The sequence below is a fragment of the Chironomus tepperi genome, unplaced genomic scaffold (assembly GCF_022539635.2).
Source record: "Chironomus tepperi strain 1889 unplaced genomic scaffold, CSIRO-AGI_Ctep_v1 contig_82, whole genome shotgun sequence".
Classification (NCBI taxonomy): domain Eukaryota; kingdom Metazoa; phylum Arthropoda; class Insecta; order Diptera; family Chironomidae; genus Chironomus; species Chironomus tepperi.
In genome coordinates this window covers 31,073-101,993 of record NW_027226204.1, presented here as the reverse complement: position 1 = coordinate 101,993, position 70,921 = coordinate 31,073, and the positions used below count along the sequence as shown (strand labels likewise).

At 32.5% G+C, this 70,921-nt stretch overlaps 8 protein-coding genes across 8 annotated transcripts; 4 read left to right on the top strand and 4 right to left on the bottom strand.

Moving 5' to 3' along the window:
• Positions 1–11,835: 11,835 nt before the first annotated feature.
• LOC139085798 (nucleolar protein dao-5-like) lies at positions 11,836–16,125 on the bottom strand. The gene is made up of 3 exons (XM_070633953.1): positions 16,063–16,125; positions 14,197–15,574; positions 11,836–14,119 (listed from the first exon to the last, which is right to left on the bottom strand). Exons 1-3 carry the CDS (start codon positions 16,103–16,105, stop codon positions 11,836–11,838), a joined length of 3,705 nt encoding a protein of 1,234 aa, XP_070490054.1. The 5' UTR covers positions 16,106–16,125.
• A 4,611-nt stretch (positions 16,126–20,736) lies between these two features.
• LOC139085771 (neugrin) lies at positions 20,737–22,013 on the top strand. The gene is made up of 3 exons (XM_070633918.1): positions 20,737–20,939; positions 20,997–21,210; positions 21,274–22,013. Exons 1-3 carry the CDS (start codon positions 20,754–20,756, stop codon positions 21,972–21,974), a joined length of 1,101 nt encoding a protein of 366 aa, XP_070490019.1. The 5' UTR covers positions 20,737–20,753; the 3' UTR covers positions 21,975–22,013.
• Positions 22,014–22,138: 125 nt separating this feature from the next.
• Positions 22,139–23,498, bottom strand: Fen1 (flap endonuclease 1). Its single transcript, XM_070633906.1, has 2 exons — positions 23,334–23,498; positions 22,139–23,280 (listed from the first exon to the last, which is right to left on the bottom strand). Exons 1-2 carry the CDS (start codon positions 23,437–23,439, stop codon positions 22,238–22,240), a joined length of 1,149 nt encoding a protein of 382 aa, XP_070490007.1. The 5' UTR covers positions 23,440–23,498; the 3' UTR covers positions 22,139–22,237.
• Positions 23,499–23,780: 282 nt separating this feature from the next.
• Positions 23,781–27,029, bottom strand: Gp93 (heat shock protein 90 Gp93). Its single transcript, XM_070633865.1, has 4 exons — positions 26,860–27,029; positions 26,580–26,743; positions 26,140–26,374; positions 23,781–25,903 (listed from the first exon to the last, which is right to left on the bottom strand). The coding sequence occupies exons 1-4, from the start codon at positions 26,909–26,911 to the stop codon at positions 23,973–23,975; spliced, it is 2,382 nt and encodes a 793-aa protein (XP_070489966.1). The 5' UTR covers positions 26,912–27,029; the 3' UTR covers positions 23,781–23,972.
• A 1,179-nt stretch (positions 27,030–28,208) lies between these two features.
• On the bottom strand, positions 28,209–31,075 carry heix (UbiA prenyltransferase domain-containing heix). Its single transcript, XM_070633866.1, has 3 exons — positions 30,489–31,075; positions 29,798–29,994; positions 28,209–29,535 (listed from the first exon to the last, which is right to left on the bottom strand). The coding sequence occupies exons 1-3, from the start codon at positions 30,703–30,705 to the stop codon at positions 28,903–28,905; spliced, it is 1,047 nt and encodes a 348-aa protein (XP_070489967.1). The 5' UTR covers positions 30,706–31,075; the 3' UTR covers positions 28,209–28,902.
• Positions 31,076–31,420: 345 nt separating this feature from the next.
• Positions 31,421–35,950, top strand: LOC139085753 (adenylosuccinate synthetase-like). The gene is made up of 9 exons (XM_070633897.1): positions 31,421–31,666; positions 31,813–31,902; positions 33,291–33,393; positions 34,007–34,286; positions 34,374–34,513; positions 34,581–34,634; positions 34,701–34,867; positions 34,950–35,134; positions 35,194–35,950. The coding sequence occupies exons 1-9, from the start codon at positions 31,559–31,561 to the stop codon at positions 35,432–35,434; spliced, it is 1,368 nt and encodes a 455-aa protein (XP_070489998.1). The 5' UTR covers positions 31,421–31,558; the 3' UTR covers positions 35,435–35,950.
• A 397-nt stretch (positions 35,951–36,347) lies between these two features.
• On the top strand, positions 36,348–38,923 carry LOC139085754 (small COPII coat GTPase SAR1-like). The gene is made up of 4 exons (XM_070633898.1): positions 36,348–36,482; positions 36,964–37,029; positions 37,255–37,676; positions 38,655–38,923. The coding sequence occupies exons 2-4, from the start codon at positions 36,987–36,989 to the stop codon at positions 38,769–38,771; spliced, it is 582 nt and encodes a 193-aa protein (XP_070489999.1). The 5' UTR covers positions 36,348–36,482; positions 36,964–36,986; the 3' UTR covers positions 38,772–38,923.
• Positions 38,924–45,455: 6,532 nt separating this feature from the next.
• Positions 45,456–66,478, top strand: LOC139085769 (cytochrome P450 4c3-like). Its single transcript, XM_070633914.1, has 11 exons — positions 45,456–45,667; positions 46,895–46,927; positions 55,935–56,050; positions 57,620–57,736; positions 57,810–57,969; positions 63,989–64,058; positions 64,170–64,542; positions 64,612–64,818; positions 65,168–65,210; positions 65,354–65,374; positions 65,869–66,478. Exons 1-11 carry the CDS (start codon positions 45,472–45,474, stop codon positions 66,186–66,188), a joined length of 1,656 nt encoding a protein of 551 aa, XP_070490015.1. The 5' UTR covers positions 45,456–45,471; the 3' UTR covers positions 66,189–66,478.
• Positions 66,479–70,921: the final 4,443 nt, after the last annotated feature.

The window sequence follows — 70,921 nt, the reverse complement described above, 5'->3', positions numbered from 1 at the left end:
ATAGCCTTACTGAAATTCAATTCCCGCACATTATCAAAAGACTTTTCATAAAAAAAACGTCTTTATGTATTGAATTTCTCTTTCTTCCTGTCTTTGACACCTGTTGAGAACCATAATTGACATATGAGTATATAAACTTAAAAGTTTTTTTTCCATCTGTTGCTGCCTCATGTTGCAATTTAATTTAATATTTGTCATTTAAAGGTTTCAATTGTTGATATTTACTACTTCTATATCCATTTAAGAAGATAACAAAAAATATTTATAAAGGAATAGAGAAACTTTCGTGTGACTTTTTCTTTATTATTCTCTGTCCGTCTATTTCTCACAATTGAAATTAAAATAAGAAAAAAGTTTTTTGCTTTTGTGAGGAAAAATGAAAACTAATTAAATTTGAGAATTAGCAAAATTGGTTTAATTATACAGATCTTTCGTAGATATGTCTGTGTTTGGAGTCGTTTTTTTCGAGGACATAGATAGAGAATGTTCAATTTAGGTGGCTGGTATAGTCAGAAATGAGAATACTTAACAATTGTCGAAAGCTTTTGTATTTTGGAACCCGTCAAATGAGATAAATTGTGGTAGAGACTAAGTGCTCCTTGGCAATCGTCCATCCATAAAGAAAAGCTAAGCAGGGCAAGCAACTGCGTCCATAACTAGCCATGGTGGTAGATATTTGATATTTTCTTTACCTAGACCAGTGTTGTTCAACCTTTTTTTGGACTTCGCTACACTTTTAATGTAGAAAGTAGTTAGCTACACACCTGAGCTTGTTCTATGGCACAGAGAGACAGAGCGACCGAGCGATTTAGCATCGAACTACAATCCGTGCAATCAAGTAACTGAGTGATCGAGTGACCGAGGGATCGTTTGACCAAGAGCCATAGCGACCGAGCGACAAAGCGATCAATGAACCAAGTGATCGAGTAACCGAACGACCGAACGACATCGCAATTGAGTGACTGAGCAATCGATTGACCGAGCGGAAGAACAACCGAGATGGAGTTACCGAGCGGTTTTCTCACAAAACGATACAAATTATCAAGAAATTGTATGGTTTTGGTGCGTGAGAGGTGACTGTTTTGCAACTCTACTATGGCACATCAGTGTGCCGCTGCATACAGTGTGGACAACACTGCCCTATATAATCTTCTATAGTATTTTACCCATTCAGGCACAATATAACGACCTTGACTACTCAAACTATAGAATTAGTATTTGTATCATGACCCAAAAAACATCTAAGACAATCTAGAATTCATAAATGCTTCACAATCACGACATCTCTAAATATCTGTTTACCATCTTCATTCACAAACTATCTCCCACTGTCTGTGCATGCTAATTATTTTCCTAAGCACTTTTGTGACAATAAGTTTCGTCTCTCAGCATCTCATTTCCATTTTTCTTTCTATCTGTATAAGAGGAGCAAGTATATAAAAAAAAGGAATTTATAATACCACTGCGAGATGTAGAAGAATGGAAAATTCTAATTTTTATCGGACACAAGAGAGTACACAACGAAGCACAAAAGGAAAAAATTGAGAAAGCCCTTCCATGAAACTTTATGAGAAAAAGAGTTTCTCGCAACGCACAATTAACATTTTTCACAATAAGCTTTCCACACAATGTGAATGAAAATGGTTCTTACAGAAAGGCAATGGCAACAACAATATTTATAAACATCGACCGATAAGAGGGTGCTTCCTTTCGACAAAAAAGGAGCTTTTTTTATATTTTCTACGTCTTTAGTTTCGAACAGAGTTGCAAAACAGGTGCCTGTGACAGGCAAAAACTGTACAAATTCTTGATAATTTATATGGTTTTTTAAACAAAACCATACAAATTATCAAGATAGTGTCTGTGACAGGCAAAAACTGTACAAATTCTTGGTAATTTATATGGTTTTTTAAACAAAACCATACAAATTATCAGAATTTGTATGGTTTTTGTCAGTCACAGAAACCTGTTTTGCAACTCTGGTTTCGAACGCACGTTGAAAAATTTCTTAAATGCTTTCTACCCAGACCTTTGCTATTGCAAATCTTTCCATTCATTCCCTTACTCAATATTCTTATTGCTTTATTTTTTAGCTCGATATTTTTGTACAAATAATGGACTATTTGCCTTGTTTTGACTAGATAACAAAGTTCTTTGTTTTGTTGGCCTCTCATAAAAATTGAATCTTTAGTTCATTTTATTAGCAAATCAGGTCAGCATTTAATAAAGATTCTGCACACAGGCCATGTTTTGGGTTCCTTTTTCGTATCTAATCAAAATCATTTATGACCTGTAGGCTTTCAGAATACGAAAAAAAGGTTAATGAGTTAATTTAATGGCTTAATTAATGAGTTGCTCTATTTATAATTCTCGGAAGGTGTGCATCAAAGGTTAATTTTAAATGAAATGCGCTCTAGTCACTTAATGACTTTTTAACTTTGTCATTCAAACAAATTGTTAGGAAATTACGAAATAAATAACAAATCTACGGCTAATTTGTGATAGTAATAAAAATCTTTTAGGATCTTTTTATATCCTGTTCATCTCTTCTTATTTTCCTTTTGTTTTTTGAATTCAGTGGATTATGCAAAGCAATATGTATGCCTTGGAGACATTTTTGTTCATGGAATAATTCAAGCTTTTCGCACAATTTACCATCCGCATGTACTCGACAACGATTATACTTATGTGTACAAGAGCAGGAACGTGACTAGCTGTGTGACATTTTAACACTTCCCAATGTGAAAATTTTTTCAATGGAAAAACCCGTAAACTTTACTCAATGCCTAACAAGGGATAATAAAATTTATAGTTTGAAGGTTGTTGGTTTGATGTAAGATGGTTATTTAAAATCGTACAATCAAGTGACATCGAATGACTGAACATGATATAACATTAAAGTTTGTCAATAAAATGAAAGATTGAGATCGAAAAGTTTTAATTTTTCTTCTTTTTTTCTCGTGTCATAGTTCTTTTCTTCTAACTTTTTGTGGACATTGGAAGGAAGTTTGAATGATTGTTGGGTAGAATTTGGTTTAAAAGCAATTTAACTGTCCAAAAGTGGAAATTTTCGAATTAAATAATGAAATTTGGGGGAATTTGTGAATTTTTAACAATTTTACTCACTGGATCTGCTGTTTTTCACTGCGATATGTAGACAAATGTTTAATTAATCACATTATTGGCTCCAATTTGATTTAGTTTCACAAATTTTAATCAATTTTAATATTTTTCTAAAATTATTTCACTTCACAAGCACACTTTTATTTCAGAACTGTACAATTGTCACATAAAACCATACAATTTGAAAACATACTGTTCGCATCTTTACACTGCATCTTTATTTTAAATTTGACAAATTCGTTACAATTTCAATGATTTTCTTTTCATTTTCAATGATATTATGATCAAACCAGTCAAAAGAACCCAACAGACAAAATATTCACTAGAATTTTTCAATATTTTATGTAGTTTCGATACCAAAAAAACAATAATGAATTATCATGAAACTTTTATAGAGTTATTTCCCTCTTCCATTTCATCAGACGACATTTCACTGATATGAGCAATTCGTTTAAAGTGTAAAAGTTTCTTTTTCACTTCAAGTTCAACATAAAAAATAATATTACCGTCTCAATTCTTCTTTTTCCAGCACAGCTTAACTTTAAAAAAAGAGAGCGAACGAAAGACTTTCACAGCATAAATTTTAACATAGATTTTCTCGCTTTCTATTCTTGTGAATTTACGTAACAATTGTTATGGATGAATTTATTATCATTTATTCTGAAATGTTATGTACGTTCATGCTGAATTGTCAGTAATTTGAGAACGTAATTGCTTTTTCAAACTCCATCAGTCTCAGAAGATTATCAAACAAATGTTTATATCCAAAGTTGTTCAATAAGTGTCAAGGACAATAAAGTGCACAGTTTCACGATGTTGCTATGCAATACGAAAATCAATCATGTGTAATGTCATATGAACCAAATTGGATACGACTAATTAAATATTGTGTTTTGTATAATTGTTTATTTCCTTGTCAATAATCTTAGATTGAAATATTATTTGTTGATTAAAATTGAAGATTTTAATTGAATTCTTATTAATTTCATGTCTTATTTTAAGGAAGTACAAACTGATGCTGTGTGATTCATTATCTTTTGAACATGAACGTCTTGTAAAAGATGTTCTAGAGTGCCCTTAGAGTTTTTCATGCATGTAATTTGTGAACAGCCTCAAAGCTTCTTAATTTGATTATACATACATGTTATGAGTTGGTTATGAGCTTCATCATCAACCTTACTCGATCTTATCTTGCCTCAAAAAATTAATTGGAACCAAAAAAGCAGGAAATCTTATTTCACACAAAATCTTTTTAATCTAGAAAGATATTCATTAAAATACATATTTTAGCATCAAAATGTCCATATAAATATTTATATTTTTACTTATTTTGTGGGCTTGTATGAAGCCTCAAAGTGAATAAAATTTTATGTCATTAAAACTCTTGAATTCTGTCATTTGAACCAGAGTTGCAAAACATGCACCTGTGAAAGGCAAAAACCGTATAAATTCTTGACCATTTGTATGGTTTTTCTTACAAATCCGTACAAATTATCAAGAAATTGTACGGTTTTTGCCTGTCACATGTGCCTGTTTTGCAACTCTGATTTGAACATAGAAATGCACTCTCTAATGCATGCATTTAAATTTTAAATATTGAGATACAAACATTTTTCAAAAGAACTTAAAAATTTAAAAATGCATGAAAGCTTCTTGTTACATTTTAATTTATTTTTTCTTAGAGATAAGAAATTTTGTCATTTATTTTTCATGCATAGCTTAATGTTTAAACTGGTATTTGAATGTACTAGTGTGAGAATAGACAATCAGTATGCTCACAAAATTGACTAATGGTACCCAATATTTAAGGAAGAGATGTACTGTCTGGTGAGTAGGTGTAAGCGATGGAACGAGTTAGAAACTTGGAACTTTTTTGTAGAATCTATTGCACGGTGAGAAAAGGAATGCGTGTCAAATATGTGCAAAAGAAAACCCGAACGACACATGATCACCGAACTTGTAAGAAGGCGTACATATGGTTGCACAAAAGGCGGCTTCCATTTGGTGTTAATAAAAGTGGTTTACCGTAGCCTTAAAAATTCAGTGGTGGAGCCAGTTTCATTTGTGTCGCTCGGGTCACGTTGATATTTTAAATCAGTGATGGACACACCTGTGTGTCGCGGCAATAGTAATCTATACTCGTAATAGGAAAAATACACCGCTGTTGTAAATGCTTTAATCTTGGTAAATCGAATGACGGAGAATAGTCATTGTCATCAGAGTTTAGGTTTTGAAATGATCACCACTAAGAGTTGTAACTTTTATTGACGAAAATATAAAAATGATGTAACATTGGCAAAATAAACTTTCTGACTCGAGTCGACTTTAGTTCAATGCTGCCATCTTTAAAAAGAACCTATTCGACCCTAATCGACTCAATTTTAATTGAGTCGAGCCGACTCACGTCGACTTAAATTCAATCGACTTCGAGCTCTGTTCATAACTAATGACAACTCATGATGACGTCAAATGACTGCAAATAGTCAATATTTGTGGTCATTATGAATGCATCAACATTGTAATGTTTCGCTCAGGAACAACATTCACAAATTTTCTTTGATTTTCTTCAAACATTTACATCAATGACCATTGAAAACGTTTACATTCAACTTAAATCGCAAATCTTCTCAGCTTTTATCCACTTTTAATTTATATATTTTTTTGTACATCTACATAAATAATATTCCATTACACAAAAAAAAAACTATGCTAGACAAACTTCCCTTTCTTAATTAAATTTCAATTTGAGAAATCCACAACAAATTTAGCTATGCAGAGTGAAAAACTAGCAAAAAAAAAATTAAAAACTTTTCTTTTTCATTCGCAAAAGTAAAATTAAAAAAAAAAGAAGAAAAGCTTGACGTTGAATTACGCGAAACTTTTTCTCATCTTTTCTCTCTCGAAATTGAATTTTAAAGTTTTTATTTCCTCTCATTCCATTACGTATAAATTTTAGTTCCACTAAAAAAAAAAGTTAAATGCATAGAATTTCCATTTTCAGGTTCTCATTCTTTGCATTAAGTGATTTTTCTTAACACAAAATCCCCATCGTCATGCAGTGATAAAAAGAGAAAAGAAATGGATTTAATTTACTTATGGCAAACAGAAGGATGGTTGAATTCTGAATGGAATGAATACAGGAATTTGGTGACTATGGCGAATATTGAATGTTTTCTTTTTCGAAAAAAAAAAAGCTTTTAATGTGGTTTGACTTATTTGGTGAGGATGAATTGGCAAATGTTTGATTTATTGGAGAGTTAGCATTAATCTCTACAAAAGCGAGAGTATCGAAGTGAGGCTTAGATTGTACTTACTTACTTACTTCGCTACTGATCCATGGCCGACTTCGTCGAAACTATCTCTATCGACAGCTTTTTTCCATGAGTTCTTTGGCCTAAAGCGTGCTTGGATCGTATATGTTAATAAAACAGATGGAAAACAGACACTACAACCTTATTGGAATGACAAATGACTACTAGACTTATCTACTTAAAACAGGTGTAGTGTCTCACCCGAGATGGCGTTGATAATGGTGAACAGTGCGAGAAACTGATCGACTACAAAATAAGATAGCTCAGTGATGGGCAACCTATCTGGCAAAAATTTTTACTATCCTTACTATCTTACTATTAAGAAAAATCGTAATTAACCCCATGCGACATGAATGTAACTCGTTTCCAAATATAGACTCTGAGAGGTTGCTACAAGCTTTTCAAAATTAGGCTCCCAACTGGTTCCCAAATGGAGGCTCATTAAAGGAATTGTCACGAATCCTAGAAGTCAAAAAGTATGATTTCAAGAGAAGAGCACGCTAAGAACTACGCTGACGAGCATGCTCATCTAGTGTATTTAAGGTGAGCATCCTCTTTGGCTGTTTAGAGAACCTTTTTGCTTTATTAGCACCAAATGAGCTCCGTGTCAAGTGGTTTCTATATGGTTGTGAACAAGGTCGCTTTTAGGTGCCGTAGTGGTATTTCTCTAATATAAAAGCATACTCGTTACCTGTTACGGAAGGATTGATTACCATGAGGGTTACCATCAAATCTAACTCCTTATCATGTTGGACAACAATATCTTGTTATCAACAAGGCCCGATCGCCACAAATTATTCGTGTCATCCAAGTGGGTGCCATAAGGCGTCCATGAAGCCATGTCATCGTCATCTAGCTGCCATGATAAACTTATGCCGATAGGAATCAAATGCACCAGGATGCAATAAAAAATTCGATATTCTACACCGTCTACCCATCTTCTTTCCACTAAAAATGTAAAAGTATAATTTTCAATTCTTAATTCAAAAGTCATCACGTAGCGAAGAAGGAAGTCGAAAACAACTTTTTTTTTTCAAGCTTTAGAAAATAAATTTTCTCACACTTTTCCTTTTTCTCATTTCAATGAAAATTCTTATGACACATATTTTACATAAAATTTTGTGTGATTTTCTCACACAATTCCACAAAACTTATAGCATTCAAGTGGAATGAGGACTAGAGACAATTTTCAATTCCTTATCAGTTTTTGAAACTATTTCATTAAAACCACAAAAATTGAATGTCGAAAAATTTTCATATCTCTAAGAAAATCAATATTCGTCAATTTTTTTGGCCTGCGGTATACTTTTAGAAGTAAATTTTTCATGTACATATCTTGGCAAATCAAAAAGGACTGGCTTAAAAAAAACGGACCCGTTATTAAGTTATGCAGCACAGTAATAGAAAGTATCTGACAATTTATGAGAACTCTCCGGGGATGAATTCAATAGAATTATCTAGTCTATGCATAAAAGTTAGTGAGTAAATTCGGAAAAAGGGAAAAACTGAAAAATCAATGTGGTTTATTAAATTTGTGTCAATTTATTTATGAAAAGGGACATAAAGGCATTTGCATAAGCAAATTTCCAAAAATTGGTTATAATCTCGATGTGAATGCGGAAAGACGATTTTAAATGGAACATCCCACAAAATTTCATTAAATCGATAATAGTTTAATTAATGTAGAATCCAACGACGTTGTTCTATAAATTTGTAATGTCATGGATTACGACAACCTTTTAGTCCAGCCCGAAACATGCATAATTTTATTTATTATTGCTTTTGTTATTGTTTTTCATACTTTATGATCTTTCATATTATTTAATAATGAGATACATGCAGATGAAGCAGCATATCTGTAAAATATAATTTATTCGTAAAATTATTTTTTTTTCAGGCTTCAATTAACATTTTATACTTCATGAAGATTTAAAATCATGTTGAAGTTCATTTAATGAATATTAATTAATTGACCTTTATGAACCTCATGGATTATTATGATTTACTGGATGTAAGTTTGTTGTTAGAGTTGAACTCTATGAATGGCTGCTCCAATAATTCATTAGTTAGTTTTTAAGCAGGCTAATAATAAGCTGGGGAATTGAAATTGGCGAAGTCTGAATCCGAAACTGTCCAGATATCAAGTGTTTACATCCTCGTGATATTCCCTGATATAGCTAAATACACCGCTGTTGGAAGCATAGAGCTGCATATTATGCGCGTTCATCACCTTTAGAAGATTTATGTGCTCTAAGAGTAAAATTCTATCCAAATCACATTGTCTGAAGGGTGGACAAAAACGGAGGACGATTATTAAGGACTGTCCAAAGATTGTTCTTTGATATGCCAGTAATACCAGAGGAAGACCGAAAAAATCCTGGATTAGATATGTTGAAGAACGCTAGAGTTCTTAATATCACTGACCGGCAGAAGATATAGCAATTGTTTAGCTATAATTCTATAGTTCGAAGTCTGGGTTGTGTCTGTTGGTCATGAGTCAAGTAAGCAGCAAATGAAATGATTTGATTGCAATTTTGATTATTTTGACATTAAAATGCTTGCTTACATGACTTCCTGCTAATAACCCTAAAAAATGCACTTTAGTTGCAAACACAATCAAAATCAGCAATGAGCTTCATATTTACCTGTTTCTCAACAGAAATTTTCCACTGAGTCAAAGACTTTTGCCTCAAAGGCATTTTTAAATTACATTTTTTTACCCCGTTTGTATGTCCGCAAATATATGAGCTGATTGCCGTTTTTACCGTCACATGGGAATTACAAATTTTTTGTTCTTGCTTTGCATATCCTCAACAAATTTTTATATCCAAAACAATCAGTATTAAAAAAATGACCTTTCATTATGTACACTAAATTAAAGATTTATAGGATAAAAAAAGTTTGCCTTTTTTTTCGTGAGTCAATTCCGGAATTAAGTTACTGGATGATAGATAAAAATTTCCAAATGTTTTGTGCATATCCTCAGGGAAATTCACTTCTCTTTTTTTCCTTTTGACTTCTTTTACATTTTTACATTATTTTATTTTCTACATGTGAGCATTTCCAACATAAGAATTCTATTTCCTTGTTCGGTAACTTGAAAGTAGACAAACAGAAAAATATATACGATCGAAATCAGATAGGGGAAACGGGTAAAGGAAGAAAAAAATCGATTACCAAGAAAAGATGTAGACGTGGTGAAATAAAGGCAGCTGCGGAAAAAAATCTTTTAAATGTGATTATATCTGGATAGGGGTGAGTTGGCGTATGATGCTGATAACTTTAAGAATGTCTGACTGTGGTATGGAATTTTGGGAAAAATCAAGGAAATCATGAAACTTGAGTGACATCATGAACCGCAAAATGGATCAAAATAGGTGTTATAAGGCTCTCAGGGCACCTTCCGATCTTACTTACTTACTTCAGTAGCCGTGCAGATCAACTGTGATCTATGTCCGCCCTCAAGTGACGTCTAACACTGACCCTATCGCTGACTGCCGCGTGCCAATTGCGAATACCAAATGTAATACTGACAGCTTCCATCACGAAGTTTTTTGGTCGACGATGAGCTCTTTTACCAGCCTCAAAGTGATGGATTTAAAGTCCTTACTTAACTGAGTTTCTAGAGGTCTTTTAATTACATGATTAGCCTACCGGAGCTTGTTTACATTGATTTTTCTTTTAAAATAAGTCTCTCCATAGAGTTGATACAGTTCTGCATTGATCCTTCATTTGTACTGGTCATCTTCTCTCTTGGGTCCAAAAATGACTCTGAGGATCCTCCTTTCAAAAACTCCAATTACATGTTCGACCATCCGATCTTGTCGTTAATATGGCAATAGCCTGCCGAATACTGGAATAAGCACAAATCTAAAAAATTAAAAAAAATCCTAAATATTTTGCAAATTCCCGAAAATTGCTTACAAAAGTATTTCATACTTACATTCCTCCTTCATTTAGCACCTTTTATAGTATTCTTGGAATCACCATGACAACACAGCATCAACAAAAATATTTTTTTCCTTCTTTTTATTCTCCCTCGTGCATAAAAAGGATATCTATTGAATGGCATATGAACTGTGTGTACACACGTGCTGAAATAATAAGTGAAATTTAATAATAATTGTCCGAAAATGTCGATATTTTTTCATATTGATATAGATTCCAAAAATTCTTAGAAAGGATAAATAAACAAAAGGAAATGAATGCCTAGCAATTTTCAACCTCCTTCTTGCCTTCAGAAATGAAGTCATTAAATAAATATCTGGAGATATAAGCATCACGAATTTGATATTTTATTTCACCATATAGTGGAATTGCTCAAAGATAGTTCTGATAATTGTGAACTACAAAACCGTTAAAACTAGAGGATTGACTGGCTTAATCAAAATTCCAGAATCTAAAATGCCTTCTACCAAATCTTCAATTTTCTCCTGCAAAACTGATTTTCATTCACTTTACGTGACAAACTCTAAAAGAAGGGAAAAAAACTCATTATTTTAAGTTTACGTAGATGAGTTTTAAATTGTTATTTGTTAATGGATATCTGTTTTTTGTGGAATTAAAACCACATTTATGCAAGTCATTTATCTCGATATGGATCAATATATATTTAATAGTACAAATATTTGGTAAGCAAATAAAGAAAAATGATAAACTTTTAGAGGGACAGGTTAATAAAAATGGCTAATAAGTACATCTGGTTGTCATATAAATGCATTATGTCTAATCCTGTTGAATCCGACTAATCATACTGGTTATCTAGATTCACTAATAATGTTTTTGTTAAAATTAATTCAAATTAGTTTGAAATAGTTTTGGGAACTCTAATAGAAAATATCAGTCCCGATATCTCGATTCGGACAAATAATCAAGATCCAGACATAAATTCTAGTTTGAAATCATATTGCAAAAAATAAATTTAACTTTATTTTAATCCAAAAAATAACTATCAGTTTTTACTTACAACCTTCAGCATCGAACTAAATATCGTTAAACGTGTTTTAAAAAAAGCTGTTTTTTATTTAAATTGAAAAAAATTAAAAAAACAATTTTTTACTAAGAATTTTTTTAACTTGTAGGTACCAATAAAAATAAAATTTATTTTTCATCAGTTTTAACTTTTATTATTAGATCATAGAATCTTATGTCTCCTAAACATCTATGAAAGTATTGAAAATTTCACTTAAGAATGAAAAACAATTACATATTAGGTACAATTACATATCATAGAAGCTGTGAAAATGAGAAACATAAAAAGGTGAAAAAAAAAACTCATAAAATATAATTGCGTGAAAGTCTGATTTATTCTCTTCAATTTTTCAAATTATGCAAAACAACGAATTAAAATTTATAAAAACCCATTCCAAAAATTATATTCGATCCGTTTTTAATTAATATTTTAGTTTTGTTTTTTAATCCATTGACATGAGTTTCTGTCAAAACGAGCACCGAAGGATGCACATTTTTGGATAATTTTGCAGACGCATTTATTCTTACGTGTATTCCAAACCTTTCTAGGTCCACAAGGCTCAGCTGCTTTACTATCGGTAGATTTCTTTGGCTTGTTCTTCTTTTCTCCCTTGCTTCCAGTAGATTTCTTTGGAGTTTCCTTCTTTTCTTTCTTGCTTCCAGTAGATTTCTTTGGAGTTTCCTTCTTTTCTTTCTTGCTTCCAGTAGATTTCTTTGGAGTTTCCTTCTTTTCTTTCTTGCTTCCAGTAGATTTCTTTGGAGTTTCCTTCTTTTCTTTCTTGCTTCCAGTAGATTTCTTTGGAGTTTTTTTCTTTTCTTTCTTGCTTCCAGTAGATTTCTTTGGAGTTTCCTTCTTTTCTTTCTTGCTTCCAGTAGATTTCTTTGGAGTTTCCTTCTTTTCTTTCTTGCTTCCAGTAGACTTCTTTGGAGTTTCCTTCTTTTCTTTCTTGCTACCAGTAGATTTCTTTGATGTTTCCTTCTTTTCTTTCTTGCTTCCAGTACATTTCTTTGAATTTTCCTTCTTTTCTTTCTTGCTACCAGTAGATTTCTTTGAATTTTCCTTCTTTTCTTTCTTGCTACCAGTAGATTTCTTTGATGTTTCCTTCTTTTCTTTCTTGCTTCCAGTAGATTTCTTTGAAGTTTCCTTCTTTTCTTTCTTGCTTCCAGTAGATTTCTTTGAAGTTTCCTTCTTTTCTTTCTTGCTTCCAGTAGATTTCTTTGAAGTTTCCTTCTTTTCTTTCTTACTTCCAGTAGATTTCTTTGAATTTTCCTTCTTTTCTTTCTTGCTTCCAGTAGATTTCTTTGAATTTTCCTTCTTTTCTTTCTTGCTTCCAGTAGATTTCTTTGGAGTTTCCTTCTTTTCTTTCTTGCTTCCAGTAGATTTCTTTGAATTTTCCTTCTTTTCTTTCTTGCTTCCAGTAGATTTCTTTGAATTTTCCTTCTTTTCTTTCTTGCTTCCAGTAGATTTCTTTGAATTTTCCTTCTTTTCCTTCTTGCTTCCAGTAGATTTCTTTGAAGTTTCCTTCTTTTCTTTCTTGCTTCCAGTAGATTTCTTTGAATTTTCCTTCTTTTCTTTCTTGCTTCCAGTAGATTTCTTTGAAGTTTCCTTCTTTTCTTTCTTGCTTCCAGTAGATTTCTTTGAAGTTTCCTTCTTTTCTTTCTTACTTCCAGTAGATTTCTTTGAAGTTTCCTTCTTTTCTTTCTTGCTTCCAGTAGATTTCTTTGAAGTTTCCTTCTTTTCTTTCTTGCTTCCAGTTGATTTCTTTGAACCTTCCTTCTTTTCTTGTTTACTTCCAGTAGATTTCTTTGATGTTTCCTCCTTTTCTTGTTTGCTTCCAGTAGATTTCTTTGATGTTTCCTTCTTTACTTGCTTACTTCCAGAAGATTTCTTTGATGTTTCCTTCTTTTCTTGCTTACTTCCAGTAGATTTCTTTGAACCTTCTTTCTTTTCTTGCTTACTTCCAGTAGATTTCTTTGATGTTTCCTTCTTTTCTTGTTTGCTTCCAGTAGATTTCTTTGATGTTTCCTTCTTTACTTGCTTACTTCCAGTAGATTTCTTTGATGTTTCCTTCTTTTCTTGCTTACTTCCAGTAGATTTCTTTGATGTTTCCTTCTTTACTTGCTTACTTCCAGTAGATTTCTTTGATGTTTCCTTCTTTTCTTGCTTACTTCCAGTAGATTTCTTTGAAGCTTCCTTCTTTTCTTGTTTACTTCCAGTAGATTTCTTTGAAGTTTCCTTCTTTTCTTGCTTACTTCCAGTAGATTTCTTTGAAGCTTCCTTCTTTTCTTGTTTACTTCCAGTAGATTTCTTTGATGTTTCCTTCTTTTCTTGTTTGCTTCCAGTAGATTTCTTTGATGTTTCCTTCTTTACTTGCTTACTTCCAGTAGATTTCTTTGATGTTTCCTTCTTTTCTTGCTTACTTCCAGTAGATTTCTTTGATGTTTCCTTCTTTACTTGCTTACTTCCAGTAGATTTCTTTGATGTTTCCTTCTTTACTTGCTTACTTCCAGTAGATTTCTTTGATGTTTCCTTCTTTTCTTGTTTGCTTCCAGTAGATTTCTTTGATGTTTCCTTCTTTTCTTGCTTACTTCCAGTAGATTTCTTTGAAGTTTCCTTGGTTACTTGCTTGCTTCCAGTGGATTTCTTTGAAGTTTCCTTGGTTACTTGCTTGCTTCCAGTAGATTTCTTTGAAGTTTCCTTCTTTTCTTGTTTGCTTCCAGTAGATTTCTTTGATGTTTCCTTTGTTACTTGCTTGCTTCCAGTAGATTTCTTTGAAGTTTCCTTGGTTACTTGCTTGCTTCCAGTGGATTTCTTTGAAGTTTCCTTTGTTGCTTGCTTGCTTCCAGTGGATTTCTTTGAAGTTTCCTTTGTTGCTTGCTTGCTTCCAGTGGATTTCTTTGAAGTTTCTTTGTTACTTGCTTACTTCCAGTAGATTTCTTTGATGTTTTCTTCTTTACTTGCTTGCTTCCAGTGGATTTCTTTGAAGTTTCCTTTGTTACTTGCTTGCTTCCAGTAGATTTCTTTGAAGTTTCCTTTGTTACTTGCTTGCTTCCAGTGGATTTCTTTGAAGTTTCCTTTGTTGCTTGCTTGCTTCCAGTGGATTTCTTTGAAGTTTCCTTTGTTGCTTGCTTGCTTCCAGTAGATTTCTTTGAAGTTTCCTTGGTTACTTGCTTGCTTCCAGTGGATTTCTTTGAAGTTTCCTTGGTTACTTGCTTGCTTCCAGTGGATTTCTTTGAAGTTTCCTTGGTTACTTGCTTGCTTCCAGTGGATTTCTTTGAAGTTTCCTTTGTTGCTTGCTTGCTTCCAGTGGATTTCTTAGAAGTTTCCTTTGTTGCTTGCTTGCTTCCAGTGGATTTCTTTGAAGTTTCCTTTGTTACTTGCTTGCTTCCAGTGGATTTCTTTGAAGCTTCTTTTGTTACTTGCTTACTTCCAGTAGATTTCTTTGAAGTTTCCTTTGTTACTTGCTTGCTTCCAGTGGATTTCTTTGAAGTTTCCTTTGTTGCTTGCTTGCTTCCAGTGGATTTCTTTGAAGTTTCCTTTGTTACTTGCTTGCTTCCAGTGGATTTCTTTGAAGTTTCCTTTGTTACTTGCTTGCTTCCAGTGGATTTCTTTGAAGCTTCCTTTGTTACTTGCTTACTTCCAGTAGATTTCTTTGAAGTTTCCTTTGTTACTTGCTTGCTTCCAGTGGATTTCTTTGAAGCTTCTTTTGTTACTTGCTTACTTCCAGTAGATTTCTTTGAAGTTTCCTTTGTTACTTGCTTGCTTCCAGTGGATTTCTTTGAAGCTTCCTTTGTTACTTGCTTACTTCCAGTAGATTTCTTTGAAGTTACTTTCTCATCTTGCTTACTTTCAGTAGTTGATTCCTTTGAGCATAATTTATCGTTTCCTGATGATGCACCCGATGCGGTACCTGATGAAGCACCTGATGCGCTGCCTGATGAAGCACCCGATACACTGCCTGAGGTACTAGGAATTCCTACAGTCTCAGAAGTTGTTTGGCATGTAGTGTGGCTATGAGCTGAAGATGTCGTGCATGTTTCGCAAACAGTAGTAGTACTACCATCATGGTTACTAGTCACTGTGCAGGTTTCACAGACAGTTATTGTGCTACCATCACTGTGTTTTGTTTCAGTACAATGTGGTGTAGATTTTGCGGATGCACCAATACCTAAGATATAAAATAAATGGAGAGAAAATTTTTTATTAAATAAAATTGTAAAAAACAGAGGAATTTTAATTTTTAAAATTAATATTTTTGAAAAGTGCATTAGATTTTAAAATCAAGCAGCCACTAGAATTTTGGAAGAAAAATTTACTTGTTAATTAATATTTGAATTTGAATTCAATTTTTGTTTTATAAATTATAAAACATTTTTAAATTTTTCTTTATATTCCCAACAAATTTTTTAATATTTTTGGATTTTTAAAATTAAATAAAAAATTATATGGATTTAAAATTAATTTCACCATATGACTTTTTAGGTACTAAATTATGAAATATTTAATAAAATTAAATTCATTCAATTCTCATTTTAAATATATCAGTTTTAAAAAATACTGATGTCTAAAATTCACAAAAATCACGTTTATCATTAGAAAATCACCACTTATAGGATTAAAACTGTATTATAAACCCAAGTTCAGTCTAAAACTTACAACTTAGGCAAATCGCCAGCAGAATTAAATTTAAAAACTTCATTTTTTAGACACTATCTATTAAGGAACAGAAATGAACTGAATAATTACATGAGAAACTCACTATTTTATACTATTTTTTTGTTTAAGTGTATTAATTCCTATAATATTGTAAGACAATAATGACGTCTTAAACATCGAACGATATAAGTGTAGCATAAGTATTGAGATTATTATACAAAAATTATCAAATTTATTAGGCAAATGCTTTGATTCCTTTAAATTTAACTAGGGTTATGATGGTGGCATAGTGTCGGCCAAAATTGTGGCTGGATACATTGTATTGGTATGCCCTAGGCTTTAAAATATATTAATATTGTAAAAATGTTTTGAAAAAAAAAATGGTCAATTTTCCTGGACTTTAGGATTTAAAATCTAACTATTTTGAGTATTGACAAAAATTTCCAAAAATTAAAAATATTTTTAATTTTGCTAAAAAATACAGTAAAAAACGTAAAATTTAAGATAAATTTAGATTTTCACCATTATACTTCAAATAATTTAAAACGTGGAATAAAAACCTATTTAGCAAAAGAATTTTTAAAAAAACATATTCGTCTACACGAGCAAGCAAATACAAAAGACACTTGTTGGAATGAATTGACTAAAAAATATTAATTCAAAAAAAAAAAAGTAACGCAATAAACATGAGGGAAAATAAGAAATAAGCTATTTTTCAGAGGGATATCAAACGTCATTTTACAAATTTATTGCGAAATTGAAATTCAGTATGAGGGTGATTTTTTCCATTATAAATAGCACATAAAATTGGCATATATTTATGAGGAATAACAAGAAGGGTGAATGCTCAAGCACTTGCGTTTCATGCCTATATTGACTTACCTTATTTTAATAATGATATTTGTGACACTGATATGAATACTTGTTGAAATTAATTATAAAATTATTTAATACAAAGGTTCTCGACTGTCATCGGTAATAATATGATAAATCACTGCGTAGCAACGCTCTTAAAAATTCACAGAAAATGTGGCTTATTAAATTTTTTTCATTCCTCTCATTTTTCATATAAATAATCCTTGAAAGCATTAACACATTGAGGGTAAGAGTTGAAAACCAAGAGGAAATAAAAAAGAATTATATTGGCGGAATTACACAGGGTATTAACTACCATCGTTGATGGAAAAAAAAAGATTCATTACGAATATTTAAGGGCTTAGCCGCAAATAACGTTCCATTTTTTTCAAAATTTCAAGGGAAAAAAATAATTTTTTTCAAAAACAGAATTCTAATTATGTTAATTAAACTAATTTAAAGCATGATTTGCTTCCGTAGAGTAATCTAATCTTAAAAAGGAACATAAAATCTTTATGCTCCCACAATTTAAATCATAATAAACACATACATTTAGCGATTTTTATTAATTTTTCTGAAAAATTTTAAAAAATGGAACAAAAATTCACACTCAGTAATTGAGATATTTTTTGAATTTTTGCATTAATTAAAGCACTAATCATAGCAAATCATATGCCAAAATGTTGGTTTTATGAATTTCTACAATAATAACTATCAAAAGTGATCCTAAAAAGTCCAACTAAGGAGAAAAATGCCTTTAACTTCAAATTACTGAGTGTGAATTTCTAAACGGCCATGCCCTTAAATCCTTAAACATAATCTCCTTGTAAATTAATATAATGTACAATTTTTTGGTGGTGTGTTCCTGAGACATATTGCGAATTATATTTTTGCATGTTAATGCCTAATAGGTTGAGCTCAAACTGAGTTTCTCGTTTCAGTGTTCTGTACTTGTACTTCTGTAGGCATGACGTGATACTTTTAGGTCCTTACTTACTTACTTAGCTGGCCGTACAGATCAATTGTGATACGTGGACTTCCTCAGATGACGCTCAAACCTGGATTTATCGCTGGATTCCGTCTGCAAATTACCAATGCCAAATGCACTCTATTCAGGCCAATTTCAAGACAATATTCAAATTTTAAGGCAATCTTGTAACTCTGGTCCCTATTTATCCCGCTATGATTCAAATTCCTAACCCGGTTTCTTAGCCCTACGTTGCCTTTAGACCCAATTATGACTTGATCTCGTACATCAAGCAGTCGAAGTATCTTACCTTCCGAAAAATGACAATTTGAATACTTTCAGGTCCGTTCTGACAATATTCCGTTCCTAACGCAATCTTGCTGCAATACTTCATATTCCTGACCCTTTCACTAACTTTCGTTTTCCCGAGAGCAAATCATGGCTTGATCTCGTACATTAAGTATTTGAATTATTTGAAAATCCGAAAAAGGATAGGATTCGAATTCGTAGCTGGGATTCAAACCCACGACTTTCGGGTTACCCACGCTAAATTTGAGCCAAGAATCTTATCTATTCAACCATCAAGGCATTTAACAGCTACTTTCTTTAAAGAAAATTTGCAATTTAAAAAGCTTTTTGTAAAATGTAATAAATGAGCCGTTTACTTACAAATGTAAGTATCTTTCGTAATGCTATTTATATCCTTAACTGCACAAAGCTTGGTAAAGCTAATATTTGCAAACAGTGCATAACATATTGCCCTGTAATTTAATTTTCTTAAAATATAGAGTATATAGCAAACGCTTAATACAATATCCAAGCAATTTATTAACAGATATTTAAAAACAAGCTTTTATTTAACATTCTATTTCCTCTCTATTTTCCGCTCCTCTCAAGGCATATTCGCAATGAGAGTAAAAGTATTATCAATTTTTTTATTACAATAATGAAGAATGCAAAGCAGGAAATTTGTATAAAAAAAGAGAAACGGAAAAAAGAGTAATGTTACTTAGGCAATATTACATTTAGCTATGAAATTGCCCTAATAAATTATTCAGTCATTGCAGATGCCTGCTTTGCTTTATATGAATTTTTTTATGATTCTACTCTTTGCCGTCTTCATAGAAAAAAATTCATTTTAATTTAATTATTTTTAAACTATCAATGTGTGGTATGGCTAGGGAGCTTTTAAGTAACGAGCATTACATTATTTGCTTTATTGTCTGATATTGTCTATAGACACAGACCCGAGCGACACAAATGAAGAAGACTTACCCATGCATCAACATGGTATCCACTATAGACCCATATGGCAGTCACCATGAGACAACATGACAGCGACCATGAGACCACATGACAGCGACCATGAGACCACATGACAGCGACCTTGAAACCACAAGATAGCCACCATGAAACAACATGGCATCCACTATGGCCACACATTGCATCCACCATTGACCCACATTGCATCCACTATAGACCCACAGTACAACCTTCATGTGGGATTTAAAGGCTTTTATGTGACATTCATGTGGTTGCCACATGAAGACTTCTTTCATTTTTGTCGCTCGGGAGCAAACAAGATCCATTAAATTATCACGAAAAAATATATTTTCCTTTCTTTTTTTTATTAACATTGTGCATTTACTGCATCTATAAGACCAATGGGTAAACAATTAAAAAAAATCTTCAGTGTTTTGATGTAGAACAAAGCACCACATGCTTCAAAATAAATGTCCACTAAAGTGAGAGGAAAAACGATAGAAAATTTATGTTGTTTAAAACAGCAGCTCATATATCAAGCGCAGTAAGGAGGAATCTATACATCTACCTATCTACAGCAATGACTATCATGATGCCTTTTTAATGACCATAAATTTGTTTCTGTTTTTTTGCTTACGATTTTATGTTTTTCATTTAATTTTAAAGAGCAAAATACTTTTTAGGACGTTCAGATTGAATCAGTAATGACTTTTTGCATTTTACAGTATTGAATCTGTATTTAAATACACTTGTTGGGTTGTTTTGGAAAGCAAATATCAAGAATTTCCATAAAATCAGCAAAACTTTAATTTATGCAGTTGTGTACTCACTTTTTGGTCTTGACTTCTCGTGTGAAGATCCAGATGGTTGTAAAGTTATTACAGTCACGAACTAAGTATTATCTACTATCCATTTTCAAGAAAAAGTCATTAAAATTTAATTTAGATTCCTCGTATTTTAAAACAACAACAATGAAATGTTTACATTAATTTGAATTTAAATTGACCGTTACAAAACTATATTTAGACAGAGCAAATAGACATAGAAATAAATCAGCAACCCATGATATTTTTTTTCATATCATGAGGATATTAGGTTTTCATATGCTTTCTTCTTTCTTTTTATTATGTATGCTATCCTGACACAGACTAAATTATTCTCTTGAAATAACGGCTTTAAGCACGCAAAAGCTTTATCGCACAATTATATTTAATACCATTGACCGTTCAACAACAAAAAGTAAAGGACGATAAGAAAACTAAATGTTGTGCATGTTGGAAAGTTTGAGTCATTGGAGATTCATGATTAAAGCTCATTTGAACTATTGATGGTAAAGACAAATTTAATTAAATTGATTAGAAACTAATTTGTGATTCTATTTGCCAAGCCTTAATTACAAAAGTGCTAAATTTGTCTGTTTACTTTATTACTTTTTAAAATGCACATCAATTTATGCCCTCAGCTTGAGCCACGAGGTTGGAAAATTTCAAATTCTACCATTTTAATCAACTGCCAAAAAATATTTAAATTTGAACTTTTCTTCAACGGTCGAAAAAAATTTGAAAATATTCGACGAGTTTTAGTTTTTTGTTGACAATTTTTGATCATGCTTCGCGGAACAATTAAATTGTGCAATTCTAGTGTAATTAACCATTTAAATAAACTGACAGCTATTAGAAATTATGCACCACGAAGAAGAAGACCAAGTAAAGAAGAGACAGAACCTGGAATCAACAAGAGATTGCAATATTTCAAAGAAGACATGATTGCAAATGAAGATCCAGAAGTTATTGTAAGTAAATATTTAATTATAGCGTTAATATCGATTGTCAGAACTTATTCCTTGCAGGATTCAATGGAACCAAATTTTATGAACTTGGGAGACACTCACAGACAGCATGAAAGAGATGTAAAAAGGATGAGAGAAAAAGTTCAGTTAATGATTGTAGGCAAAAAGTATTTTAAGGAGAAAAGTCCAAATTTCCTGACTTATAATGAAAAGGAACAGATCAGGACTCTTCATGAAGAGGATTCAGAAAAATGGACAGTCGACAAATTATCAGGTATGCAGCAACAGCATTAATCATTCATCGGTATCTCATGAACATCCTTTATTTCCAATTTAGAGTCATTTCCAGCAGATCCATACGCAATAAGTCAAATCATCAGATCAAAGTGGATTCCAAAAGACACAAATCGAATATTCAGGCATGATGAGTCAGTCAAAAGAAATTGGAAGGAATTCAATGAAGGAAAAATGGAAATCGATCCAATTTTGGCAGAGCATTTGAAGAAATTTGCATTTAGAGACATTAATAAGCTTGCAGAGCGTGCACCAAACAAAAGATTAGGAATTGAATTCCCTAAGCCTAAAAGCAATGAATTTTTAAGTATCGTAACTAGTTGTAGTAAATATAAAGACGAAGAATCAGAAGTGAAGCAAATCGAATCATCGGAACTAAGGATGCCAAAACAAAGACCAGGTGTTGACGATAATACATTTATTATGCATGGCAAGAAAAGATTCTCATCAGAAAGTATCACATTAGCTGATTTACAGGAGAAAAATCCAGACATTAACATGCAAGTTAAGCTTTATGAAACTGAGACAGTCGATACGAATCTACCAACTATTAAGTTTAAGGCACATGATGAGAGTAATTACATTTCCTTACCGAAAGATGAAAAGTTATTTAATAAACTCAAAATTCAAGAAAAAATTAAAATACCAAGAAAGGAATGGAAAAAAGGAAAAATTTATAAAGTCAGTGACTGCTTTTATTCTGATGATGGTGAATTTCTGTATCGTGTGCCTGGATTAGATTAATATACTTTAGTATTTTTGTAATTTTTAGCTCAATAAAAATTAGTTTTTAACGAACATTTGAATTTTAAATATTATTGGAGTTCAAAAATAACGAATTTTAACGAATTTTTTAAATTCAAAAAATGAACTGAGTTCAAATTTGAAATTAAAAAATACGTTTGAAATCAAATGACACAATTTTGTAAAATTTCGAGTGAGACTTTATTACTTAATAAAAAACAAAATAATTAATTAGGAATAGTGGACAAGTGCAATGAGATTGATTACTTTGGTTTACGTCCACCGCCAGCTTTTGCCTTCTTATTATTAGGTCCATTCTTTTTATCATCACCTTTACGTTTAGCAGGCCCTGTTGTGGTTGTTGTTGATGTCACAACTTTAAAGAAACTGTCTAGTCGTCCTTGTGTAGCTGTCTTTAATGACTTAAAAATTTTCTGTGCACCTGATCGGACACGATCTTCATTGAACTGTTTATCGCCACATAAATATTTCACAAGACCATCTTCGTCTGGTGCTGTCCATTTTAAATCTATTGTCTCAACATCAGTAATTTCTGGTTCCTTAAATAATTCTCGTGCTCTTTCATAATTCCAATTTTCAGGAACTTCATACTTTTTCTTATCAAGATTTTCAACAATCTTCTCAATTGATTTGTACTTTTGGATCAACTCAAATGCTCTTTTAGGTCCAATACCACGAATTGTGTCACAATAATCACATCCCATAAGAATACACAAGTCAATGAATTCATCTCGTTCCAATTCTAATCCTTTCAATACTTTTTCATAATGAATTTCTTGAACTGGCATTTTTCGTGCTTCACTGAATGTCATATGACGTAGTAAGACAGTGGCACCAAATGTTATTGCATCCATATCCTCTGTTGCGACACCAAATACTTTTCCAGCCTTGACCATTGCTGAACATTGAGCTTCTGCTTCCGATGCAGCATCAATATATGGAACTCCCATTAATTTTAGCAGTTCCTTTGCTTCTGCGTTGTGCTCCTTTGTGACTTTAACAAGACGTCGATTCATTTTATCCATTTCTGCTTGATCGCCAGCTTCTGTAGCTTTGTCCAATGCCTTTTGTGCCTCTTCACGACGTTCAGCACGTTTGACTAACTCTCCACTTTTCATATCTGGAGGCTTTCCATCAAAAACATAAACCGGCTTAATTCCATTTTCCAGAAGTCGAATTGTACGATAGAAAATTCCCATTAAATGTGATGTTGTTTCACCATTTGCATCTGTCAATTGTGCTCCTTCAGCTCTAACAGCAATCAGGAACTGATACAATGACATACCTAAGATAATTAATGTAGAGTTTTATGTTGTCTAAAAGTATTTTACAACTTACTTGCATCAATAGCGATTTTCCTTCCAAAATAGTTCTTAATTTCAGTCTCTTTGATTGCATGAGGTGCAACGTCAGCTATCAATTTTGCTAGTCCTTGAATTCCCATGATAATCACCTTTAAATTAATTAAATTAACAAAATAACAAATTGTTGATCTTTACACAAAATTTTTCCCACCAAAAATTGACAAAATTTTGAATTTTTTTGAACCGTTATGACAAAGTTCAAATTTAAATATTTTTTGACAGTTGAAGAGAATTTGATTGATTTTGAAGATTAGATACCAATTTTAACAAAGTAAAACAGCTGTATGTGGCACACTCTATTTTAAACGATCTATTAACACGTATGTAAACATTAGTGCCTGCTTATCAGACTTGAAGATCATTAAATATTTAGTTCTGAGTAAATACAGATATATCCAAAAATAACCAGAACACATGAAACTTAATTTTTTTAAGGAATGAACATTTTATTCATCTTTGACTACTATTTAAGATTTGAAAATTATCATTATAAAAATGCTTCAATTAACTTAATCATGATAGTACTTCCACAAAAAAAATATTGCAGAAAAATGGAGTGAAAAACAGGGAAAATTTACAATACTTAAACTAAAGTATTTAATTTAAAATTATTTTAAAGTTCATCGTGCTCATCCAAATCACCATCAATCTCCTCCTCATCAGTCTGTTCGGTTTCTGTCTCCTCTGTTTGTGTTGCTTCTGGGAATTCCTCAAATTCTGGATCGAATTCATCATTTTCAACATTTAATGTTGCTCTCATAAGTTTATCGATGCTGTCAGCAAATTGGCTTGTCTCTTGAAGCATATAGCCTGATCTCAAAACGGCTGTATCCAATAAAAGTTCAGCAATTTCCTTAGCACGAGCGTCTTGTGGATCGGCATCAATTTTTCTTAAAAGTTCTTTAATGACAGGATGACGTGGATTAAATTCGAGAGCTTTCTTCTGATTGAGATAGTAAGACTGTGATGCATCGTTAGCCTTCTTGTGTGCGTTTGACATTGCTAATCTTTCCATATTACCAGTCCAGCCGAACATAGATGCAACGAGGACACATGGTGTATTTGTTAATTTTTCTGAGACAATAGCTTTGGTGATCTTATCCTTAAGTCCAACATCTGAGAACCATTTTGCCAAAGGTTCGAATTTGCTTTGTAATTCATCAAATTTAGCTTTAGCTTCCTCAGATTCTGGTAGTGTGAATCCTTCCTTTGCAACATTTTGGAACTTCTTGCCATCAAATTCTGGCAATGCTGAGATACAATATTCATCGACAGCTTCAACCAAGAACAAGACTTCATATCCACGAGCAACTAAACGTTCAATGAATGGTGACTTATCAGCTTCAGCTCTTGATGATGCAGCAATATAGTAGATCCATTCTTGTTTTGGCTTCATACGGCTTGAGTAGTCTGATAAGCTTGTCATCTTTCCATCCTTTGTGTTTGATGATTGGAATCGCAATAATTTAGCAAGACGTGCACGATTACTTGAATCTTCCATAACACCAAGCTTAATGTTTGTTGAATATTCTTTCCAGAACTTGTTGTACTCTTCACCTTCCAATTTCTTCAACATATCAAGTGCTTTTCTTACTAATTTCTTCTTAATGACCTTAATGAGTTTGTGCTGTTGTAATGTCTCACGTGAAACGTTCAATGGTAAATCATCGGAATCGACAACACCACGAATAAATCCTAAGTAATTTGGCATCATGTCATTGAATTCATCAGTAATGAATACACGACGTACGTACAATTTGATATTATCAGACTTGGATCCGTATTTGTTGAAACTTTCTGATGGCTGAACTTTTGGAACGAACAAAAGTGACTTGAATGTAACTTCACCTTCGGCAATGAAATGAGTTTGGACTAATGGTTCTGATGTGTCTTTGGTTAAACTCTTATAGAATGCATCATATTCCTCTTGTGTGACTTCGGCTGGTTTACGTGTCCAAATTGGCTTACTGTCATTCATCAATTCCCAATCCCAGACTGTCTTGCTTTGTTTCTTTGTTTTTGGTTTCTTTTCAGTTTCTGCCTCTTCCTCCACCTTTGCATCATCATCTTCTGTCTCATCTTCAGTTGCTTCAGCCTTTGGTGCTTCTTCTTCTTCAATTGGAACCTCTTCTTCGATTGTCTTTGATGTCCACATGTAAATCTTGAAGTTGATGAATTGAGAGTACTTCTTGATCAATTGCTTAATGGTGTCTTCTTCGAGGAAATCTTGTGCTTCTTCCTTCAAGTGCAATGAAATTTGTGATCCACGTTTTAATGTATTTCCGCGAGGATCTTTAACAATATTGAAGTTGGCTGAGTCACTCTCCCAAATGTATTGTTCGTCATCGTTGTGCTTTGTTGTGACTGTGACTTTATCGGCAACCAAGAATGCTGAATAGAAACCAACACCGAATTGACCAATCATGTCATTTGCTTCTTGATCTTGTCCTTCATTCTCTTGAATCTTTGAAAGGAAATCAGCTGTACCTGACTTGGCGATTGTACCGAGATTGTTGATCAAATCATCGTGAGTCATACCAATACCTTTAATAAATAAATAAATACATTTAGTACATTTTCGTCATAATTAGCATAGGTAATACATTTGTTGGACATTCACCGATTTTTCTAGAATTACTGAACAATTTTTTGTTCATAAAAAAAAGTTCGTTTCATTTCAGTTTTGAACTTGGAGAAATTTTTGAACTCAAAATCACCGTTAGATACACAAAATATTCTAGAACATTCAGTTATCCACATAAATCACTATTTTAACTTACCAGCATCAATAATGTGCAAAATACGATTCTCCTTATCTGTCTTTACACGAATTGATAAATCAGTGTTTGTGTCCAATTGATCACGATCAGTAAGTGACATAAGACGAATTTTATCTAAAGCATCACTAGCATTTGAGATCAATTCTCTTAAGAAAATTTCCTTATTCTTGTACAATGAATTGATGATCAACTTCATCATACGATTTACTTCAGCTTGGAAAGTAAATTTCTCAGCCTATATAGAAAACATACAGAAAAAGAAGAAACAATGAAAATACATGTTAAGCATAACTGGATTTTTGATTGCAACAGAGAGTATTATATGTGAGAGAATGAAAGAAAAAAAAAACATTACGTGGCCCAATAAAGTTTGAGAACGTAACTTTTTTGGAATTTTTGAATTAAAATCGGAATTTCCCGGGATTTTGATAAGATCATACCTTATCTCTTAGTTCCTTCATCTCTTTTGCATTCAATCCATCGACGCTGATTGATTCTTCCTCTCGTTTTAAGGTATCTGAGTCGGTTCCAGTTGATGTTTTTAAATTTGCATCAATTTTAACTTCTTCTGTGTCTACATCTTCATTTCCTCTTACCAGAAGGCCTAATTATGAGATAATAAATAATTATATATTGATTAATGTTAGGATAATTAAAAAATTTTCATTTTGCCGACAATAAGAATATTCGAGATCCAGAAATTTGCAAATTGTTGCTTACCTGTCGATACTAGTAGGATAATTCCTAGCGTAGTCGCTAATAAATACTTCATTCTAAAGATTTTTGACTATTCTAATTACTTAATATTATGTTGAACACGACAAAAGTTTAATTAACAAATGAATCAACTTTTTGTGTGTCTCGTTCCTTATAAGTTCAGCACTGATGTGGTTTTTTTAGACAAGGCGTGCAACTACGACAAAATTGTGTAAAAGAGATGAAAAATTTGAATTTTAAAAAACCGTTAATATTTTTTTCATATAAAATTTTATTTTATTTTATTAAGCTAATTATTGATTCCAGCCGATTCCATCAATTAAAGAGAATATAGAGTTACAATAGGTATTCAATTTTCATTTATTGTCATTTCAATTTAAAAATTAAATTTTCTTTTTTCATCATCATTATGATCATTTTGATTTTAAAATATATAATTAATAGTATTAATCCTTTCTTGTTTGATGTAGAAAAAACATCGATTTTCTGTCTAATACATAGCTTACATGATCTATCGAAGGGAGATATTTCTTTCTTGATATTTTATCCTCGGTTTTTCTTTTATGTATGAAAATTGATATAATTATTAATGAGTAAATTGGAAAGTACATATACATATTAGCAACAAGAACATAAAAAAAACAAGCCACTTTAAGTACTTTTTTTTGTTGTTGTCTATAAAAAAAATTATTAATTTCTACCACATTGCATTGAAGATTATCAGATTTCGAGTAATTTTAAGAGAATAAAAATTATAAAATTTTGTTGGCAAATATTTTTATTTAGCCAATAATGCTGTAAAAAGATATTCGTCAATATAGACAGGCTTTGTTTATACAAATCATCTACGACCACTAACTTATTTTGTCATCTAAAATATTTCCCCAACAACATGATATGTTCCTTTAATATGAATAAATGAATTTGTGGTGAAATTTGTCGAATTTTTTGTTATTATTTTAATAATATGTGTTAAGCATGCCTTGCGAAAATTTTGTCAAAATCTTATTGGAATTTATTTAAAAATCCATTTTAGCTTAATTTGAATTTTTGTAAAAAATTGGCTGTTGTGAGGTTTTCAAAATTAGCTGTTGTATTGTTTTCAAGTTCAATTTTTAATTCTAAAATTAATTTTCTGTTGTAAAGTTCTGGCTAGCATTATAAAGCTGTTGTAACGTTTAATTAGCAAAACACAAACTGCTTTAAGGCTTTGATTTATTTAGCTATTGTATTGTTTTTAAATTCATATCATTGTATTGAATTCAAAAATAAATTTGCTGTTGTAAGGTTCTAGCTATCATTATAAAGCTGTTGTAATGTTCTGCCAACAATACACAAACTGTTATAATGTTTCGATCAATGACTGTTGAAGTGTTTTTGAACATTATTTCTAAAAATTGACTGTTATAAAGTTTTAAAACAAACTTTTGTGAGGTTTTATATAAAAAAACAGCTGTTGTAATGTCTCAGTTACTGACCCTGAATTATTATTTCCACAAGAATAGCCTGCACATACTACTTTTTTAAGACTACAAAACTACAGTAAAATTATTGACCAATGTCCATAAGTAAAAATACTTCCATTTAAATTTGATGAGTTATAAATATAGCCTGTATGATTAAATGTACTTAATTGAGTATGGTATTGAGTAGGGTCGTTAAACTTATATTTTGTTGTTTCGTATGAGCAACAACCTGTCCATATTGACTTTAATTAATTAAAAAGAAAATTTTTTTTATTATAATGCCCCAAAAAAGATGATTTTCATTTTCGTTTGTAGCCACATATTACAGCTATTGTAAATCACAATTCTTCTTTTCGTTATGATTTATTTTAAAAACAGATTATTTTTTTTTATGTTGTTTTTGTTTTCATTTCTTGTAATTGTTTTGTTTATGCTTAAAATAATGACAAATTAAATTAGCATATATTTTTTTAATTTTTTTTTTCTGTTCGCATACCAATCCGACAGTGATAGTACGCATATGTATTTAATTAATGTACTTTTTCAGTATTAAAAAAAAAAAACTTTTTTTTTTCTGCACTTAAATTCGAGAAATTAATGGTAAGTGAGGTACACAACAGCATGAAACAATGTATAATATTCCAAAGAAGAAATTAAGTTTAGCAGTTTGTCTAGGAACGCCTTGTAATGTATTTTCATTTCTAAATTGTTTCTCAATTTTAAACGCATGAGGTAGGGTTACAAGTGGCAATACAAACCATAATGATGACTTAAAACTCAATACAACAAATATAATGTATGGTATAAATAGAAGGAGAGCATATAGAACATGTGAAGCTGTTCGTCCAATAAGAATTGCTAATGTAACAATACCAACTTTTTGATCACTTTCCGAGTCTCTTGTATTATTGCTATGAAGAATTGCCTCCGTATTTAATGCCAATGGAAGTGCATAATAAATTAAAGCCCAATTGATATTTCCCGTCTGTGACATGTATGAGAATATGACGGAAATTGGTCCGAATATGATTAAAATCAGCAAATCTCCTAATGCAATATACTTTAATCCAATTCCTCCCGTGTATAAAAATGATGATGACAATCCGCCGAAATAAACAAGTGCTAAATGTTCCATGCGTGCCGGCGATAATATTGCGAGGAGTACGAAGCCGATGCAGCCTAATGTATACAAAACGGCACCTAACGACACGACCTAAAATACAATTAAAAAGTATTATTTTAACGGTTATTATTCAATTTAAAATTTAACGACTTTTGAAATTTGAATTGTCAAGTTCAAAAATTTTAATTATTCAAATTTTTGACCTAACGATTTCAAAGGTTGCTTAAATTTTGTCTATTGTACAATAATTAACTTCCTTATTGAATAAGAAGCCAGTCACGCGAAAAATTCATCAAATAACATTAAAAAAAAGTGAACGTAAAGCTGCATAGAGGAAGGAAAAGAATCTCACCTCGTCCATCGTTAAAAGATGATCAACAAGTGTCCGATCATCTGACTTTCGATTGTCAATTCCTTTGACATAATCAAAGTATGTATTTACCACATTTCCGGCACAATGGACAGTAATGATTGTAAAAACATTCAATATGAATATTATGAGACTAAAATCTTGTTGAGCAGAATGAGTACGATAAGAAATTGCAGCACCTAAAAATAGAAACAAAATAAGTAAGTAAATAGAGATGATCAGTGACAACAATAGGAACGTCGACAAAAGAAGATCAAGCATATGATTATGATATTTTTTTTTTGAGCATTAGAGAGAAATGGAAATGACGAATTTAATGAACCAATAAATAAAAGAACCAGTTTTTCTCATAAATTGGGAATGCTTCACAAGGTGAAGATGATTTTTTTTTTGTGTCCATAAGAGAAGAGAAGAAAAAAAAAATTCACTATACTATGTGTAAAATGAAGAATGGAGAAGAAAAAAAATGAATGGAAATCATCTTTTCCATCTTTGAATCAATCAGGAAGTAAGCGCGTACGCGTTTGTCACATGAGTTAGAAGTAATCAAGTTTTTTGTGTATTGATTATCAAGTGTCACATTGTATTTGCATCCTTCTATATATGATAGACATAAATGCACATAATATGCATAAATTAATAGCACTATATGGCACGTTGGCAATTTACCTACCTAAAATTGTCGGAATAATGCTAGCTGACAATGACCATACTCTTAGTGCAATGAGATAGCTTTTCAATTTCATAAGAGCATTTTTATTCGACGGATGATAATCATCTGATTTTACTGGATCTAATAACGGTGTTGTGCCTGATGATGTTGTTGCTCCATTCCTTCTTGACGTCGTTGCTGTTTCTGTCCTCAATTCGCTTGGCTCACTTGATGTCATATTCTATTTTTAAATCGTTCTCTTCCAATTTTTCTGGAAATATCGGCAATTGATCTTTTATTTATGTTAGCAAGTAATGACTGCTGTTTCCCGTTCTTCTTATTTTTTTATTTTTTTCTGCAAGATCTTTAAAATATTCTTAATAACTTTTTGCTGTATTAAAATTATCTCATTAATTCTCTTAATATCGTTCAACACATCACACTCTTGCTATTGTATACTCTTGCACATATCGATTGAGAATACTTCTATCGAGTCACTGCCTTTAGATTCTACTTAATTAAGCTTTTTTGATGAAATTTTATTTTCTACTGTATACTCTTACTCAAAAAATCGCGTAACTTCGTGCCCCTTCTTTTAAACTTTCGGAAATACGTTAATATCTTCTTTTATCGTATTGTCTTCAGATTATGTGGCGGTATTTAATTTCATCATGCATTCTAAAAATTGCATTTTATAAGAATTTGCGGATTGCATTGACTGATAAAGTTTTAAAACACTTTTTATGATTTAACGTTTTTTCAGAATTTGAGTTTTTTCAGTTCAAAATTTTGAACAACGAATTTTCAAAAAAATCATAGATAACGACGGAAAATTTTATGTGAACATTGTTTAATAAAAAAAATTATTAAAATTATAGTGTATATAGAAGGTATTAAGTGAAAAATATTAATCCATAGCATTTGCAAATTTGTCAACCAACAGCGCATAGCATCGCCCTATCCGAATATTTAGCACATCGAGTTTTTTTTTTGTTTTCAAGAAAAATAAGTTTGTCTGTTGTGAAAATTTTCAGTGCGATCTTCTGAGTGACGATAACTAGTTGCTTGAGCAATTTTCATTTGACAACATAATGTCTTCACTAAACGGAGAAATAAGTAATATAAATTACACAAATGGAGAATTATTACGAAATCGGGATCGGTCTGGCAGCGTTTCAAGCTACGTCTCTAAAGTTCAGGTATGTTTATGTAACATTTTAATGCGTCGGTTCTATATTATTGAACATAGCGATTCAGCTGATATTAATTAAATATTAAAACATTTTAAAATCCATACAAAAATTTGCTAACAAAGGAATTTATTATTTTTAATTTTAATTCATAGGTTGTTCTAGGAGCACAATGGGGCGATGAAGGCAAAGGAAAAGTCGTTGACATGCTGTCCGGAAATGCAGATATCGTTTGCAGATGTCAAGTGAGTAAACAGAAACATATAAGAAGAGGACGGTCTGTTTGCAAGCCATCCTTTTAAAAAATAGAGGTTATTGTCTATTACGAAACAGGCAATAGAAAAACGATAGGAACCGAAAATCGGAATTATACCATGTGATTTAAGTGACAAATGTACACATACATTGACTCTTATTTTTATGGTTATTTACACATCATTTAAATTGTATGCTTACTGATTTATTATCAACGGAGAAATGGAAAAGTTTATCTACAAAAACAGATACCTTCATAATTGTGTTGTCGTTGTCATCGCGCGTTTTCATGTGAAATCGTCATTTTTATCATCAGTTTAGTATTAACCAGATTATTCCAAAATATTAATGCTAATTTAATAATCAGCAACGAAATGGTCACACGACTTCCAATTTCGCTTTCATTCATAACATCAACAACAGGTGTTTATGGTCGCATGACTATTTTTCCCTCCTTTCACATATTAGCCTGTCTGCTTAACGAGAGAGAAAAATGCTGATTGATAACTGACCTTGTTTCCTTAAACGATTTCGTTTCATCTCCTAAAGAATTGCATCAGCAGCACTATTATTATCATGATCCATGAACGATGAGCATCTTCTTCAATGAATTTCAATTTTCCTTTCCAATTTCTTTCCTCTCTCATTCTTTTCTAAACTACAATAATTGTAAGCAATTTGGACGATTGCCAAGCATTAGGTGCTGACCGTAAAATTTTCAACTCACATGATAATGAACGAACATAGTGCTGGCTTCTGAGAAATTAGAGCTCACAAATTTTCGGTCGGACGAAAATAGTACCTGAAAGACTTTGTATCTCTCCTCCTTTCTGCATGTATAATCATTGCCGATAATTTCTCTTCAAACACATTCCTCTCGAGCTTCTTTCTGCTCGTTTCGCAAAGCTGTATCTTTTTACCGCATTGTCAATGAAAATTATATGAAGGTCGTCTAGTTCATTTTGTCAGTCTGTCAATCCTTTTTGCTTGGAAAAATGCAAAAATTGTAGATTTTAAGCTCACAACTATTTTTATGAAATTCTAACGGTTTTGTAAAATTTGAAATTTTTAACGGTATTGCAAAATCTGAAATTTTAGCGGCTTTGTAAAATTTGAAAATTTAACGGTTTTGTAAAATTTAAAATTGAAGTTAAAATCTCAAGTTTGCTTGCATTTCAAATTTTGAACTTCAGTTAAGAATTAAATTGATGATTTTAAACAATTAAGATGCGCTTCAGCTGCTCATAAATTGGTCCTCTTCATTACCAGTATTATTTTCATTCACAAGAATGTGATTGACTCATTCTTGACTTTTCAATGCCAAACTTTTTTCCAATTATTATTAAATACATTTTTATTTATTCTCTTTTTTTTCTAGGGAGGAAATAATGCAGGACATACGGTCGTAGTTGACGGCAAGGAATTTGACTTTCACTTATTACCTTCAGGAATTATTAATGAAAAAAGCATATCTATAATCGGTTAGTAGTAAGCCTGTCATCCATTAATTTACTTTATTACTGTTCATGATTTCTCATGGCACGAGAGAAAAAATAATGTTATTATGTCTAATTTAACTTTGTCATCGCTATTTCATTTCTGTTTCCCAAAAAAACTTTTTGTTTTGTCAAGAAAATGAGGCATAAACCATAACTCGTTGTAAATTGATTTAAAAACAAAGTTTTATCGATTCGAGAATGGAACATAGTGGCACAATTTTATGTGCTTGGTTGTCATGATTATTCCTTGTTTTGTGGAATAGTTCATGATCACATTTTGGTTCCTTTATTTTTAAATCGCTTAAAATGTATGAGAATTTTAACGGCATTTTGAGATTTGAAATTTAACGGACATTTAAATTTTGAAATTCTAACGAAGTTCAAAATTTTGAATTCTAGAAATCCGTTATATTTCAAAATTTTCAAAACCGTTAAGTTTTAAATTTCTAATAAGATTTACATAGAAACGAGAAATAAATTCTCGAGAATTAATCTACGCATTAAAATATTTTCGTGACCTTTTCATTCATTCCAATACTTCAAACTTGTTATAAATTTATGCTAATAATTTTTTTCTGTTAACAACTATTTTTAGGTAATGGCGTTGTTGTACATCTCCCAGGTCTTTTTGAAGAGCTCGCAAAGAATGAGGCAAAAGGTCTCTCAGATTGGCAAAATCGATTGATTGTATCAGACAGAGCTCATTTGGTATTTGATTTCCATCAGCAAGTTGATGGTCTTCAAGAGGCAGAAAAGGGCGGAAAATCACTTGGCACAACAAAGAAAGGAATTGGTCCGGCATACAGCAGTAAAGCAACCCGTAACGGAATTCGTGTCGGTGATTTGCTCGGAGACTTCAATACATTCAGTGATAAGTATGTAACTTGATACACAATATATATACAATTTATGATGACTACATCACTAATTGTTGACATTTGTTATTAATTGTGAAATTGTAGATTCCGCTCAATTGTTGCAACACATCAAAGACTATTTCCTGGCTGTGCTGTCGATGTCGATTTTGAACTTACACGTTATGCACAGTATGCTGAAAAATTGCGACCTTATGTCAAAGATACAATCTTTTATCTCCATTCAGGTTCGTTTATTTAAATTTATTTATTGTGTGACTCATGGAAAATTTTTATTATTTGAAATACTTACAGCATTGCGAAATGGAAAGACAGTTTTGGTAGAAGGTGCTAATGCGGCCATGTTAGGTAAGTCTTATTAATTATAGCTATTTATATAGTCTGTTTTTAATCCCACTAAATTAATTTCTACAGATATTGACTTTGGAACATATCCATATGTAACAAGTAGCAATTGCTCAATTGGCGGTGTCCTTACGGGTCTTGGTTTACCGCCAAAGGTTATTGGTGAAGTAATTGGTGTCGTTAAGAGCTACACAACAAGAGTTGGCGACGGTCCATTTCCAACAGAATTAAAAGATGTATGTTTTTGACTAATTTAAAAACAATAATAAGTTTTTAGAGACGAACGTGACTCACTTAAAAATGTTCAAAATTTTATAGGATATTGGCGATCTCCTACAAACACGTGGCGGAGAAATTGGCGTCACAACAAAAAGAAAACGTCGATGTGGATGGTTGGATTTGCCTGTTTTGCGTTATACTTCACTTGTTAATGGATATTCGGCCATTTGTCTAACTAAACTCGATATTCTTGACACTTTACCAAACATAAAAATAGGCATAAAGTGAGTATTTTGACCCTTCACATGACTATGACTTATTCAAATTACTTGTCTTTTTGTAGCTATAAGTTGCACAACAAGACAATTTATAATTTCCCTGGATCAATATCGGATTTGGCACAAGTTGAAGTTGAGTATGTTACATTACCTGGATGGCTTCAATCGACCGAAAATGTTCGAGATTTCCGTGACTTGCCCGAAGCAGCACAAAATTATGTGCGGTTTATTGAGAAAGATTTGGATGTTCCTATTAAATGGATTGGTGTTGGAAAGGGCCGTGAATCGATAATTAAAGTTTATTGAAACTCATTGACTAAAATACGCTTATGCTAATCCTATTAACGACTTACTTTTCTTATTTTTGTTTCTCTAAAAAAATCGTCAAACCAAAAATTTTTCTTTACACTTTTCTTTTTAATTTCTTTGTTTTTCTTTTCAACAAAAAAAAAAAGCTATTAAGCCTTACAATATTTTTTATTTTTACAAATTGTATCATTTTTTTTTTATTAAAAAAACTTCAAACACTTTGAGAGCTTATTGCTTTTTAAAAAACATTTTTTTTTTATTATAGGTAATATTTTAGAACAGAAATGGGATTTTTAATAAAAATCGCACATACTTATTGCTTATAACATACTTAAAAATAATAACAGATTCCAATTTAAAATGAGGAATTTTCTTTTTTTTAGAAAAAATATTAAATAACAATGATTGTGAGCAAATGTTTGAGACAAACAATTAAAGAAAATGCTGTCAGAAAATGATTTATTTTAAATATACCTATCTTTATGAATAAATTTTTAATTGTCTTTACGAAAATATTTCTCTTTTTATTAAATGTACAATTTTCAGAATGTCCGCCCAATTTTAAAATTTAACGGCTTTTTGGTATTTGAAATTAAACGACTTTTTATGATTTAAAATTCAAAGGTTCAAATTTTGAACTTTCATTTCAAATATTGAAAATTTTCAAATGATTAAAAATCGTTGAATTTTTGAATTTTATAATCAGTATGATTGCCATAATAATCTCAAACAAATCCACTTCCAAGCCCATGACACGTGCTGATGAGAGCTTTTCTATCACCAAAACGTGCTTATCAGTATTTTAAATCCGAGATTATTTTAAACTAGAGATTAAAATTGCACAAAAAACTTAAGCTACATTAACGTATTTTAAAAATTCAAACAAAGCAGAGTTTTATTCGTAGTTTCACACCGCTTTTTCTCATCAGTGAGTTGTATTAATCGATGAGTTGGAGATTCTGAAAATTTGCTTAAAATATTCAGTTTTTCTACGATATTAAATAAGTTAGCTAAGAAATTTATAGTTAATTAATTGATTTAAGAGGTACGAATAAGTTTGTGTAAAAAAAAAGCATTAAAAAGTGAACAAAATAAGGATTAAATTGACATGGTGAATAAATGAGGGAAAAAGTTATCAGAAAAAAGATACAGACAAGCAATACACATTAACTAAAGTAGATATATGTTGAAGGTCTTTTCGCGAGAAGATGTGCTTGTGATGGCCAAATATAAAGTTTTGTAATATGTGATCAATTTACGACAAAAAAGATGTGAAACGTCTGTAAAATAAAAAATTTATGCAAAATATCTTAAGCACGTCCACTTGATTGGCTTTTTTTTTGTGAATTAAATGATTTTGATAGCACATCATTTTAGAAATGAATATGAGATATTCCAAATGTCCAATGACGTAGCACAAATATTATTTTGAACTTTGCTTCCTTCAATCATGTCAATTTACATGCCCTCATTATACACGATTAATAAGCAATTTATACTATAATTAACAAACCCTTCTTTGTTAGATTACAGCAAATAATAAGAAATAATGTTTATCTGGGACTGGTTCACTGGTGTTTTAGGATATTTGGGTAAGTTGCATTCCTTAATGACATTTTTGTGTGCATGTATTGCATTTTAATAACAAAGAAGAAGTCATTGTCAGTTCCTTATTTCCATTGTTTGGCTTGTCTATAAACGACTTAAATATTTGCAAACGCAATCACAATTCGCAATACAAAAGAGAAAAAAAAAATTGTTTTTTTCTTCTTATTTGACCTTAAAGTCTAATCATCTGATTCTTATGTCCATTTTAGGATTATGGAAGAAATCTGGCAAATTATTATTCTTGGGATTAGATAATGCTGGTAAAACGACACTTCTTCATATGCTTAAAGATGACAGATTAGCACAACATGTTCCAACACTTCATCCGACATCAGAAGAACTGTCCATAGGAAATATGCGTTTTACAACATTCGATTTAGGTGGACATACGCAAGCACGTCGTGTGTGGAAAGATTACTTTCCAGCTGTCGATGCTATTGTCTTTCTTATTGATGCATGGGATCGAAGTCGCTTCCAAGAAAGCAAAATTGAATTGGATTCATTGTTAACGGACGAAGCTTTATCGAACTGTCCCGTCCTTATATTGGGAAATAAAATTGACAAGCCAGGAGCAGCCAGTGAAGATGAATTGAGAAATTTCTATGGACTTTATCAACTTACAACAGGAAAGGTAAATAATACTCAATGCCATACATTGTTTTAATTATTATAATTGATGTTACGTTGTTGATGACGTAAAAATATTGGGAAGCAAATGTTAAGTCATTGTTGCCAAATCTTTTTATTTTTTGTTTATTGCTCCACATACGAATATAAAAGAAAATTTAATTCAATAACGCGAAAGTAAAAGTTTTTAATGAATTATGTAAATTTATCCATTTAAAAAGTGAGTCGTGACTCAAATGTTTTGCTCATCTGGCATATTGACTTTGCTGACGTAATTAATCATACCCAAAAAAAAGGTGCACCAATACATACACGTCCTATTTCTAATGTTGATTTTAAATTACTGATAAGACTTTTCAATTTTTTTTATTGAAATTTTTCAAACATAGAAATTTTGAATAATGCACAGCAATTGCTTTTTTATATATTTTTTGTATTTTTAATTATTTTGTAAACAAGTTGAGGTAAAATCACGATGCAATATATGAATATGCTTCATTTTAATTTAATTTGTGACCTGATTTTCAAGTTTTGCGAGTGAATAGAAAATTATTAATTCATTTTGAAATGAAACTTTATAAAATTGACGGTTATTTTTGAACATTTTCAAAAAATCTATTTTGATCTTCAGCTTTTTTTTGAATTTCAAAAAGTCGTTATTTTTGAACTTTGAAATTTATCAGTTATTTTTTGAATTTCAAATGACCGTTAAAAATTTAAAATGTGTTAATAATTGAAAATGACACAAAAAAGTATCAGAATCAGCAAAGTAATGTTAGATGCCAACATTTTCCACATAAAATAACGTCGTTATTCTTATTCTGTTAATGACTGTATTCAATCAAAAAATACAATCAAGTATATGAAGTCACATTATGTTCTTCTTTATAAAACTTCTCAATCATCATGTCATTATTTCACTGTCATCAACAATTGGACGAAAAGAACTTTAACTTAATTGAATAAATTTTTATATTTTCAGGCAAACATAGCAAGGTCAGAGTTATCCGGCCGTCCATTAGAGCTCTTTATGTGTTCGGTGTTAAAGCGACAAGGATATGGTGAAGGCTTCCGTTGGTTGGCTCAATATATTGATTAGGCATGATTTTTAATTATATTAAAAAATATGTAATATTGAAAAACAAAAAAAAAAAGTTATAAATTAATGAAGTTTCCCAGAATCCCAACGTAAAAACACAAGAAAAGAAAAAGCTTCATGAGAAACAAATTTATACAAATTAATTAATTTAAAGTGAATGAAAAATATGTGAAAAATAATATCAAATGAACCTACAAACATAATAGAGACAAAAAGACATCTTGAATGGGTTAATTAATTTAAATAGTAAAAGGATTCTTCTTTTAAACTTGCAATTATTGTAAACTGTATCATCATATTTATGAGTAATTTTTTTTTGGTTTTTTTTCCTTACTTTTGAGTATCTCCCTGATGTTATCATCCTTTAATTATTTTTAAATTAAAAACACAAGATAAGAAAAACAAAAAAAAAAAATCCCGCTTGAAGGCCGTTTAAATAAAAAAAGGAAACAATCTTTTCTCAACTGAATATAGCTTTTTGACTCTTTTATTGCTGTTGTGAAGTAACATTTGACATTTACTGCATCAATAGCACAACCTTGATCAAATTTTGCTCATATTTGGTATTTATGGCTTGAAGTCCTTGACGTCTATCCGATATTGTCCTTCAGTGAAGAATTAACAAAATGTTGGCATAGGTTTGCTACTATCTAACGGTTAATATTAATATGATAGTGACTACTAGCGACATCTGTTGGTCTGTAGCTTAATGGTTTTCAAATTTTATTCACATGTGATGCATGCGAACGGCATGGAAATTTGAAGATGGAATGAAATTTTGAGGAAACAGTTTAGTCTTCGAATAAACAAGGAGCATGCTCATGATTACTTTAACAAAACCGAGTATGCTCAGTTATATTGTTTCAAAAGACTCATGAGCATGCTCATTTCGATGAACTTGCTGATTGTTTATTAGGGATCTTTTGCCAAATTGAGTTTTGTATTAGTAATTAGCCACTTGTAGCGTACATAAGGGTAGAATGGGATTGAAAATCCTATTTCTTTAATGGACATCATTTGTAAATTGTCTCATAAGAGGTTTAAATACCCAATTTTTATTTTTTTGCGTATGATTATTCAAATTTGATCAAGTCTAACGTTTACAAAATTTAAATCATCCTCAATTTTCTCATGGGGTAACTAAACTTTGGATCAATGAATAAACTTTACATAAATCTTTTTAATTTAAATCAGTCAAATTTAAATAAATTTGCCTTTTTGACACTTCCATGTATAACTTTATCAAAATTTTATATAAAATTAAGACTAAATTTATTAAATTAATATCCAACGTAGCCGTGAAATTTCACAAAAATTGCTAAATTATTCAGAAAAGTTGAAATTATACAAAAAGATGAAATTATACAAAGTAGACGCGTGCTTAGTGTGAAATTATTCAAATTTTGATAGATATCAAAAGTTTAAATATTAATTTAAAGTTTCTCATAGATAAATTTTGGTTTTTACATATGTAAAAGGAACACACAGTAAGTTGTCAAGATGCTGTCTTAATTATCGTACTTCAATGATTTAATTTCCTGAATAATTTATCCAAAATAATTCAAAATTGAGACAAAGATTTAGATAAATATTGAAAGCACTTGAAATGGACATAATCTTGACGCTGTGTTTTGTAACTTTGGCTGAGTGTAAATTAGAACTCCTTACGGATTTATGTAATTATTCACAATGTTGTTTATTCTTCGGAGTCCAACAACAGACTGAACTTTTGCAAGAATAAGGGGTTTTCAACTGTGTGCAATAAATATTATTCAAATCTCAAATGAACGTTTTAATTCTATGAATTAGAATAGAGCATAGAATATCGGCTTTCTCAGCAATAACCCAGGATTGATGAATGGTCAATTTAGAGGCTTAACAGTACATAACCAAACACAACTTGCTAAGTTTGCATGCCTCATAAATTTTGGTTGCTGGAGCAACGTAGAATTGGTAAACAAACTATTTTAAATGCAAAATAAGCATTGTAACTAAACAACCCCATTGCAAAAAATCATCAAAAAAATGTCAGTCGTCAAAATCTCACGTGCCGCATCTTAAATCCAAAGCAAACAAATTATGAATCCAAAAACAGAAATAAAAATTTTAAAGCATTTTTTGCGTAACATTTAGCACCCAAAAACGAAGATTGAATCATCACGAAAATGAAAATATTTTCCTTGCATCTTATGCTGATTCTCTCGCACTTGCTCTCTCTCGATTGTTGTGAAATATTGAAATGAAAACTCAACATGACAGGAAGCATACGCATCATAATTGAAAATAATAATTTTATTTCCCCTTTTTATCATAATTTCTTTATTTTTTGTGTCTGTTTTCTTTTGTTCTTTTTGTTTGCAGCCAGTACACATAATGTTTTCGATCGCAATTCAAGACAGAGCGTCTGCATGAAATTAGATTAAACATAATCAGTGATGTTCAATCTCTTTAATATGCCAATCTCAATAACTCGACCTATTTTTCAGTTCTATTTCTAGTATATCACACAGTTATTCGTGATGATTGACTTGATATGGATGTAGACACTTGTTTGGTGATAATACACAGCATAGCGATGCTCTAGTTTCTGTATTTGGTGTTTGATGAGTGGATGTTGTTGATAAATGATGTCTTTTGGTTAGAGGAAGGTAAAGATTGGGCTTAAAAAGGAGTCTAGCGTCATGAAGGTCAAGATACAGCCATATTAAGGATAATGATGGTCGTCAAAGATATTTTCAAACATTCCTTAACCCTTTACCTAATAGTCAAAACTAAAAAAGTCTCAATCACAGCCAGATTGATCAATTCTAAATGCTAGCCGTCTCCGTATGCCTTCCACCTTCATTCTTCATTCTTCATTCTTCATATCCATGTGACACCATCACAAAATGATTCCCAAATGAGAATCTGCAATATTTTTTTATCGGAACTTCTTATTATTTAACCTGCATTTTGATATCTGTGTTACTAGTTGACTTACATAATATCAAATCGAATTTTATGGAGTTTCTTGTTATAGCTTTATGCTAATTTGTCCTGATTAAAGTTTATTTGCCAAAAATCATCGCTTGCCGTTTGGGATGTCTATTGATTATTTTATTCGAAATTCAGTTTTGCTGAAATTTCTATTTTCGGTTTTACATTTTGCTATGTTTTTGGAAATGTCGTGGAACTATGGTTCATCAGCAGAAATTAAGTCTTTTTATGACATATGTGAGGAATTGTTGCATAAATTTTATTGATTTAATCATTAATATGTATTCAAAATTTCGTATTTGTAAAAATTGCTGGTTTTCGGCATGTAATAAATAAGAAAAGGCATGATTTGCACTTTTGGACGCTTAGATTGGATCAGCAGATAAGAAAATGTATTTTAAATTGTGTCTATTTTAGTAACTAGATCTGCAAACTATCAGTTGCAAAATGCAAAATCTGCAGCTACAGATTTTTAGCGCATTTTTGAAATTTTTTTTCAAAAAGGTAGCTTAATAAGACACTTTGTTCGTTCGTTTGTTCGGCTGGAACGCGAGATCTCGAAAACTAGACATCGTAGAGAGCTCTGATTTGTTTTAATAGCTTCGTTCTATCAAGTTATTGGGTTATCGGTCATTTAGAAGTTTCAAATCAACGCATAAATACTATAATTAACAGTTTTTCATTTTCATATACAACAACAACAAAAACAACAACACGTTTTTTCATTGTTTTACAGTGTTTTTCAATGTTTGTCGATGTTTTTACAGTGTTTACTGAAAAATGTTTGAATTTTTTTGACCGTTATGAGGTTTGAATTATGAAAATCCGTTAAATGATGAAGTTCTTAAATTTGTGGAAGTTTTATATGGATCTTGTTTTAAAGATCTGGAAGTGACTTGGATCTTACTGGATCTTGGTTTTTAGGTCTGGAAGTGACCTGGATCTTACTGGATCTTGGTTTTTAGGTCTGGAAGTGACCTGGATCTTACTGGATCTTGGTTTTTAGGTCTGGAAGTGACCTGGATCTTACTGGATCTTGTTTTTAAGGTCTGGAAGTGACCTGGATCTTGGTTTTTAGGTCTGGAAGTGAACTGGATCTTACTGGATCTTGGTTTTTAGGTCTGGAAGTGAACTGGATCTTACTGGATCTTGGTTTTTAGGTCTGGAAGTGACCTGGATCATACTGGATCTTGTTTTTTAGGTCTTGAAGTGACTTATTTATCAATTACTGATCGCTGGGACAAAAATGCGCTGAAGTCACTCGATAAGAACGAGTACTTTTGTAATTTTTTTTGGAGAGCTACCTTAAAGTCAAAACTCTTTTGAACCTATGCAAAATTCAAACACTCCCAAACTTTACATGTTATATAATCAATAGCTTCAAACAACACATTTTACACCAAACGCGAATTTATTGATAGTTATCTTGCCAAATTCCTTTTGATATGGGAAATGATCATCGCTATTTCTATTTCTTACATGATTGTCTACATATATGACATTTATTATACATGAAAAATGTCAGCAATAAACTGTGAAGACAGCTAGTTTCGTTTTGTAGATCTCATAACCATTTCTCAAAAATTGCAATTTAATCATCTTAAGGAAGTGAAGAACTTTAATTGCAAGAATAAATCGAAATTCTTTGCAATTATGCGTGCCTCATTAAAACCTGATGTTATATGTGCTGACTATAATTCATGAAGTAAATGAGGAAGCTGTTAAGCAGTTATAGAATCGTCAATTAAATATGAATTATTTTACAGTATCTTGTCTACTTATTAGAGTTAAGTAAAGCCACATTGTTATAACTTGATTATAACGTTCATTTGAGATTTGAATAAAATTTATTGTACATAGTTGAAAACCCCTTTTGATGCAAAAGTTCAGTCTGTTTTTGAACTTTGAAGAATAAACAATATTGTAAATAATTACATAAATCCGTAAGGAGTTCTTAATTACATTTACATCTAACTACAATTACAAAAAACATTTTTTTTGGGAACAAGAACAGTCTGAGATGAAGCCTACGTGATCTTTAAATAGTTTCTGATTTAAATAATGACAACTTTAATCTGCTATTATTCATCTTTTCCAATTGGACACACCCCGATCTATAGTTTAACTAATTCAAAACCTTTAATTATTTACATCAAAATTAAGGATTCGATCTCCATGCCATGATGATCATTTAAATAGCAATTCCATAAATTTTCAAATCCAAAACGCGCATACATATTTTTCCAGAATAAAATAACAATAAATTACCATAAATTCCTTGTTGAAAAACGGAATGTGTCAAAATGAAACTAGTCAGAATAAAATAAATTCTCAATACCTATAGAATTTACAAAAGCTCAATGAACCAATATTTTATAGCAAATATGATTCAGCAAAATTTATTCTTTTTTTGTAACTTCAATAAATTTTTTTTGATGATCTGCGATTATTGTTTGATATTTGAGACTTTTCTATTTTATTTATTGAATGTGTTATTGTAAATTAATTTATACGATTTAAATGCATATAAGATTGGATATTGTTAATGATCTTATTATTATTGTTGCTTAGTTAGCATAAATTAGCTTAGTTAACAAATGACGTTTCTGATTAGGATCTAAACAAGGGACTGGCTCTATCACTGGCAACCACTTTTGAAATACTAATATCAATACCAAACGCAATACTAAGAATTAAAAGTGAGACTGAACTAAAGTAGTCACGAAATGCATACTGATAGAAGTGCTATTCAAACTGAACACCATGGTGATAAGCCACGATCGGATTCTGCATGAGGTTTATGGCATTTCCAAAAAATTTGACGGCACACAGTAAAAACAACGAATCTCACGGATAGTATCATTAAACGCCGTAACCCTCACATACAGTGATAGCAGATCAAGGATTAAATGATGGACGTAGCTATGGAATTTCTGCAAAAAAGTGGTGTTGGCTCCAAGACTACTCTGAATATGTCGCTAAGTGACGATCTCATCAAAACTGATCTCAAACTGAGATTGATCACTTTCACACCTATAGAAAGACTATACCATGTGTTTACAGTCCCTAAATCAAATGCTGTAATCTCTGAGAATGAGAAAAATGTCCAAAAATTCAGTCTCAAAATTCTAATTCTCTGCACGATAAAGATTTCTCAATTTATGTTAATTTTAAACGAAACAATTTTCTCAATCCCCCAAAAAATTTAGGCGAAAAACCAGACACGATCGTGTGTACGTGACTATGATCGCCAAAATATGTGTGAATTTAAGCTAGATACCGTAAGAAGAAGAAAAAAGAGTAATTTACTCCCAAAAAATCTGATAATAGAAATATCCCTCAAAAAAAAAGTCAGAGACTGTTAGAAAAGGAAAGAAAATGTTATAAGCAGCATCAGCAATCAGAGCGAGCGTGAAGGTCTCCGGTTAACAATAACGTAAGAAGCTCAACTCTTTTTTTTTCTGTTTTTTGCTCACTCGTAAAATTTGTTAAAAGAAAAACAAGCTTCGATAGACAGAAAAATAAAGTTGAAGACACAAGACATTTTTCGATTGTCGCTCGCTCGGACAAGAACGATCGGATGGTGCTGTGAAATAATAAAATATCACATTTGGAGTGACTTCTTTTTTTAGTGGCAATTAAAATTTAAATTTATAAAAATAAAATACATAAAATTCTTAAAAAGTGAAAATTGTGATAAACAGAACTAGAAAAAAATATCAAAATGATAGAAAAAGTAGCATACATTGATCATAGCTTGATAATGCGATATTATGAGAAAATATTTTTCTCTATTTCGCCAGTTTCATTGGCAGTAATAATTATGATAGTGTCGTGGATTATTAATTACAATCGTAAACGTGCACGAATGGTCAGATTGATTAATAAGATTCCTGGACCACCAGCTCTTCCATTAATTGGTGAGGATTGAATTTAGTGGATTTGGAAAATTTGTAGAAGACTCTCGAACAAAATTTCAAAAGAAAATTGATATTTTTCAAGTAGTCACTTGATCGTCAGAGCATATTTAAGTCTTGTCGTTAACCTGGTGATCCAGAAGCTCTTAAGATACTACATTGTGCTACTACAGCCGTGAAAATATTTAAAAGTTGGAATTCATATTTTGGATATCGAGTTAAATTATTCAATTTCCTTGAAATTATTCAGGAAAAGCAAAAGCTGTGCAAGTTGCATCTCTTGACTGTTCATTTGAAGGAAATCCTTGCAACCATAAAAAAATTTCTGATTTAAACTTGATATTTGAATTTTAAAGCAAAACATCATTTGATAATTCGATATTTATCACAAGAATATCATTTAAAATTTAATGTGAAATCGAGTGGACTTTAGTCGAATGATCAATAAATAATCTAATTTCACTTCTGGTTTTGGAATTAAGGAAGCATGATTAAGGACATTAGCTTGTCTTTTGCTAGTTTTTCTTATTTTATAGACATCTTGAGTAGAAAACTCAAGGATCTGAGGATATAAAATGCATATCAACTTCGAGGTTTGAGGAAAAGATAGCAAATGATATTTACTGTGGCACAAAGATTAGAAATTTTGTTAAAATATTGAATTTTAAGATCAAGTATTGAACTTTAAGATTAAATCGTTTAGTTCAATTATTGAACTCTTAGAATAAAAAGTTTTTGATCAAATTTTGACTTTTAAAATCAAATTTAGAACTTTAAGATCAAATTTTGAACTTTAAAATCGAATGTTGAACTCTAAGATCAAACATTAAAATGCAAATTGAGCTTCTCTTTTGGAAACACAAAGCATGGAAATAAACATTTATAAGAAAGTTTGAATATTATGTTAAAAGCTGTCAAAAAGTCAATGAACTTGAAAATAATTTGAAAGATTATTTTAGAATGTGCAATTAATTGCAATTTAAGTTAAGCTTCATTTTACTACTTTTAATGCTATTTGAAATATTCCAGAATGTTTCTCTTATAGAAAATTATATTTGCAATGGATCTAGCTTTTCGAAATCAATTCCCTAAAAGTTTTTTTCGAGATCTTTTTCTTAATTCTAAATGCCAAAAAGATGATAATTCAAAAAAATTTCAAAATACCTTAAATATTAAAGATTTCCAAGACAATAAATCATTAATTTTCTCATCTTTTTCTATCTTTTTCAGGAAACGCAATTGAGATAAATGTTGAGCATGACGGTAACTTAAGCTAAAAATACAAAAAACTCAAAATTATATATTCCATCCTTAATGAAAAATTAGTGATAAAACATTTTAGAACTTGAAAAAAAAAAATTTCTGCTTTACAATTCCGGTTCATCTGGTGTTGGCTATATATTTTATATTTTTAAAAATATTTATACATAAAAAATGAGATGATTACTCGCATCTTCGTATGTTACGTACTGACTCACGAAAAACATGGTGATTTTGCGTCTACCTTTTGTCATGCTTTATTTCGCATATACATAACTAGTTTTTCATCGTGGACAACAGTAAAATAATAACAATAAAAGACATACATCCACGTATGATAACAGCTGTTCTACTAAGTTTGGATTTGGATGCTACGTCTGCATGAGACTTCCTCTCATGCTCAAAACATTTCCGTGAGAATTTTTTTTTCGGAGAATTTATGCGACATAAAAATAGCTTCTCTGACTAATCATGAATATGATGAGGCTCGTGACATTGTGATATGATTTAAGTTTATGATGTGCAATGATTATATTTAGGCTGAATATCTGTGAAGTGTTTCTGAGAATTAAATGGAAGATCAAAAATAATAAAATATATCTGTTCTAGTGTTTAAACGTCCATTTGCAATTCAAATTTCATATAAGTTCAAACATTACATAGTTGCAAACCCCTTTCTTACTAGTTCAATCTGTTTTTGAACTCCAAAGAATAAACATCATTGCAAATAAACAAATCTATTTCAAAGTGATTTAATTAATCATATTAATTATATTAAACCTCTCCATTTATACAATTACATAACCATGTAACTGTAAATTGAATAACATCCAAAATATTGACATGGGAAAGGTCAGTTACATCAGAAAACGATGTAATATTACAACCAGCTCAATAAATTAGAACCGGTATTAATGATTTTATGATTGGGATGAATGTCAAGGTAGTCTGGAGATTTGGATATGTTGTGGAGTTTTTCAAATCTATTAATCAGGTTAAAACATATTCAAATGAACCTAATATTATAATATATTAAAGTAAAATTGACAAATGTACAGTTGACAATGAGTCTTGCCTCTAAAATACCTAAACAGATCAACAGATCTACAAAATTCAATCAGATTACAAATGTGTCACAAAATTTCCTCCTACCGCTACACAATGCCATTCATCAAATGCCCTAAACATAATAAAATATCATTTTTCAAAAAGTTAATCTAATTAATTTCCATCTCTGACCGACCTTTACAGGTTTTTTCAATAAATAAATAAAATTTATAAGATCATGTTAATGAAATTACCGGATTTTTCAACATATTCCACATACTGCTAATTGTTTACGTGTCTTATATTTTCTGGAATTAATCAGTGCTAACGAAAAAGTAGTTTTGAGGCTGTCAGCATTTCCCAATAACAATAGGCTAAGCAGTGATGTCAAAAATTTCATTTTTATTTTATTTGTTTTAAATATTTCTAGGGTTCGCCCAGATGCGCAGGCCTGCAGCAGGCCTGCAGTTTCTATTGTTCTAGATGCGCATCCAGATGCGCATCCAATTGCATCCAACTGCATCCATCTGAACTTTTTGTATGGAAATTTTTTTCGTAAAAAATGATGAAAAATTGCATTTTTGAGAGTTTTTCACCGTCGTAATTGGAAAACTAAATCAAAAATAACATTTTCTACGATATTCTAACTTTATTTTTAAAAAATTAAAAAAATGTAATTTTCCAGTGTTTTTCCAAGTTTTTCATCATTATATATGAAAATTAAGGGAAAACTAGTATTTTCCAAGATTTTTCATTATTATAATATGTGAATTCATGTGAAAAATTGTCATTTTTAAAGTTTTTAAAATATTTGGTTAAATTTTCAGATGCATTTGGATGCGCATCCAGATGCGCAGGCCTGCTGCAGGCCTGCAGTTTTCTGCATCTCTGCATCTATCTGCATCTAATTTTGGCAAACCCTAAATATTTCGTAAATTTAATTAAATAATCAATCATATGTGATCAGAATTCTGAGGGCAGTTAGCCTTAAATGTCTATATTTTGGATGTGATTCGTCTTATGCTTTTTATTGAATATTTGAAGACAACTGACGTAAATAACATGTGAAAATGTGCAATGTCTTAACATGAGCAAGTTCAAAGTCTTGTCCATAATTTTTTCAATTCCTTCGTTTTGCTTTGTCAATAAAAATAACTCGAATGTGCAAAAAAAAAAGTATCAGTAATTGGTATGACAATCTACAAATTTTGTTGACGTGTTGATATCAATATTTTGAATTTATTAATTTTGACTGCAATTACACATGGCTATTAAGGCATTATACAAATTTGACATAAGTACTTGTTATTGATTGATATTAATTAAATTACTGTAGTTACTGCCGTGTGGTCCATAATTGGAGATCAAGTAATTTTGTTGAAATAATGGATATGGCAAGTGAATTTTTGGAAGTTGAAATGAGATTGATTAGTGAAATTGTGTGAAATCCAGCGATTAGTTAATTGGATGGCAAATAATTCTTGTTCTTAAAGATCGTAGCTTTTGACTAAGGATGTGAAGCTGATCAAAGAATTCCCGAGCGACATAATGAAAGAAAGCTGCACAACTGACCATTTAAAGCTCCGATAAAGCTCTTTTAACATTAAATGGAATCCAATTCCGTGTGTATTGCTTCCAAATAGAGACTGTTTCCATTAAGTATCAATAGACCATTGACGGAACCTTCTTCATTCGTGTAGTTCAGGATTGTATCAATTTTAATAAATTTTGGCAATTTTTTGCTCAGTTTTGCTCAATTTTTTGCTCAGTTTTGCTCAATATTGCTCATTTTTTCTCAGTTTCACACCCTTTTGCCTTTAACTCAATCAAATCTTCAAAAATATATCTAAAATCCATCAATTGATTCATTTTGACAAACCCTAAACATCTTTTTTCATTCAACATACCACAGATAAAAGGTGGAAGTGATAATGACTTTGATATTGATCATTGTCACAAAACTGGAGATCGATCTCAATGTCATCAGTTTTTGATGCCGCGATGAAGATTTAAACAAAAACAACAAAAACAGAAGACTCGTATGCCGCATGATTTTTTATGAATTTTTGGGCTGTTCTTTCGAGATCTTTTTAGATTCAAAACTGGAATTGCTAATTTGAAAAGTGAGAAAGTTTTAGAGTTCAATGAACTTCTGGCAAATGCACGTTTTTAGCATTAAGAATATGAAGATAAAGGAACTGCCACAACAATATTTTTTTTGAGAATTTAAAGGAAAACCCCTAAACCAGTTTTGAAATAAAATTTGATAGTTCAGTATAAAGCTATCAATTGATAAAGGTTTCAAATATAATACATGAGATTATTGAATTCACGGTTGAGCGTTTCAATAAAAATTTCGAGATTTATGTGTCAATGATCTTTGTTGTTACACGTGATGCCCTTATCAATGATTCCTAAAATTGGTGCTCCAAATGAATCAAGTCTTTCCAGAATATTTTTAATTTTGATTTTCATTAATTTTATTTTGGAATCAAACCTGTTTTTTTTAAATAAAGACTGATTTTCGCATTCCTGCGTAGCCACTCGTTTATGAATCAAGTAAAGGTTTTTAATCTTATTAGAAATTTAAATAAAATGAAACTTGTAACACAGTTTTAATATTTTATTATCATGTCTGATGAGATTCTGCTACTGAATTTTGAATAGTTTACTAATCTTAATCAAAAGGAAGGAATTTATTGTACTATCAAGCATAAATATATAAATATCTAGCTGATGCACGACTTTGTGACTTATTTTAATCAGATTTTCATTGCCAAGACCTAGACCGGAAAACTAATACAGCCAAACTAATACAAATACCGCTAAATATCACAGTATTTCATACAAATACCACCGATACTGTCAAGTTTTCAGCTTAGGTTAATACCCTGACCAAAGTTATAGTTATCAGAATTTTTAAACTATTTCATTACCTTCTAATGAATGCTTAACGTGTGAGATTGCGTCAGACTTCTTCATTAAAGGTTCTCGAGATCGAGACCAAGACTTTCGAGTCTCGGTCTTGATAATTGTCGTTACCGAAACTTTGAAGAATTTTCTTGAAATCTTGTCTAAGCCTCAACAGGTCGTCGAAATCGAGACTTTTGAAAAACCTACTTTGTACCTAGTTGGCATATAGTTTATAGTGGGATCCGAAACACTCTTTTGAATTTATCGTCAGCGACCTAAAAAGAAAAGCTTTGAGTCGTGATTCAAGTCCCTATGACTCAAAAAAGATACTTTCATCAGACGTTAATCACACGTTGATTCTTATTCAACTTTAAAATCTGCTCAATTTTAAAAGATCAAAATAAATCATTTTAATTCTACAATCTATAAGCAAAGCACTAATTCCAAAATTCTGAATATTCAAACTGGTTTAAAAGTATATTTTGCAGAGAATTTTTCATTATCAAATTCTTTCTTTCAATGTCAATTCCAGAAATATTTTACTGATACGTGCAAATGTTGCTAAGAGAGTGAAAAAGATATTTAAAGAATCTTGGATGATCAAGTTTTTGAGCATTAATTAAGGATGCAAAATGTGTTTGTTTTGAGAGATTTAATGTTATTTGGACAGAATGATTCTTTAATTAATTGTGTTGTCGTAGATCAATTAAATAATAATAATCCTTTAATGACGAATTAAAGAAATAAATTTTAATGGATTAAAATTATTTGAAATTTAACGGTTTTTGTAGAATTTGAATTATTGTCGAAGAATTTCAAAAGTGTTTAGATTTGAGCGGGAAATCTTAGTTTTTGCAGTTTTGTGTGTTTGTAAAGCAAGTAAGATATTAAAAATCTTGAATTTAATTAGTTAAAGCTAGATTTAAAGGCTAGAGTTTAGTAAATAAAAAAAGCCAAGTAAATTTCTTGATTTTCTTTGAAATTTCGCATTTCACATCAAAGATCTCAATTGAAATTCTTGAATTTTCCTTCAAATTAGATCAATTAGGTATGTCTTCAAATTATTCATTATAAATCATATTAATTTAAATCTTAACAAGATGATGATCACCATCACTCATGTCATAAGCTCAATAAATTAATTTCACAATCATAAGTGAAGAAAAAGTCATTTCCGCAATGAAATCTGCTTCCATCACTGCACTGAATTAAGTTACTGTTAATTGCACTTGTAATAATTGCATATATTACCTCATTTAATCAATTAAATGTATAAAAGAAGTCGAGATAAATAATTTAAATTACAAAATTAATACAATCAATTGAGAATGTCTTCAATTAAAGCCGTTGAATGCGCACATAATATTATTTTTATCATTCTAATTCATTCATTCAACTAAAAAATTCTCTGCTTTTACAAATCGTGATTTTCAATCACATTTATCATCATAAAGCCGTCATTTCTAGCTGATAAAGGGAGCCAAAAATAACAAAATTAACCTTTTTTCAAAAGTCGGTGTCGACTTTGATGTGAGAATATTTTGTTGTTGTTGTACTTGAAGGCATTGCACGGCAGAAAAAAGAGTTATGCGTTGTTATCAGAAATATTTTTATTAGCCTGAAATTTTTAAGGTACACGGCAAGTCTTTGTGTGTTTGAAAATGTAAATAAATAGAATTTTTGGATTTTTTTGAAAAAATTCGAATTTTTGAAAACCGTTAACATTTGAATTTTCATTAACCGTTATTCAATATTGCTGGTTTACTTGGAAATGCGCCATAAACAGCGTAATTGAAAAGAATTTTGGGAAATTTTGACAAAATTCAACTTTTTGAAAACCGTTAAAATTTAAATTCTCAAAAATCGTTATGTAATTTATGCAAATGCACCATAAACAGCAATAAATCTTTTATAATTTCCATTATGTCTTCTGTAACTGTTATATTATTATATTTATACACAAACTACACATGTGACATCACCACAAATACAGTAAATTTGTACATTCATCACAATAAAATCACACAACTATCTGTAATTGTTTTCGATGGATCATAAATAATTGATAAATGCAATTTTCTCTCTCGTTTGACTTAATTCCGACAACAAAGATAAATTAATAAAAAAAAGTTTGCCGCTGATTAAAATTCGCCAAGTTCGCAAAACTCGTTTGTCACGTTTTTCGTTACTTTTTAATCTTTTTGATTATGCTATCGATTCTAATGAGTTTCTATTAAGTCCTCAATGAACGTCAGATTGAGTTTATTGAAATACAAAAAAGATTTGGCAAACATTTTTTATATTCTTGATTTGAAAGGCAAAAAAGCTGCATAATTTGCATATTCGCATAAAAAAATTGATATTTACAGTCAAATTAGCATGTCTAAAGATCATTCTACTTAAATATCCTTCAGAATCAGGTTGTTGTTTTGTTTTTTATGCAGACGAAGATTGTGCCTCAACAAAGATTTCAACTATTAAGAAGTCTGTAGAAACTTATGGATTTCTAATTTTGAGGATTTGTTCAAGGCTAGAAGATGAAAAATGCAGACTTAGAGCCTTGGAAATAGTTCCATAATGTTCATATCATCTATTCAACATTCAACTAAAAGCTTCCTTATTTGTCAAATCCTTGTCCTCAGTGGAATCATAATATTGAAAAATTGTTAGTTTTTTATATTTCCCAAAAGTTACTACCCAAAAGTAACATGACGTAGAACACTCTAACAGGCAAAGAATATGCTCTAAAGCATAGGTGGGTAACCTGTCTACCGTCAGCAATTTTTTGGAAATGCCATGAATCGGAAAATAAAATGTTGTCAACTACTGCTCTAGAGTTTGCTCTCCTTTAATATACTAATTAACCATGCCCGCAAGATTTACCCTCATCTTGCTATTCTTTTGAGAAAATGGTATGTGCCTGCTAGACAGTAATGAAAGAAAGTCAATTAGATATGAAAACAGAAAATTTCCGAAAGCTTTGTGATGTACGCACCAATAGATCGGAGCTCTTAACGGAGTCTTGAAAGCTCCGTAGCGAGCCCACCTTCATTTACGGTGCTCAGTAAAGTCAAATAGAAAGCTGTTTTAATTGACTGTTAATCCATAAATTAAATTAAAAGAATTAGGACATAAATTGATTTTTAAGGAGACTAATTCAAAACCAATATACAGAGTTAAAGCAACACAAAATGACCAAAAGATCAGTAATCATCTCATCCAAATTCATATATCTGCTTATTCAATCCTTAACACCTTTAAAAACAAGAGCACATCAAGCAAAACAAAACGAGACACAAAAAATTTTTTGTTCCATCATTATTTAGAATTATTTGCACGGCTTTGTGGATGTGAAAGAGTATTTAATCATGACGAAGGGATTATGAGAGGTTGGAATGGTGATAAGCCGTGGATTATCATTTATAATCATATCATGGCAGAGGTAATTAAATATTGATAATTTAATTAACACAAATACACATACGTACGCACACATGTACATGAATAAAAAAGGATGTCAAAAGCATAAAAACATAAAAAAAAATTAATGAAAATTTTATGTATTGATTAACATTTTTTCGATTGATACTAACTGCATTAACAATTTGATTGATGGTTTGCTTAAATTTTTTAGCACTTAAATTTAATTCTTTATTGTGGCTGGCATAAAAAGTCCACCACAAAATGATGATTACTTTGTTCAGATATGTTGTGGATATGATTGTATTGATGGACATGTCGGTGCAAATGTATTCCTGACGTAGCGTTGGTCAGGTTGGTTAAGGAAATCAGATATGGATGTATTATCTACTTCCAGAAGACTCAATATGACACAAATTAAGAAGCTTTTAATTTTCCACTAATAGTCTCTTGGTGTCGAAATGGCATCAATTGTCTAAATGGTAGAGTATCAGCCTTACGATTGGACAAAGATCCAAGGTTACATCCCAGGTTATGTCTATTTTTCGAAGCTTTTTCCCCCTTTTTGGGTGCAATTTTGAGGTATTTGGCACATAACGCATTACTAGGTATACAAGTGGATCTCTTTGACAGCCATATGGCTCTAAATCAAGATCTATACCCAAATGTACAAAATTCGTCAGAACTATGCATCAAATGGTCATAAACTATATATGACGTATTTTTATCCACTCAGATTTATATCTTAAGTTGAGATAATAGACAATGCATGCATAATGAAGACATAGGTGATAGATGATCTGCTTTAAGATTAACAATAGTTGCTTTGTCGGAGATGTTCAGTAACCTTTTGATGATTGCATATCTTATGTAAATCTGCCTCGAGCAAAACAATGTCCATATGGCAGACTTTGAGGCAGCAGCAAGGCATTGACACTCAAAATTATTTCATCTGATGCAAAAGCCAACTTTCATCCAGAACAATAAAACCTTTCATCAAAACAAAAGAAATTTCATCCAGATGAGATTCAGTATCAATGCCTTGGAGAGCAGGTTACTTGATGCCACAAAAATATTTAACTATTGACCGACTTACTATTCGCAAAAAAATAAGAAGCAAAAGTCGTCAAATATCAATACAAGATAATCTAATCTTAAAGCCATGAATCATGTCCACACAGAAGACATGATAAATAGACACGAGAAATCTCTTACAGATCATGTCTCGCAATTGTTTTGAAGTCATCATAACAAGACGTGCTAAAATATTTAAGAAAAATTGTCTCAAAACTCTCGCTGGTGACAAATAATATAGTGCTTATTGCTTAAAATAGACCTGATTACTCAAAAGATTCCAATTAACACACAAAAGGTAGTTACGGTGAAATGAATGACAAGGAACTTAAAATTATTTTAATTAACAATTGTCACAAAAGTACTTGTGAAATTTTTTGGGCTATTTTTATCATCTTTAACACTAACTTTAACTCATTTTTATGTTAGGTACTATTGACGCATGAGAAAAAATTGTAACTAACTTGTTTTTGTTGCATCACGTCTCTAAAATGTTTGTAAATTCACTAAATTTAATTTATGTCACTAAAAAATATGAAACAATATCTCTATGTAGAAGTATTTAGTCGACTTACGGGACTGAGAAAATTGTTTGGACGAAAGCAAGGATTGAATAAAGGCTGGCTGTTTGGAACACCATATGTAATGATATCAAAACCGGAATGTGTTGAGGTATAGTATGGATTTTGCATTTTTTGGGTAAATGTCATAGTTATAGATAATTTTAGGGAATTTAGAATGTGAAAATGTGATTTAGAATCTCAAAATGTGATGGCCTGCTGTGTTCTCTATTCTAATTTATGGTATAATTTGGTTAAAATGCGTAGAATCGAAATATTATTGATGGAATTAGTATTTTGCCACGTTTTTCTATAAAATGATCTATTTTCGTCAATTTTAATTAAGTTTAGAGCGATTCATTTGTAAAAAACTTTTTGAAGTGGAAAAAAATTTTAATTTTTGCGAAAGAATTATTTAAATTCCCAAAAACCGTTAAATATGAAATCATGAAAAAATCAATAAAATTCAACAATATTTTCCATATTATTTACGCATCTACAAGCTAATAAACAATAAATTACACAACAGTTATCCATCTCATTTTAATTCAAAACACACGACATGGCATTGGGTCAATGTCAGCATTTCAAGACTAAATATCACTTCTTGTATCTTTTTTTTCCTGCTTTACACTTTCTTCTCGACTGTTTTTTTCGTCTCTGCTTTGAGCATCTTTCGCTACTCTTATTACCTACCTCACTTCAAAATGAAACTCTCGCTTTCATTGCTCTATAAATCTTTAATGTTTATGTAAACACATGAAGGAGCTTCAATGTTTATATGCATTGTTAATTATGCTAATCCAATTTCGACTGCGTAATTGTTAATTAATTCATTTAGGATAATTTAATTCAATGACAAACTTCTTATTTTTATACTCAAAATTTTAAACTCTAAAGTAAGCAGATGAGTAAAATATTTGGATATGCAAAATGTGATTACTATTTAAATTAATGGAGCTGGTGATATTTTTTCTATTGTTTAGAGTTTTATTGCGCACTTTACTCACTTATGTTGTGAAATTTGATAATAAGTAGGTCTGTTGAAGCTCATGGTCTGTCAAATAACTGTTTTGAAATTAAATTGATGAAGAACTGATCTTAAAATTTTGAATTTCTTTGATTGCTTCGATTATTGTCAAAGCTTGAAGTCTACTCAAATTTTGTATGGAAAAATTGATGTTTTTGTTGTCGACATCTAGCTCTGCTTGGTAGTACTGTTCTATCAAAACCGCAATAATTTTGCAATTCATGACATTTGCCGTTATTTGACACGTTCCGTGACACACAGATTGGATAATATTGCTTTTCCCGATGAGAACAATTCGGTTAATCAATCAAAAATTTGGCTCATTACGATGTGATTCTAGCCAGGCAACGCCAGAGTAACTCGGATCTGGTGCCGGACTTTTGATCGATTAACTGATTGTGCTTGCCGATCGGGATGTCTGGTTAGCAAAAGCCATCTATAGTAGCCGGCATTATTGATCATATCCACAATGACACACAATCTAAACAGATTAATTGTCAATATTTTGCTTCGAATTTAGTCTAGAAACATCCATATGGAGCACATTATACATCTATCAATTGATTAACACTTTCAATTTCTTTCAACCTCCAAAAAAATCATTTCATGATCACAAAACTGACACTTTTTATTTATCCATCAATTTTCTAGCCGATTTTGAGTAGTCCAAAGCACATCGACAAAAGTGACGATTATACTTATCTACAGCCATGGTTGGGTACAGGACTTTTAACGAGTTTCGGACAAAAATGGCATTCCAGACGAAAGGTAAATCCAACATAAATCCCACTTATTTTCTTTTTCATTGACATTTTCTTCTTTTCCTTTATATCCATCATAGATTTTGACACCAGCTTTCCACTTTAAGATTTTAGAGGATTTTATGGATATTTTCAATGAACAAAGTTCAGTGTTAGTCAAGAAATTGGAAAAGGAGATTGATCGGGATTCATTTAATGTTTTTCCATATGTGACGTTGTGTACGTTGGATATTGTTTGTGGTAAGTTTGGGTGATGTGGATATTAAAGCAAGTCGTGGTAATTACGAAACTTTTCTTGAGTGTTATTGATTGGTGAAGTGAATAGGAGATGCTGTTCATTTAGAAGGGTTTATCTAGCAGTAGTTGGTATCAGGGTTGACAGGACTTGGACAGGACTTCAATATGGAAGCGTCTTTTGCCCAAACATTGGCAAAGTCTTGCCCACTCTGACTGACATCCAATTGTGGAATCTAAAGATATGACTAAAGACACATTAGACACGCAGGTTGACTGCAGCTTTATTATGAAGCTAAGGACACTTGATGCATACTTGGTGACTACTTGGTGCTTTCTTGACCAACAAAATATAGTCGTTAGAGCTCCGCTTCCTTTCTGGTTGATTAAAACCTCTAGACTAGGACCAAGACCGAGATTTCGAAGAATTCTTCGAAGTTTATAGACAAGGAAGACTAAATGGACACCTGACATCTATTTTGAAGGCGAAATTTGAAATTTGTCACAATTTTCCTCTCGAATGTTCCGCTTCCTCGTCCATTTCACAATCACTAATCAATGCTGCTTGAGCATGATAATATATGCTAATATTGAGTATATTTAGCAAAAATCTTGAACCTATCTGAATAAATCTATCGGTCAATTCAATTCGCACTATGTTTTGGCAATCTTACTATTTTATATACCTTATTATAAATGCTAATGACTGCCAAATATCAACTTTGTTTTAGTCACGATGATTTCGCAGTATATAAGCATATTTTGCTGATAAATAGTGAATTTTATGCTAATTTATCGCGATATTTTGATTCTGCGAATGAAAATCTTGCTTTGATCATGTAGTAACGTGACAACTACATGAGTTACCTGCCCCTGCAAGCTACTTTCCCCTACTAGTTACTTTCCCCCGCAAGTTGTTTTCCCCTCTTAAAAATCAGTTCAGTTCAAATTGTGTCTTCATATAATAAAGATCAAGTTTATTAAGTTTATACAATTACGAAGTTATCTCGCGTTTTATTGATATCTCCACATAACAACTTCGAGATTACTTCATTGGCGACGAGGATATCTTCGAGTTCGCGCGAATAAAGTGCAGTTTATCCGGTAAATCGCAAATTATTTTTTTTTCCTTCTACTCACACGTGTTTTTTTTTTTTTCACAAAAAAAAAAAATGGCGGACATCGAAAAATTCTTTCAAATGATGCTGGAGCGAGAAGAGAAACGTGAAATGGAGGCTCGTAAACGTGAGGACATGCTGCTAAAAGTGATCGAAGGACTGAAGGAAACTCGTATTGCTCCGATGACTTCATTAAAAATTGAGTGCAATGGTGAAGAAGGAAATGAAAAGACAGCCATCCTGGTCCAACCTGCAAACGAATTTGTTGCGAGTCAACTCAGCCAGTTTGTATTTGCTCCTCAAGATGGCCTCACATTCGATAAATGGGTGGAGCGTGCCATGACCGTCTTCGCTTCCGACCGTGCTTCATCGCTATCAGACTCTGACAAATGTCAGATCATTCGGAGCAAACTTTCGCAGCCAGATTATCAATGTTTCACCCGCACAATACTTCCAAAAAAGCCGGAGGAGCTGTCACTGGACCAGACATCCGAAGCTCTCAACAGACTTTTTGGCCGACAGGAATCAATTTTTGCTGTTCGACATCGGGTGTTACAGACACACATGATCCCAGGCGAGGACATCCTTGTTTATGCAGCTCGTATCAATCAGGCATGCGAGGAATTCGAGTTTGCGTCTTGCACGCTAGACGATTTCAAGACTCAACTATTCACGTCTGGCTTGAAACATCATGAAGTGGCTCCGATCCGCAAGAAGGTTATGGAGAAGATTGACGACGTTCTCACACGTAGACAGTCCGAGACACCAGTAGTTACACCCAAGCTCACACTCAACGACATCGCTACGCTCAGCAAACGCATGCTGATCCGCGAGGAGGAAAGCCGTCTCGTCGAACATCCTACAGCAAGCAAGCAGGATGTGTTGGCTGTCAGCCGTGGTCCATGCAAGCTGGACTGCCGTTTTTGTGGTGAGAAGCACTGGCATGCTGATTGTCCCTTCAAGACAAGGAAGTGCACATCATGTGGAACCATCGGTCACAAGTCAGACCATTGTGAATCAGCTAAAGCATTCAAGGAGCGTCAGAAGAACCGTACGTCAGCGAGAAAGGTGTATGCAATCCAGCGACTGTCAAAGTCATGTCGTAAGACAGTTCGTCCCAAGCTTAACGGTGTTTCCATCAACATGACACACGACTCGGGTTCGGACTGGTTCATCATCTCGGAAGCCAACTGGAAGCGCATTGGCTCTCCGAAACTCAGCCAATCGACGATACAAGCAGTCAGCGCATCGGGCGATTCAGTTAAAGTCCTGGGTTTATTCTCAGCAACCATCGAGCTACGGGATAAGTTCGGCATCGTCGATTGTTACGTCTCCAATAGGGATCTAAACCTCTTCGGCAACAGCGCTCTTGAAGCTCTGAACTTGTGGGACCGACCAATCTCAGCGTACTGTGACAGTGTCTCTACTCAACAATCATCGCTCGTGGAAGAGGTAAGACAGAAATTTCCAATGCTTTTCTCTAGGTCGCTTGGTAAATGCAACTTGTACAAAGCGTCGATCAAATTGAAGGATGGTGCAAATCCTCCATTCATCCGGGCCCGTCCAGTCGCATTTGGAGTTCGTGAAACAGTAGAACTGGCATATGACAACCTTGTAAAGGAAGGAGTCTTCACCCCCGTCAACTACGCTTCCGCTGCCGCACCAGTAGTAATCGTCAAGAAGAAAAACGGCAGCATCCGGGTTACTGCTGACTATTCGACAGGACTTAATCGAGCAATCGAATCATACAACTACCCACTGCCAACACCCGAGGCAATCTTCGCAACACTGGCAGGAAATGACCGCTTCACGACCCTCGATCTTTCAAATGCATTTCACCAAATCGAGCTGGATGAGGAAGCCAAAAAGCTCATGACTGTTAACACTCATCGTGGCTTATTCCAAGTCAATCGTCTGCAGTTCGGCGTGAAGACGGCTCCCAGCCAATTTCAACAGCTAATGGACACAGTGCTTGCTGGATCAGGAGCAACTGCATACCTTGACGACGTCATCATACCGGGTAAGGGTGACGCCGATCATCGCGCTCGACTGATGGATGTACTCAAACGACTCGAGGACGCTGGACTTCGCCTTCAACTTGATAAATGTACGTTCGGCCAATCATCGCTTAAGTTTCTTGGCAAGATCATCGACGCAGATGGTCAACGACCTGATCCGGAGAAACTCAAGACAATTCGGGACTTGCCATTACCAGAGGACATATCTCAGTTGCGAGCTTTCCTTGGTGCCATAAACTGGTATGGAAGCTTTATACCTGGCCTGAAAGACCTGAGAGGTCCACTCGACGACATGCTCAAGAAGGATGCTAAGTTCGAATGGAATGATGTGCGTACAAAGGCATTCAAAAGACTTAAGCAAGCTCTTCATTCTGATCTCGCTTTGGCCCATTACGATCCTTCAAAGCCTTTGGTGGTAGCAGCTGATGCCTCAAGCTATGGCATCGGAGCAGTGCTTATGCAACGACGTGATGATGGTACGCTCAAGCCTATTCAGTACGCCGGAACATCGTTCAATGACACTGAGCGACGATACGCACAAGTGGAACGGGAAGCTCTCGCCTTGGTCTACGCAGTCAAGAAGTTTCATCGCTACATCTACGGTCGTCGATTCGAGCTTCACACAGATCATAAACCTCTTCTCAAAATTTTCGGCAGCAAACAGGGCATCCCAGTTCACTCAGCGAATAGACTACTAAGGTACGCAAATACACTTTTGGGATATGACTTCGAGGTCAAGTACATCAACAATGCAAGCTTCGCTTACGCTGATTTCGTGTCGAGATTAATGGATACGCACGTGAGACCGGGCGCTGAAGACTTTGTCATAGCTCATATCCGAGAAGGGGAACAGTTGAGTGACTTGGCACATCCCGTGGTTTTTGCTAACAATGCGGCTCCATTTCATCACTTAGATCTTCTGCAGTCAACTGATGAATGTAATTCTCTTAAAAGGGTAAAGAAGTACGTCGAAACACATTGGCCGGCACTTCGCAAGCAAATCCCTGATTCCGAAGCCGCCGAATACTTTCCATTTCGTGCTGAAATTCGCATCGTCGATGGATGCCTTTTCTTGGGAGATCGGCCGATAATACCACCGAAACTGCGGCAGAAAGTGCTCGAAGAATTGCATTCAGGACATCCCGGTGCATCTCGAATGAATGCTTTGGCCCGTGAAAAATGTTTTTGGCCAGGTATCTCTCAACAAGTTTATGCGTATGTACAACGTTGCAATAGCTGCCAAATCAACGCTAAATCACCTATCAAGGAAGTGCTTCATCCATGGCCTATACCAAACGCGCCATGGCAACGAATTCACATTGATTTCGCCGGTCCTATGGGTCAGGATTATTTTCTTGTCGTGGTGGACGCACACAGCAACTGGCCGGAAGTCGTTCGTATGCATTCAATCACCACAGCACGGACATGCAATGCGCTTAACGAGATATTTGCACGTTGGGGATCGTGTAAAACTATCGTCTCGGACAACGGTCCACAGTTCACATCCAGCGCTTTTAAGGATTTCTGCACTCGTAACGGCATTGAGCATGTCACATCAGCACCCTACCACCCCCAGTCTAATGGCCGAGCGGAAAAGTTCGTCGATACCTTAAAGCGCGGTCTCAAGAAATTGGAAGGAGAAGGAGATACAGATGAGAAACTTCAAACTTTCTTGGCCGCTTATCGCGGAACACCTTGCCCAGCAAGAAGTGGAAAGTCTCCCTTTGAACTGATGACGGGTAGACGAATGCCGTCAAAACTAGACCTGCTCCGGAAGGACTCTCAAGCACATCATCTACCGGATCATCGGATGTGTGATCAATTTGACCGACATCATGGAGCACGCGCTCACAGCTTTACCGTCAACGATCCTGTATACGTTAAAATTTATCGTGACAACACGTGGACTTGGCAGGCGGGCATAGTCCTCGAGCGGAAGGGCTTCGCAAATTATCTAATTCATGTGAACAATCGTGTAATCGTGGCACATACGAATCAACTTAAACGCCGTTTTACACGCGATTTGCCAACGATCTTAATTCCCGATAACGATGACTTTTCGATTCCTTTCATTCCACAGAACGAACCTACACGGCCAACGACCGCCACCTTTGATGACATTCCTCAACCCACCATGGACGACGACGCTATTGAGGAAACAGTCCCGGGAATCGACACACCGGAATCTCCAGGCATAAACGCTAGCGGCAGTTCCATCGCTTTTGAGGACGCATCAGAGTTCCTCGAACCTGATCCAGACGAATTTGAGCAGTCAACATCAGCAGTAGTACAACCATCAGCGGAACCACAGCCCACTAGTCACTCTCGTCCATCTCGGTCAACCGCGGGACAGCTTCCAACACATCTCAAGGATTACATTGTTGGACTCATCAAGGAGGAGCTCGAACATAGCATCGCCGACTACGTCCAATCTAAATAGGGAGGAGTGTAGTAACGTGACAACTACATGAGTTACCTGCCCCTGCAAGCTACTTTCCCCTACTAGTTACTTTCCCCCGCAAGTTGTTTTCCCCTCTTAAAAATCAGTTCAGTTCAAATTGTGTCTTCATATAATAAAGATCAAGTTTATTAAGTTTATACAATTAAGAAGTTATCTCGTGTTTTATTGATATCTCCACACAACACCATCGAGATCACTTCAGATCATGACTTTTTTGCAATCAAAATCTCAAAAACCTGCCAAAAGTCACATGTGTAGGTTTACAACTGGATTCTTATCAGAAAATCATTTATTAAATTCACAATCAATAGACGGAACACTTGTCGGACCTTGAAAATTGTTTTGTTTTTGCGAATTTCACGATTCAAGCTTTTAATGATCTACTTCCTGCAGCATATGATCAATCTTTGTTTTATGACATATTTCAGAGACGGCAATGGGACAGCAGGTAAATGCCCAAGGAAACAAAGACTCGGAATATGTGAAAGCAGTTTATGAGTAAGTTAAAGACTTCTAAGTCCAGAACTCAAAGGTGACTTCTCCAAGTCGACTTCCAGTTCTGCTTCCAACAAACAAATTCCTTATTAATTAATTCCATGACTATTTTAGAATCGGCTCAATCATCCTCAACCGTCAAACAAAGTTCTGGCTTCATTCAGACACAATTTTCCGTTTTACAGCTGATTATCAGAGACATCAAGAGTGCATCAAAATTCTCCACGGATTTAGCTACAAGGTTATTAGAGAAAAACGAGACATGATCAGATCTGAACGACTTAACAACAACAACACAGTCAATAACAACAACAATAATACCAAAATTGATGAAAATGGCAATCAACTTGGCAAACTTTACATGGAGGAAGACAACTTTGGCAAGAAGAAAAGACTTGCATTTTTGGATTTATTGATAACAGCCTCAGATGCTCAAAAGGGTGCACATTTGACAGATGAAGACATACGTGAGGAAGTTGATACATTTGTAAGGCTTAATTAGCACTTCCAATTAGCGACTCAGTTCAAAAATGCGTAAATTTTGATTCTTTTATAGATGTTTGAAGGTCACGACACAACATCGGCTGCTGTCTCATGGAGTTTACTTCTATTAGGTGGAAATCCAAAAATTCAAGAAAAAGTTTTCCAAGAAATTGATACAATTATGTGCGGCGATAGAGATCGTGCACCGACAATGAGTGAACTTCATGAAATGAAATATTTGGAATGTTGTATTAAAGAAGCATTGAGACTATATCCTAGTGTAAGTTGAATAAGGGGATAGATTTCTTTGCTACTGGTACTGGTACGGTATAGATATATTCCGGTATGGTACAATGGTGCATCTGGTATGGGAAAGTGGTATACATACACCGTACCAATTGTATACGTGGTATAGTGGTACGATGGTGGTGGTACACCATTGGCACCGTATAGGTACGTACCGTAACATTTCGTACCATACCGTACTATGTATTGTCGTACCGTATCATGTGGTACCGTATTGTGCCATGTCGTACTGTACCGTACCGTGCTATACCAATATCGAAGAAATCAGCCCCAGCTTTAAAGTCACTGACATTTGATGCTGAATTGAAATTATTTTTTTTTAGGTTCCAATGATTGGCCGACATTTGAAAGAAGATATTAAAATAGGTGAGATACACTTTTAATTAGCTGTATGGCTTACCACGTGGCTGCAAAATGCGTCAGTGATAATTAATTAGAGCCAAACAGTTAATTAAATTAAATATGAACAAAAAAATAACTTGCTTAACTTAATTTTTTCTAATCGACAGATAACTACATCGTTCCTGCTGGTAAGTGTCGACTACCAAAATGCTAATTTGGCTAATCTTTTAAGAAGAAATCCACAAGAGCATTAGCAAACATCCTAACTTTTTAGCACATTTTTGGTATGAATCTGCAAGATATTTTGTCAAGGCGTCTGTTTGTTGATTTCATTTAGTGGATGGTTGCTAAAAATGTATGCAAATATTGGACATAATATGATTAGCAGAAGATTTTTGTTATTGATATCAATTGTAGCAGGCGATTCCAATGATGTGGAACTTCCTTGTAAATATTTAGATGCTATTTTTGGTTTGGTTAATCGTATGTCAAGCCTGACAATGACTTTAATCAAATTTGCAGCCAAAAGAGCATGACAGACCATATTCCGACTAAACTACTAGCTGATAAGCTTAATACTCATCTACAACTAACATCCTAATGCTCTTGTGCATCATTCAAACTTATTCGTGCAATTTCCTCCTTATTCCCTAACTAAATCTAATTCTCACAATATTTATAGGCACAACAGCTTTAATAGTCACATACATGCTCCATCGTCGTCCAGAAATTTACAAAAATCCAGATCGCTTCGATCCAGATCGTTTCCTGCCAGAAAATTGTATTGGTCGACATCCATTTGCGTACATTCCATTCTCAGCAGGTCCACGTAATTGTATTGGACAAAAGTTTGCAATTTTAGAGGAGAAAGCAATTATATCAGCTGTATTGAGGAAGTATAGAATAGAGGCCGTAGACAGACGAGAAGATTTGACATTAATGGGTGAACTTATTCTACGTCCAAAAGATGGACTTAGGATTAAAATAACTAAGAGAGAATAGATTAAAAATTTATCCATATTCATGCATTTATTATTCACATTTTGCTTCGACTGATGGACATGATTTTTTTGAGTAGCATAGACCTGATAGAAATATTTGAATTTAATACAGGTACGAATGTGATGATTTAATGTCTATCAGTTGTCATCGGAGTGTTTTTGTTAAGGAAGTTCGTTACTCAAAAGACTCGATAAGGATGAAAATGAGATTGTAAAGTAGAAGATGAAGTCCAAAATGATGCATTCCAGTACATTAGTTCTATAATAAGTGTGTTTCTGACTTTATGGTTGTGGCACATCCATGAAAATGATTTTTATTAAGATATAGTAATGTTTTGGCATGAAATGGATATTAAGTCAATGATTTTGGTGCTATTGATTTTTTGACAAGGCTGTCTAATACGAGATTTTTAGGACTAATCCCTAAAAATTCCGAATTTTGAGAGGACTCCTTGTTTCAGACTTGTCAGCATTAAAACCAAGTAGAACATTTGATTTTTAGGCGTATTGAGCCATTAACAGCTATAACGTTGCCGATAGGACACCTACATGTCTTGTCGTCAACATGACACGTAGCGGTGACCTAGTGACTACCCCGAGTAGACAATATTATGTTATAACTTGTTAAACTTAAAATAATGACTGGTCCTTGCGGTTTTTTGTCCACTCGGGTACGTTATGCTGCTCAGGACATCAAAACGAAAAATCCAAATTTTTCCCATATGATCCCTTTGATGTGCAACATCCATAAAGTTAGAAACACACTAATCTATAAAAATTATCTATACTTTATTATTAAAGAAGAATATGATATGTGATTTTTCATCATATTTATGCACATTTTTAATTTGTATGTATGGTATTTGTGTATTTTATAGTACTTTTAAGGCAATTAATAAATTTTTTAGAGAAATTTTTACTAAAATTACATAAAGCTTGTTTTATTGATCATCAGTAGAGATCGAAATCTTCTTAGATATTGCTTGGAAAAGTCAGCTTGAGCCTCCTAGACTCCATACAAAATGCAAGTCCACTTTCAGCTCTGATCATCACTTTTAGGAAATATTAGAGGATACTTGGTTGGTGATCAGGACGAGAACAGATTAAGGCTTCAGTTGGCTGAACTAAACTTACTTACTTTGCCGGCCGTACAGATCAACTGTGATCCATGGCCTCTTTCAGATTGCTGAACTAAATTGAACTGTAAATCGACACTTCCGAGACATTGTGCTACATTTTTGGCATTGGTTGCAAACCAACCTAAACGACACAAACGAAAAAGACTCCGTCCAGTTTCTATTTGGTGCTAATAAGTATAGCCATGCCAAAGACTAGTAACATTCTAAGTGAACAGCCCCTAAACATTCCCAGAAACAACTCCGCATACACATTCAAGCCTTAAATCAATAGAAAAACAGAAAAAATTGACAAAACTGCACTTTAGTCATGAAATAATATCCAAGTGATTTTAGTCCTAATTCATTTCACATTCAAAAGCGGGTAAAAACGTGGAAAGCAATTTCTACTGTGTATATAATTTTTTTTTTAAAAAAAGACAACAGTTAGCTATATACGTACACTCAGATGGGGATTTTAAAACCTTTTAAAAGCTTTTCACATTTAACCGCATACTGTTGACGTTGTTTCAATTCATTGGCATGAAATTATTCTTTCATTTTTTTTTATTTTCAATTATAAGAGAAAAGCGCATTTTTCATCGCATTGTTATTGTTTGCTGAAGGATTTCCTTTCGAAACTAAGGAAGAGGAATTTTTTTATGCGCAATTATTTGAACTTGTTTGTAGGTTAATAATGCACTTTGTCCGTTCGTTCTGAGCAAAAACTCAAGAACTAGACATCGTAGAGAGCTCAGTAGAGTTTGAAGTCGACTCGGATTTTGTTAGCAATTTCTCTTGTTGACTTTTCCAGGCAAAATTTGACATGAATTCGAGTTCTGGAGCTCAGGTTTGCTTTAATAGCTCAAGTCCATCGAGTTATTGGCCCACTGGGCACTTAAAAGTTTCAAATCAATGCAAAAATTCTGTAATTAACAATTTTTCATTTTCATAACAACAACAACACGTTTTCACATTATTTTAGAATGTTTTACAGTGTTTTTCAATGTTTTTACAGTGTTTTATCAATAAATTTTGAAAATTTTCGTAACAGTTAAAAGGTTTTAGTTGTGAAAATCCATTGAATTGTGACAATTTGTTGTTTAGTGACTTTTAATCTACTGGATCTTGTGTTTAGGCCCGGGAAGAGACAAAGACTCCACTTTATTTTGTTTTTAGGTTACGGAAGTGATTTTGTCATTACTGGATCTTGTTTTTTAGATGCGAGAAGTGACTAAAACTTTACTGAATCTTGTTTTTCAGTTCGAAAAAATTTACTGAATACTACTGGATCTTGTTTTGTGGGTCTGGAAATAACCTGAATCATACAGGATATTGTTTTGTGAGTCTTGAAGTGACCTGGACCTTACTAGATCTCGTTTTGTGAGTCTGAAAATGACCTAAATTCTGCTGGATCTCGTTTTGCAGGACTTATTAATCAATTACTGATCGCTGGTACAATTATGCGCTAAAGTCACTCCATAATAGAGCGCAATTTTTCAATTTTTTTTTATTTTTTTAAAATAACAGCAGCATCAACGCATGACATCGTTAAAATGGAAAAAAAGTACGCGTTTACGGATGACATTTATTTATTTAACTGTTTGATGAGTGCGGAAAATGTTAAAACACATAAAATCCCTCATTTTAGTAGAACAATATATGCAGGACACCAAGCATGTAGGAAATAATAATTGTAAATATCCCCTTTTTTATACATCCGAATCCGAGTACGGGATTCTACTTAGTTAAATTCTCATTCTCATTCTCTCATGTGATTACTATATGCCTTTTTTCCCCTTTATTTTTATTTTTATGTCCTTCTTCTATACTGTGTGTGTACATTGAGCTTCAATTTCACATTCAATTTTCCGTAAAATTTTGCACATCAAATCAAATATTTATGGAATTTTGTGATTTCTTTTTTAGTTATTGTCGTAAATTTTTGGGTCGACAAATTTACTGCCTGTAATTTGTCAGACTGCATTGTTTGTCTTATATTTTATTATTGAATGGAATTGTTTGGGCAATGATCCTTTTTTTGTCATCATGAAAATGGACTCTGATGTTATGAATGAATATTTAAGTTTAAGGTTGAAGTATTTGGGTTATTGTGAATTAAAGGCGAAAGGGAAGGATTGAATTTTAGAGTTTGTTGGGAATTTTGGACGCAACTTGATTATATTTTGATCAGTTTTACATTTGAGGCTTGAATCTATAGAATATATAGTCGAATTTTATTGATTCTTCAATTTTTTAGCCATTTAGCTGCATTTTCATTTATTTTGTCAGGCATAAAATGAAGCTGCGTTCATTTAATCATGTAGCTTGTACCAGATTGTAGGCGTCTTAAATTCTAGTTTTTCGACTTAAAATTGTCGAAAAATTCGAACATTTCGAACTCAATTAATTTTAAAATACAAATTTCCGTTACGAAGAAAAATAAAAGTAACGGTCAAAAAAAATTTGAATATTAACGACAAAAAATATGTTTTTGGAAAAAATTAACGGTTGTCTTTGAGCAAGTCACACTCTGGGTTGTACTAGTTCTTTGAGTGGTCCCCGATCACGACACATTGAAATTAAGCCACCACAGAGACAAGATGGCAGTTTACCTAGAACCAAGATGCAGCCGCTTGAAGAAAACAATCAAATTAGCATTTACAATACCCAAATTGTCTACATCCATCAAACAAATCTGCGCTCTAACCCAAATCCTCACAAAAACCTCAAATTCCCAACTTACAATATTCCTTTCCTCATCAGCATCGTCATCACATACATAACAAAATACACATACCACCACCGACAGTAAGGAGAATAAGACTGATGCACTTTGAATTACATTTTAATCAAACATAAATAAGCCTCCTGACACGTGATCTCACACAATTTTTATTTGCTTTCTAATTTTGATTTCGTGCTGAGAAATTTATGCACCCGTACGCGCCTACCAATATAAGCAAAAAATTTATATATTTTTTCACATTGTGTCACGTGACATGATTGCACCAGTTTGGTTCCTTTAATAATATAATTTTTAAATAAACATTTCAACTGTAAAATTGGTTAAGGAGGAAAGTCTGAGAATAGTGACAGTTTAACCGGCGACACGTGTACTATAAACTACCCATTTGATGTAATGTATCATGAACCTAATTCATTCATCAAATTCAACCATATAAGAGGAATTGATTTGAAACCACGAGCGTGGAAGAAATAGGCGGAGATGTAAGCCTTAAATGATTTAATTAAAAATATTAAGGCATAATTCACTGGTTGATTCTGAATAATGCAAATGTCAATTAAAATGCACTCAAATATAAAAAAATTCATTTTTTTTATATATACATGATGGACAGCTATCAAGATTTGTGTCATATGATATCTGTCGCATTTCATAAATTGCACGATGACGACAATTGAAATGAGAAATAATAAATTTTTATGTCTGTGTGTGCGTTGTCTTGTTTTTTTCATTGATAAAACAAAATTAAATTACAAAAGAATTTGCTGATAAGTCACAAAAATGAAAAATGGAGACTCTTTTTTTAGCGATTGAACGTCAATGGATGAAATCATTGAGAAATAATTAGAAAAGAAGAATTGTTGGGAGTGA

Bases quoted from the DNA above. Each gene is read 5' to 3' on its own strand.
- Gp93 (XM_070633865.1), bottom strand. From the start codon at position 26,911: ATGAAGTATTTATTAGCGACTACGCTAGGAATTATCCTACTAGTATCG. The intron at 26,744-26,859 runs GTAAGCAACAAT...TCTCATAATTAG, and splicing joins TATCCTACTAGTATCGACAG to GCCTTCTGGTAAGAGGAAAT. The intron at 25,904-26,139 runs GTAAGTTAAAAT...TATTTATTAAAG, and splicing joins TTTGCACATTATTGATGCTG to GTATTGGTATGACTCACGAT.
- Fen1 (XM_070633906.1), bottom strand. From the start codon at position 23,439: ATGGGAATTCAAGGACTAGCAAAATTGATAGCTGACGTTGCACCTCAT. The intron at 23,281-23,333 runs GTAAGTTGTAAA...TAATTATCTTAG, and splicing joins GAAAATCGCTATTGATGCAA to GTATGTCATTGTATCAGTTC.
- LOC139085753 (XM_070633897.1), top strand. From the start codon at position 31,559: ATGTCTTCACTAAACGGAGAAATAAGTAATATAAATTACACAAATGGA. The intron at 33,394-34,006 runs GTTAGTAGTAAG...AACTATTTTTAG, and splicing joins AAAAAGCATATCTATAATCG to GTAATGGCGTTGTTGTACAT. The intron at 34,514-34,580 runs GTTCGTTTATTT...AAATACTTACAG, and splicing joins AATCTTTTATCTCCATTCAG to CATTGCGAAATGGAAAGACA.
- LOC139085769 (XM_070633914.1), top strand. From the start codon at position 45,472: ATGATAGAAAAAGTAGCATACATTGATCATAGCTTGATAATGCGATAT. The intron at 56,051-57,619 runs GTATAGTATGGA...TCAATTTTCTAG, and splicing joins CAAAACCGGAATGTGTTGAG to CCGATTTTGAGTAGTCCAAA. The intron at 57,970-63,988 runs GTAAGTTTGGGT...GACATATTTCAG, and splicing joins TACGTTGGATATTGTTTGTG to AGACGGCAATGGGACAGCAG.
- LOC139085754 (XM_070633898.1), top strand. From the start codon at position 36,987: ATGTTTATCTGGGACTGGTTCACTGGTGTTTTAGGATATTTGG. The intron at 37,030-37,254 runs GTAAGTTGCATT...TGTCCATTTTAG, and splicing joins TGGTGTTTTAGGATATTTGG to GATTATGGAAGAAATCTGGC. The intron at 37,677-38,654 runs GTAAATAATACT...TTATATTTTCAG, and splicing joins ATCAACTTACAACAGGAAAG to GCAAACATAGCAAGGTCAGA.
- LOC139085771 (XM_070633918.1), top strand. From the start codon at position 20,754: ATGCTTCGCGGAACAATTAAATTGTGCAATTCTAGTGTAATTAACCAT. The intron at 20,940-20,996 runs GTAAGTAAATAT...TATTCCTTGCAG, and splicing joins ATGAAGATCCAGAAGTTATT to GATTCAATGGAACCAAATTT. The intron at 21,211-21,273 runs GTATGCAGCAAC...TTTCCAATTTAG, and splicing joins GACAGTCGACAAATTATCAG to AGTCATTTCCAGCAGATCCA.
- heix (XM_070633866.1), bottom strand. From the start codon at position 30,705: ATGACATCAAGTGAGCCAAGCGAATTGAGGACAGAAACAGCAACGACG. The intron at 29,995-30,488 runs GTAGGTAAATTG...TTCTATTTTTAG, and splicing joins CATTATTCCGACAATTTTAG to GTGCTGCAATTTCTTATCGT. The intron at 29,536-29,797 runs GTGAGATTCTTT...ATTGTATTTTAG, and splicing joins ATCTTTTAACGATGGACGAG to GTCGTGTCGTTAGGTGCCGT.
- LOC139085798 (XM_070633953.1), bottom strand. From the start codon at position 16,105: ATGAAGTTTTTAAATTTAATTCTGCTGGCGATTTGCCTAAGTT. The intron at 15,575-16,062 runs GTAAGTTTTAGA...TTTATATCTTAG, and splicing joins GCTGGCGATTTGCCTAAGTT to GTATTGGTGCATCCGCAAAA. The intron at 14,120-14,196 runs GTAACCAAGGAA...ATCTACTGGAAG, and splicing joins AATCCACTGGAAGCAAGCAA to CAAACAAGAAAAGAAGGAAA.